The sequence below is a fragment of the Larimichthys crocea genome, chromosome XVII (assembly GCF_000972845.2).
Source record: "Larimichthys crocea isolate SSNF chromosome XVII, L_crocea_2.0, whole genome shotgun sequence".
Lineage (NCBI taxonomy): Eukaryota > Metazoa > Chordata > Actinopteri > Sciaenidae > Larimichthys > Larimichthys crocea.
The window spans coordinates 25,052,304-25,124,392 of NC_040027.1; the positions used below are offsets into that span (position 1 = coordinate 25,052,304).

General features: G+C 40.4%; 4 protein-coding genes across 7 annotated transcripts in view; all 4 read right to left on the reverse strand.

Annotated features, from left to right (window-relative positions):
- The window catches only part of lrrc41 (leucine rich repeat containing 41), a 5,853-nt gene extending 4,540 nt beyond the window's left edge, over positions 1 to 1,313 (reverse strand). Inside the window, exons 1-4 of the mRNA XM_010756853.3 lie at positions 1,097 to 1,313; positions 677 to 763; positions 530 to 588; positions 1 to 446 (exon numbers count right to left, since the gene is read on the reverse strand). The exon at positions 1 to 446 is cut by the window's left edge and continues 338 nt beyond it. Coding sequence (XP_010755155.3) covers positions 1 to 446; positions 530 to 588; positions 677 to 763; positions 1,097 to 1,205 — 701 coding nt within the window. The 5' untranslated portion in view covers positions 1,206 to 1,313. The remainder of the gene's footprint in view (positions 447 to 529; positions 589 to 676; positions 764 to 1,096) is intronic.
- A 740-nt stretch (positions 1,314 to 2,053) lies between these two features.
- Positions 2,054 to 8,451, reverse strand: rad54l (RAD54 like). The gene is made up of 18 exons (XM_019267991.2): positions 8,133 to 8,451; positions 7,921 to 8,004; positions 7,472 to 7,582; positions 7,309 to 7,369; positions 7,073 to 7,208; positions 6,630 to 6,699; positions 6,023 to 6,311; positions 5,429 to 5,553; positions 5,190 to 5,340; positions 4,960 to 5,086; positions 4,772 to 4,846; positions 4,346 to 4,476; positions 4,092 to 4,202; positions 3,748 to 3,871; positions 3,583 to 3,661; positions 3,324 to 3,503; positions 3,007 to 3,170; positions 2,054 to 2,707 (listed from the first exon to the last, which is right to left on the reverse strand). The coding sequence occupies exons 1-18, from the start codon at positions 8,133 to 8,135 to the stop codon at positions 2,506 to 2,508; spliced, it is 2,223 nt and encodes a 740-aa protein (XP_019123536.2). The 5' UTR covers positions 8,136 to 8,451; the 3' UTR covers positions 2,054 to 2,505.
- A 9,161-nt stretch (positions 8,452 to 17,612) lies between these two features.
- Positions 17,613 to 35,648, reverse strand: artn (artemin). Of its 2 annotated transcripts, none has more exons than XM_027290569.1 (4): positions 35,590 to 35,648; positions 24,733 to 24,794; positions 22,219 to 22,393; positions 17,613 to 18,873 (listed from the first exon to the last, which is right to left on the reverse strand). In XM_027290569.1, the coding sequence occupies exons 1-4, from the start codon at positions 35,618 to 35,620 to the stop codon at positions 18,464 to 18,466; spliced, it is 678 nt and encodes a 225-aa protein (XP_027146370.1). In that variant the 5' UTR covers positions 35,621 to 35,648; the 3' UTR covers positions 17,613 to 18,463. The 2 variants fall into 2 exon arrangements, with proteins under 2 accessions (XP_027146370.1, XP_027146371.1); XM_027290570.1 differs by lacking the exon at positions 35,590 to 35,648 and adding an exon at positions 25,221 to 25,274.
- A 12,668-nt stretch (positions 35,649 to 48,316) lies between these two features.
- st3gal3a (ST3 beta-galactoside alpha-2,3-sialyltransferase 3a) overlaps positions 48,317 to 72,089 on the reverse strand; it is a 39,443-nt gene continuing 15,670 nt past the window's right edge. The window contains exons 5-12 of one of the 3 annotated variants that reach the window (XM_019268004.2): positions 68,988 to 69,082; positions 66,356 to 66,419; positions 63,735 to 63,830; positions 61,505 to 61,691; positions 57,542 to 57,598; positions 54,909 to 55,055; positions 54,393 to 54,539; positions 48,317 to 52,188 (exon numbers count right to left, since the gene is read on the reverse strand). In XM_019268004.2, the coding sequence (XP_019123549.1) occupies positions 52,084 to 52,188; positions 54,393 to 54,539; positions 54,909 to 55,055; positions 57,542 to 57,598; positions 61,505 to 61,691; positions 63,735 to 63,830; positions 66,356 to 66,419; positions 68,988 to 69,082 (898 nt within the window). In that variant the 3' untranslated portion in view covers positions 48,317 to 52,083. Of the gene's footprint in view, positions 52,189 to 54,392; positions 54,540 to 54,655; positions 54,784 to 54,877; positions 55,056 to 57,541; positions 57,599 to 61,504; positions 61,692 to 63,734; positions 63,831 to 66,355; positions 66,420 to 68,987; positions 69,083 to 72,089 lie in introns of those variants that run through there. The other 2 variants (XR_003464051.1, XM_019268005.2) reach the window with 2 other exon arrangements.

Here is a 72,089-nt window from a genome sequence, read left to right on the forward strand (position 1 = left end):
CTGTGCATTAGGTTTGTCAGCTCAGGGCTTACGCACTGAGACCCCCTTCCATGTAGGAGCCACGCAAGCACAACAGGACATTGCACATGTACAGTGAGTTTTTTAGCCAGCCCGTGGTCCAGCAGGCGATGGAGGACGTACAAATCAGTTTGTGACTTCCTCTTTGAAAGATCGATAGACTGCGATACACCAACGCTCTCGATGCGCTCCTCTAAAAGGTTCAGAAGAGGCCGCCGCTCAGCAGTTAGACTTTGAAGGGACTTATGAACACCCGGAACAAGTAAAAAATGTCTGATACATTTAGCCGCAGCCCACAGGATAGATGGGGTGTCTAAGTTTGCGATGTTACGTTTGACAAAGTGGTTGGAGAAGCCGTAGAACACAAGAGTGAAAAGCTTTCTCATGACTTCATGTTTGGCCTCTTCTTCTGTGTGAAAGTTGACTACCTGAAATGTAACACAAAAGAGACACAGAGTCACATCTGGATCCAACACGTTACACTTTACATGCCATCGTGAGGTTAACCTACATGTTTAGGTCCAAACATATCATCTAGGACTCCGATCCACCCGGAGTAGGTCGATATCCCTGAAACAAAAACACAAAAAGACACCATGTCAGTGAAGACAGAAAAATAAATCAAACACCATGTCTGCACGTCAGATACAGTTCTTACCTCTCTGATTCAGAGGAGGCTGGAGCTCATCCAGCTGACATATTGTCAGATAGGGAAGGAGCTCCTTAATGAGAGGCGTAGGCAGATCTAAGTGAAGACAGACACATGGGTTAATACTGATCATTCACTCTGAGGAGGACAACAAACACATGTACTTTGAAATGACAACACTGCATCAGTGGACCTGAGGCAACGTTAACCTAACGTTACAGAAGACTGGAGGTTAGTTAACGTGTATAAACATGAGTAGGTGACACTTCTGGAATATTATCTAACAATCAAAGCTGCTACATTATTCAATGAGTTCAATGTCACTTCATCTTCACTTATGGGATGGACGCTGACGTCAGCTTCTGTCATCATCTGGCTTACTGTTATCTACTGGTGTTAAAAACAGAAACAGAAACATTATGAGCTCACCAAGGAGAGGCTGAATGCCGAGAGCAGCGAAGTGTCTCCTCACCGCCTGGAAACACAACTCCTTCAGACACATCTGCTGTGGGTCTGCTTTACGCATAGTGCAGCGCATCGTTCAGCTTTAGTGTGTGAGTGTGTGTGTGTGTGAGTGTGTGTGTGTCCAGATGTTACGGCCAGCACCGCGCTCATGCTGGATGTTGTTGGTCGCTCTTCTTCTTCGCCGGTTTGATAGAAATGTTGCATTTCTCTTTCTTTACCTGTAATTTTGGCCTACACACGAGCCCGAGAGGAGCATGTCGCCCCCTACTGCACCGCGAGTGTATAACCATAACCATGACCTCACAGAGTGGATATTCTACTGAACTAATACGTGAATAAAACCTTTTATTCCTGTACCATACCCATGATATCAGTTTGTACATAATGTATTCTCCAATGCATTATATGTATTTGGGTTAAATACATTGTCTCATACCTGTATTTTGTATTTTACTTTGATGCCTTTAAGATAAAGATAAGCTAAGACAGACTTTAATGATTCCACACACAAGTAAGGAATATACAGAGGAAGGTCATGAAGTCATGCTGACAGCTGTTGGAATGAAGGACCTGCTGTAGCTCTCCTTCTTACATGGTGGGTATAGCAGTCCACAGTGTCATACAGGGGGAGAGAGGAGTTCATGATGGATGTCAGCTTATCATTTCTGGATGGATTTATGTACTTATTACCATGACTACAGCCTTGTCATAATGAGTATGATTATTAGTATATTTTTAATGAGTACTTTGACCATGATAAAGCAGCTGACGACTGAATGATTGTGCTGCTGCTGATTATTATTCTTATAACTGAATTTTATTAACTTTGAAGTTTTTTTTCCTGCTGCATTTCACAGACAGTCATACAACAGGGAACCTCCTCGCTCATTAATTCACTTATTCATTTTTTATTTTATTTTTACTGCGCTCACACACACAACCACAGCACAACCCTTAACCCCCGACAGGAGACTGGCCCTGGTGGCAGGCTATTCATCAGAGTCAGCATGGTGTATGATTGGTGCTGTGTGACGTGTACATGCTGGTTTTGGGACCTCATAACTAAAACACAAATGAAGGGAAAGACTGTTGACTAGGATACATAAAATGTCCCCTGAGGGTCTAGGGGCTGCCCAGCAAGGTCTCAGTCTCCACCTACTAAGCCTAAAACAGCCTAGCAAATCATAACATCCCAAAAAAAAGCCCGCTGAGCAGGATGGGCAACATGTTTTGCACCGAGCAGTTTTTTATGTGAAGAAGTTACCAATCAATCATTCTCCTTTATTTTTCTGTTTTAATAAAAAGAAAGAACAAATAAATATAAATATATACAGCACACGTATTAGCATGATAGAAAGTCTTTGTTCCTCCTGCTATACTACACCCTTCTGATCCTCATGAGAACGCTGGTGGAAGACGAAGGAGACAGCAGCGTCCCAGGAGGCTTTCAGCACTTGGTCCCTCAGGCCCTTTTTGTCGCAGCAGTGGTTCCACTGGGAGAGGTTACTGGTACAGTCAGAGTCCTCTGCGGGGGGACGGACTTCCCTGCCATTCACGCAGCGACGACAGCGAAACCTAACACCGCCACGAGAGGGAGGAAGCAAACCGAGTCAGATTTAGCACTCTACCTACACAAACTTAGATGGACCACGTAGTTGTTTAAAATTAGAGAGAGAGCTGATAATGACTGTGACAGACATAAAGAGCTCACTACATGAACATAATATACTAATGAGATCAAGGTGGTCAAGGACATATGAAAGTCAGAGACATCTACAGTAAAGAGAAAATTCTAAGTATTTGGTGAATGGCTCTAACTTATCTGAGTGCGTATTTGGGGTTGTTTGACCATGTTTATAAAGTCAGTTCTTTACTTGTCGTGTGTGTCGCTGGTGGTCTCCTCATTTAGAGTGAAAAGTTCTCGGAGTTCTCCCAGAGAGAAGTGACGCTCCACGTCTTGCTCCTCATCCACCACACAGCTGCTCAGGGCTTTCTTATGGGCCTGTCTCTGCAGGATCTTCTCCTCGATCGTCCCCGTCTGTCAGCACACAAAAACACACAGGTCAAACGTGGACACTGCTGCTCTCACGCATCTATTATGGATTCATCTCTTCATCATTTATCCATGTGAAAAATATATTAGTCATTTCTAAGTGGTGATGATTTGTTTTATGAGCGGTGTTGAACTGACAGAGAGCAGCCTGTAGATGTAGCAGGTCTTCTTCTGGCCGTCTCTCCACACACGTGCCATCGCCTGCTCGTCGTTGGCTGGGTTCCAGTCGGGATCAAACATAACCAAGCGGTTAGCACCAATCAGATTCAGGCCACATCCACCAGCCTTACTGCTCAACATGAAGATGAACTCCGGGTTCTAGGAAACAGATGGATTTAGATGCTGTTCAACTACTCTTCAAAGTTTAGAATGCTTTTTAAAATGGTTTCCAACTCACAGATGGACTGTTGAACTTTTCCACTATCTTGGCTCTTTTCTTGATGGACATTGTGCCATCCAGTCGAACATAGAGGTAGCTGTAAAAGACCAGGCGTTGCTGCTCACTTTGACTGACAAATCATTTAATATATATGCAATTAAATAGTGGTTTCTGAAAAATCACCTTCTGGATCTGCACAACTTTTCAAAGAGGTCCAGGGTTTGAGTGTAGTTGGAGACGAGCACCACTTTGTCACTAGTTGTGGTCCTTGTCATTGCCAGGATGTAGTCAAGAACCAGCATTTTACCTGGAAGAAATGATGCTTTAAGTGTCAATCATCCTAATTCTTATCATATTTAGACACATGAATGAGCCAGACCTCACAATAACACACAACAATTTATGACCTCTTTGTAACAATGCCACCAATTTCCCAGCCACAGTCCTTCACGAGGTGGACCATCATGCTGTTCATCTGGACGCATTTGTAACCCCACCAGAGCTGTATGTGTTGTACGTGTTCTTACCAGAGAGCTGAGGCTCCACAGCTTTAGTGCAGTAGCCGGGTGGAAACAGATCCAGCGCTCCCTCAAAGCCTTCCTCGCCCTCCACACACTTGTCATAGATGAGCGCTGGGTCTGCGACACAGAGCAGTGGTTAGTATTTCCAACAAGTACCAGATGATTGGAAAGAAGCATGGAGAGTATATTTCCTCTGTGCTGTGTGTTACGTTTGAGTCTGTATTTGAGTATGACAGTGGTACTGAGTGTGTTATACTTACGATTGCACAGTTTCTTGAGTGACGTGATGGAAGACAGTGAGGAGACGTTTATTTTGCCCTCTTGTAGCGTCTCAATGGGCTTGGCCTGCCTTAGGAAGCGCTTATAGAGCTCTTTTTGCAGAGGAGTCAGCCTGCAGGGAAACAGTCACAGACACATTCATTATGTTATATCTGTCTTCAGATATTGTCTGTAGACGTATTTCTGGCTTAAATCAACTTGAATTTAAATTGGTTTTCATGTGACTTCAGACAGAAAATATATTTACCAAGTTTAGCTTACTTTGCTAAACAAACAAAAAGGTAGAGGTGTTTCTACTCGAAGTAAGCAACTTAAAAAAAAATCTATGTTTATGCCACAATCAACAAACATCAATTAAATATTCCATTTCTGCTTTCGTGTAACAGAAACCAAGTGAATGGACCTACCTGCAACACACGACCTGCTCGATCTTCACAGGAAGATATTTAGACAAGATATCAGATGTTCTCCGTATCAAACACCTGTCGAGGCAGAACGTGGTCAGTATGAGAGAGGGATGGATGTTAAATACAATCAAAACAGCTACTACAGAAGGGTTAGGGTTAGTCAAACAAGTGATAAAAAAGAAGCTCACCTGTTGACGATACTGATCAGCTCCTTGAGTTTCTCCTCTCCGGTCTGTCTGTCTTTATCACTCGCATCTGCATCTCGGCCCTTGAGGATGGGAAGCTCAAAGCGTTTTTTAAACTCCTGGGCTGTACCTGCCATGGAGATAAGAAACAAACCAACAAATACATCAATAAAGGGGATCTTTTATCCTTTTAGGAGAGATAAAAAGTGTTTTAGTGTTTTATATTTGCTCACCGAGGATCCCAGTGTTAACAAAGTGGACCAAGCTGAAGTATTCCAACAGGTCGTTCTGGATGGGAGTCCCTGATATCAGCACTCTCCTCTGGGCACTCATGGTGTTTAGGGCCTGGTATGTCTGGTTGTCAGAGTTCTTCAGTCGATGGCCCTACAGCGAACACAACTATTAATGTCACATCATCATGTCAACATCATGTCCTCGACAGCTCTGAAGCATAATGGCAGAGATGGAATACCTCATCACAGATCACAAGGCCCACTTTGCCCTTGTGCAGAACCTCAGCGTGCAGTCGAAATGTCTCATATGAAATGATGAGGATTGGGGTCGGTGCTCTCAAACCACGCTGAGAGATGAAGTTCACTAGAAATCACAGAAAACAGTTACGGAGAGGACAATGAATAAACTCTGCACTTGGTTTGGATGACTGCACACATGCTTCACACAAACATCCTCATCGGGTGCCTCCAGGTGGCCAAACGTTAGATGTGAAAGAAAGAGGCAGATTTCATGGTCACATTTTGTCACCTTAAATACTTCTGAAAGAGGAAGTTTTGTTGACATGTAAATTAACTCTGTCACCACATGGACTGAACCATGAGCTACACTTCTTTCACTTCCACATGCTTAGATTAACTGTAATCATTCTCATGTGATAGAAAATGTTAGAAATGACACTGAAAATAGTTTGATTTGTTTTGATTTAACCACAAGATGGTGCAATTATCCCACAGGATCTTTACTTTGGTCCATGACAAGATCTCAAGTTAACACCTTTCCATGAACTCTGCTGTGGATTTTCATAATGAGACACAAGGGAGAGGTAAACTACCTAGCTGTCTGTCAATGTCATCCTTTGAACCTCCGTCAATGGCCACCGGTGTGACACGTCCTCCCAGCCACTTTCCTACTTCATTGTACCAGTTGCGGACCAGACTGGAAGGTGAAACCACAATGGCCTTGTCTATCTCCGGCTTAGCATCTGGGCTTTGGCGTAGCAGGGTCCACATGAGGGCAATACACTGCAAAGTCTTCCCCAGGCCCATCTCATCAGCCATGATGCAGCCATATGACTCCGAGATGCGTCTGCCCGTCACACACTCCCACAGGAACTTCACCCCCTTTAAAAAATGAAAGACATCCATTTTTAATTATAAAGAAATCAAACGTATGCTCTGAATCAAACGCATCTAATGGTCCTCCTAAGAAGTGACTGAAGGATACAAAAGAAGCTGATAAGTCGCCTTTTTAAGTTTGTCAATCTACTGTTTCCAGGATAAAGAAAGAACTTCATAAGGACTTTACAATCAGTTTTTACATGTCTGAAGAAAAACAAGTCATTAATTTAAGACTACATCTGTATCATTAGATTTTTTTTATTACTGTTTTATTGCTTATTTTGGTCAGTAAAGTTTAGAAGAACAACATCTTGGGTTTACCTCTCTCTGATGGGGTCTGAGTACTTTTCCTAAAACTGGATCCACAACAACATGGACAGGTAGTTTCTCTCTGGACAGGACAAAGAACACACGTCATGTCAAACATTTGCTTTTATTTACAAAAACGTTCTCCTGTAGAGGATCTTAAAGCTGCACAAATCCATACATGCATTAATCATTTGAGAAGATTACCATCAATTCACTCAACTTTTTTTCAAATACTGCTGCATTTTCTGTATATTCATTTGTGAGAAACGTCCATGCAGGAATTGAGGACTGAGAGCTGGAGCTGGACTCTCCACTTAAGGACTAGTTTCAATCATTTAGCTGCTTCTGATTAGACTTACTAACATACAAGCTTGGCCTGTGCAGCTTTATTCAATCGACCCTTTTCACTGGAGATCAAGTCAGAAGATTTAACAGAGGGTGAGTTTTGAACCTACTTTTCAGCTTTGATCAGGTCATGAGCGCTCAGAATCGGGGGCTCATAAAGAACCAAAGCATCTTCTGCGAAGGGATCGTGAAGTGCTTTCCTTACTCCTGCACGCTTTAGACCAAGCGCCCTGATTCCCAGAGAGCCTGTGGATGATTCATCAAGAGAGCAGAGGAAGTTATACTGTGTGTACATCTGCTGTACTAGACACGACAGAGAAGCTACAACCGGAAGAAAAAACGTCACCTGTGTAATTTGGAATAGGAATTTTAAAAGGCTTGGAGAGGATGCTTCGAATAAATGCCTCCTGTAAGAAAGGATTTCAAACATGTGAGTGATGTCGTGGCATCAAATTACAACCATCTCTGCATTCACATGCAAAGATTTTATAGTACGTGACGGTGCTTACATGTTTGTCACCATCCATGCATGCAGGCCGGCTGTTCAGCTGTGTCAGAGGCTTTCTGAAGGGGGAAACGTGGCTCTCTCGCACCTCTGCGTCACTTTTTCGTCTTTTTTCCTGTGACAAAGAATTACACATCCCAACCGCACGATAATCAGTATCATTCTTCACTCATATAACATATAAAGAAGAAGCACAGGGAAGCGGTAGCTTGATATTACAAAGAAAAAGACACACGGCATACATGTTAGATCACTGAGGACAGAATTCTTTAGAAACTATAAATATGTTTTTGAGTGATTCAGCAATATGCAGCAGCTAGAAATAAACACCGCTCACTGCCTCACATGATGCTGTCTGTGGTTCAGAACATGTCTACACACATGTTATACTATGTCTGTACCACGTCCATACAGACAGACAAACAAACAAACAGTGTGGCTGTGTGTACTTACAGTCCTGCATGTCCAGTCTTCATCTTCACACGGATCTCCTGCTTGCTTCCGTTTAGCAACCTGACTGGGGGCGAGACTCCTTCTCTAACATGACACACCAACAGGAGAAGTTAGACATTGTATACCTGAATGCAGCCTGTAGAATAATAATAATAATAATAATAATAATAATAATAATAATAATAATAATAATAATAATTCGTCCTGCTTACCATTGTGCTTGTCTCCTCGCCGTGGTTGTCACACTGCTCTCTCTCCGTGTTGCTACCGTCGTGTTACCCAGAGACAGCTCGCAGCTCCGCGGGCTTCGTGTCCACAGCTGAGCCTCTCATGGCCGAAGCTGCTCTACTTTATGAAATAATAACTGTAACAGTGAGCCTACCTAAGAGTATTGTTAGCGAGAGTCACCGTGGTGAAGTGACTCCCGCAGAAGAGTTTAAATAACTGGTAATAGTTAGTTGACACGCAGCAGCAGCTGCTGCTCTCTGTTTACGTTTGTTCCGGTTGGTATTAAAGTTCGCGCTAAATGTTGCACAACACTACGGCAAGCCTGAAAGGTCAAACAGGCTGCTGCGCGACTGCCGCTCTGTAATAGATTACTTTAGGTATGTCATTTTATATGACTTTAAGGTATTTATCTGACTGAATGAATTTAATGTTCTCTTGCAATTTATCTGATTTGTTTTGGAAAGACTTCAAAAATTGGTTAACCCATAATAATGTAGATGTGCCACCCCTGACCTACAATAATGTGAGATTTGGTTTCATGATGGAGGATAGAAAACTAGAATATAATAGCTAAGTAACTTTGCTAACTGGTGACTTTCAGACAAAGTGAGTTATTTTGTGCTCCGCAGCAAAGCTCATTCATCTCTCATAACGTTTCTTTCCATTATACTGTTATCCTCAATGTGAAAGTGGCTCATATTAAACCAAATAACCTGTATAATGTCAAACTCTTAATTAGACACCGCTGCTATGCTATCCTACAGTATTTCCCCCACATGAAAAGTATGAATGTGAATGCTTTAATTTACATAATGTGGGACAAAAAGGACCAGATCATTATATACTGTATTGAACATAAGGAAAGTTACTAACATGGTCCCTACCTAAGCCCCAAACTTAAACTTCTTAAACTAAACAGCGATGTTCACATCCAATAGCACCTACTACATTTGTAATGCTGATACAAACAAACAGCAAATAACCTCCTTAGCAGAGGTAAAAAATATATTTAGCCGCTGACTCTCTATGTTGTGCTCTTTACTTATAAAAAAGTGTTGGTCAATGTACCAAAAAATCTTAACACTTTTTAAACACAGTTTCAGATAAGTGAAATCTTTATTTTGTATGAAGGGTGATTTCACTGATATTTCTCCATCCAGACCACTTAGACCAGGTCCTAATCGTGTTTGTTTGTGGTATGTGGATCACCTGACAGTACTAGTCAAGACTATGGACCAATATATTCCAATATGAAAAGAAGAAAAACTTCTTTAAAAGTACAACAATAAAGGCTATAGAAGAGGTCTGCAAACTGACGGAGATGGAAGCTGTGGCAAAAGTGGACCATGGCCAGATGGAGGAAAGTGCAAATTGCAAATCATGACTTTTATAGGATGTGTTTCCCAATTGAACAATCGATGAAAATGTGTTTAATGTTTCCTAAAAGATACACATAACCTTTTTCCTTTTTTACTGTTTTGTAGTGAGAAAGAAGACATTTACATTTCCATTTGAAATGAGAGAGACGGGGTTTGACATGAAAGAAAAGATGTTAAAAAAATGGAAATGTCCAGTTTTTGTCCCTTTATTTTCAATAAAGGTTTCACAAATCAGAGGCTGTGTTTTTATGAATCTTCAGGGTCTGTACATGAATCCAGTCCGGATTTTAGAGGTCTAGGCACAGTGTTTTTTGATCTGGACCTGGTCTAATGAGGTCTTGGTATAAAACAAAAACGGTGCAGCACAATACGTTAATTTCCCCTTAAGTGCCGAATTAGAGCCTGATGATGATTGAAGACAACTTCAGTGTCGTGGGAAACGTTATACTGAATTTGATTTCGTTTCCATTGAAAGACAACGTGCTGGTCAACAAAAAACAGTTAGCAAGCTAATACTGCACTAAACTTAGCCTAATACCATAAATACTTTTACTTTTGATTGATCCCCTATAAGATTTTTTTCTTTCTTTCCATTGTTTTACTTTATATTGTCATTCTGTTTATACTCTATTCTTCTTGAATGTAAGAAAGTTCTAAAAGCAACAACATTTGTAATTGTATTTGAATATGCTTGAATTTGTATTGTATTTTGCAATAAAGTAAGAAAAAAAACTTTAGGTATGTCAAAGTGTACTCGTTGTATTCATCATCCTAAGAACATGAACATGCCACCGATATTATTCAGAAAAATCTGTGTGAATGTGTGTGAATTACTGAAGTATTTCAATATAAGAAAGAAGCACTTAAAATACTGAAAGCAGCTGATGAATGAATAAAACTCTGCCGCCAGTGAGTACTTCTACTTTGGATATTTCCATAGTACTGTATCTCTCATGTACAGAGATTGAATATTTTAACTTATGTTGCAAAACAATTTGCACTCTTTTTTTACTTTCCCTTTTGTTGCAGGGCATTGTGAAACAATATTGTTTATGAACTGCAAAGATTTAAAATTAGGTTCCACAGCAGTTAGTGAAATAATTCAAATACAGGCATATGCTGTAAAGCAATACTTCACAATTACATTCCCTATTTACCTTATGCGTATAATGTATGATAATGAGTTGTGTGTCTAAATGCCAAGGTGTTGCCTGATACATTATGGAGGCCTGAATCTATCATTAAAAAAAGATGACACTATGCAGACTAAATTCACTTGATTCTACTGTTTGAATGGTTTAATGATGGACAAACTCTACAAACTCTTTCTACCAATAGGTGGCAGCTTCTCCTTTCTATACATTCAGACTGTTGGGCTGCACCTACTGCGATGTTAGTACCACAAGTACCATTTGTCTTATGGAGGAGACACACCTCCTGTAAGGCAATGAGACAAGTTGCACTGTATTAAACCTGCTGGTACTGTGTGTGACATCTTTTGATGCTGGTAGAAAGCAAGTAGACAGCTTCCTGCTTCATGTGAGAACTCAACTGTGTCTGCAGCAGTGGCAGTCAGGGAATTGCAGTGTTAGAGATTATTATGTTATTATCTGCTTAAGGAATAAAAAATGTATCTATCTAAATCTGTATTTATCTTCCATTCCTTAGAGAATGAAGAGATACTAGACACTAGAGACATATTAACACACATCAGTTTGGATACATTGGATACACATTCCTATTAATATATCTTAAAGGGAATTTTGATTGATAGCTAATCTAACCTTGATTCCAAAAAAAGTGGGGCTGCGTAAAACATAAATGAAAACATAATGCAATGATTTGAAAATCTTTTCCAACTATATTCAATTAAATATAGTATGACGTCAAGATACATTGTATTGATGTTCAAACTGATAAACTTTATTGTGTTTGGTAAATATTAACTCATTTTGAATGTGATGCTACAAAACAAAGTTTGAACAGGATGAACAAAAGTATGAAAGAGTGAAACTTTTGGACAATGTAGCCCCACATGCACAGTATGGGAGGGCCTGTTCAACACTGCACTGCAGCTTCAGTTGCGTTTTTTTTTTGGGGGGGGGGGGTTATTTTTTCCCCTTTAAATCTTTTTATTATGCTATGATGGAAATAAAGTTCTGCAATGTAAAACCTTCTTGTGAAAGGTTATTATAGTATGTATGATATTTAAGAATGTGCAGCCTTTCTTAACTACTGATGAGATGAGGGCCTTCTGAGGCTGCAGACAAGCAGAAATCATGAGAAGACAAACACATTTTTAGAATGATTTATTATTCATAATGTACAAAAATAGTGGTCAGAAGACATTTTAAAATACACTGTCAAAAATTCTGAGTATATTTGAGATAATACAGTACCACGACATATATGAAGACTATGAACATTTCTTATACGGGGTTGTTTTACTAAACGTTTTCAACAGCAAACTATTCAGGGATGAGCTGACAGACTCAGAAAGTGTAGAAATAAGGAGCCCTGGTTCTGTTGGTGCAGAGCGTTGGCTTTCTGATAGCATGCATGCCAAGCACAGGCACTCCGCACTTGGTGGTGTTCCCTGACAAGACAGGCCTTGTCAAAATTTAATCTAGTCTTTGAGACTCAGCTGTAGTCAGGTCATGCAGGTGAACCCCTTCTCAGTAACACCTTATTTGAAGCTTTGCTAATTAGTGTTTATGAAACATCATAAGCTCTTTATATGGGTCTGTAAACTGGTGTGTCTTACACAAGTAATGGACTATGTAATACTCAGTATTTTGTGTTGTTGTCAAATATTTTAGTAAATCAGTAAAGAGTCTGGAGTGTGTCAACAGAAATATTATAGACTTGATTATAATTTAATGTTAATTAATGAAAAACTATTATAAATTGATTAATTAATGCCCAGTAAAAAAAAAGGTGTCTCTAAATCTAGTAATTTGCAGTCCTTCAGATGAATGACATTTCCATTGTTCTTTTATGGGTTGAGGAATTCTCCTACTTATCAAGCTAAATAAACAAAAAATTGCACAGGATAGTGACATTTTGAAAGATGGGTAATTAATTCAATTCATATTAAATGAACTAATAAGGAAAATAAATTAGGCAGTGACCTCATTTAGAATCCCAATCTTATTGTACTGAACAAACCACTCTTTGCAGGGCCTTGTTCAGTGCTGTTTCCATACCAGGCAGTGATGTTCCTCACCAGGACACTCTCAATGGCGTAGTAGTATAAAGTCCTCAGTATTTTAGGGGATACCTGGAATTTGATACTAAGGGGTGCAAAGTTCCCTCCCCTGCGTCTCTTAAAGTTCACTATCATCTCCTTGGTCTTGTGTAGGAGAAAGTTGTTGTCAGGGCACCAGCAGGTCAGGTTCTCTACTCCGATAGCCTTTTTTTTCAATAACCAGGCCACCGGTGCTGTGTCATCAGCAAAGTTGACCATGGTGTTGGAGTCAAAAGTGGCTACACATTCACGTGTGTACAAGGAGTACAGCAGATGACCGAAAACGCAGCCCTGGGGTGCTCCAGTGTTAAGAATCATGAGCTTTGCCCAATCACCAGATGGAAAGTCAAGGATCCACATGCACAGTAAGGTGTTTAATCCCAGGTCAGGTCCCTGAGCTTTGTCACCAGCCTGGAGGGAACTATGATGTTAAATGTTGAACTGTAGTCAATGAATCTCACATAGCCCTTTTCTTGTCCAGGTGGGACATGTTGTCGTCTGTTGGGACGGTAAGCAAACTATAGAGGGTCCAGTGTGCTGGGTAGTGAGCAGCAGATGTAATCCAAAGTGAACATGGCTCAGCTGCTCAAAACATATCCAGGGTGCAAACAATGGAGCCAAGGGGAGCTAGGACATGTGCTCCCCTGAAAACACAATTTGTGAAATGTATTATCTAGCACCTGTACATTGACTAGCAGGATGCTCGGCAGAGAAGACTTATGTGACTGGGGCCACAGCTGGTGTTTTATTCCATTGTGGGTTGGTGGTTGCAGAGATAGTGTTGCTTGTCTTTATAGTTGTGATCGTACTCTACGGTTTTCCTGAAGTTTATTCTGATATTTAAAAACCTTAACCAGGCAGGTAGAGTTGGCAGGAGAGTTTACAAAGTGGTGAATTGACCATTTTACGATCCTGATGAGTGTTTCGTACTGTATGTGATTATGTTTGTATGTGAATCCATCTAGGTTTGAATGTACTCTTTTATTGTAGTGACATGCTCCAGACTCCATACACTTTATAATGAACATGCTGTAGAACTTCTATGAGACTAATATCATATGTCAAGATGTAATGGGTTTCTTCAGGTAGAGTGTTACTCTCTTCCTAACTTAATATAAATTGTCCTACATAAAACATGAAGAAACACTAAATGGAAAAAAACATAGATATACATGGCTACTTCATTGATAATAAACATCCTCAGAGCAGTTTTAATGCAAATACAGAATAAATAAAATAATTTAACAATAAATACTCTTATGTACAATAAGGCAACATGATGCATAGCATCTAACAGAGAAGTTATGTACAGAGAAGGTTTGACTTGAACAGTGACAGAAGGCCGCAGAAATGATGTCGCTAGTGAGATATGGTGTTGGGCCACGTTCGGCTATGCTACTGTATGTGCACAAGCTGAATATAAACTGTTTTATTACCATAGCAAATTAAGAACATTTCATATACTGTATATACAGTATATACCATTATACGAATAGTATAATAGTATAGTACAGCTCTTAAAGGGACACTGCAGCATTTTGAGAAATATGCTTAATCACAGGAGACTGGTGGTAATTTAATCTCCATATAAGTGCTTCCTATTTGCCTTATTTCTTTCTCTTGTCATCACGAAGGACGTCTCATTTCCCTTTTTATGATTTTAAGAGCGAGGGAAGGCTTGAGTGAAGATACAAGAGACCATCTTTCACAAAGTTTTTTCATCAGATTGATCACCTTTACTCAATCCCTCTCTCCTCTGATCTTTACTGTATCTCTTATATATATTTACATTACATGTGTGATGTAATTAAGATGTGTGAGGAGACATCTGAGACAAATGAGAAGCACCCGTCAGCTGTGTTTATCTAATTTTAGCACAAAGCAGAGGGAAACGGTTGCTGTGTAAAAAGTGAAAGTCTTCACCTTCAGTGAGTCCTAAGCTTATCTATATGTTGTATTTTGCTAGATAACAAGCTGGCCATGAATACATAAAATGTAAAGCTTTCAGTTATAACAAAATAATGTTTAAATATCACTTTAAAAAAAGGAGGAAAATTCAGAGTTTTTTTTAATTTAAGAGATTGATTACAGTCCATAGGCTAATAAGCTCATCACACAGGCTTTGTGTTTGGACCATGTGATAATTGTGTTTTAAAATTCTCTCGAGAGTTTCTGTTTTGCTTCCAAATAGTAAAACCTCCATTTGCTGTCATGAAACCATGAGGTGGTGTAATTGAAAACAAATGTCAGTCTGTGTGCGAGCTTGGCTGTAAGCATTCCTCAGATAATCCTCAATAACAAAAAGCAACATAAAAAGTTTGAGGCAGAACCAAGTATGTAATACAAATATGTAGACATGCTTTGTTATCCCAGTGTTATCTGCAGAAATGCACTCAAATGACAAAACAGGCCAATGATTCACTTGGATATTTTCAGAATAGTTTTTCAATGCAGCTGAACACAAAGGGCTTGAATGAGCACTGACTTAGAGCTATTGCATGTACAAAATAAATATTCCACCATATGATATGTGATAGTTGTAAACTTTTCCATTGTTTAGGGTCCAAATCCTTTTTTTATTGGTCAGATATGGAAGGATTGGAAACTGAAACTACTTTTGGTGTCGAGTTATATGTGGTCCACTCAGGTTTTTCAAAATCTCGTAAATATGCGCAGTACAGAGAGGGTGAACGAGGTGAAACAAAGCTTGCAGCAAATGTACTGATATGAAAGATTACTTTAAAAATGTAGTTACTATTTGTGTCCCTATGAAACTGCAGCATACTATTTACATCCTGAGCCAACGTTTAGTGCCAGTGAAAGAAGAAATGTGCCATGAAACTGATATAACGCATAACTGCAGATACTGAAATAAAATATGCAATCATTTACATGAAATATAATGTAATTAAATAGTTGAGCGCATTATGTAATATGTTTTTGTTTATTATGTAATATTGTAATTCCAATGAGAATTTGATTATAAAAAATTTAATAATGTATATTAATAGCCAAAATAAAAATGCAATTTATTCACTTCATGTATACATATTTGATAAGCATTTCGGCTGTTTGTGCAACAGCAAGGACAAATGCACCCACAAATATGGGTTTATACACCTGTGACACACCGCTGCAGACATGTGGCAAAAGTTACAGAAATTCACAATGTAAAAATGTAATGTTATTACATTATATGCAAAATGCTGATGAGATATGTGCAATAAATATTAATTATAGGGATTTTCTCATATTATCCATTTTTATTAGCCCTAACTATATCGTAAACATAGTTTATTCGTCATAGCCATGATCCCTAACGCTTAACGCGTGGTTACCGTGGTTACCTCAAATATTGATGTTGTTACTGAAGGTAATCTAAAGTTTAGTTAAATGATTCCATATCAATGTTCTTTCTTATAACTATCACATTTTTCTTTATTACAGGCATTATTATTATGTGTGAAGTTGCTTTATGTTAGCGGTGATAAATGTTACAGTCTTAATGGCTTCTATTTAAACCTGTTTCGGCCTCTAATCTGCTGTAGATGTGACCGTGTCACATGGAATTTGCTCACACAAACACGAGAAATGTCAAACAGATTCTCCACACTCGTTTTATCTAAACTCTAGTTTGGGTGGTTGTGTTGTGGTATCATGTTCTACCTGATCTGAAAATAGAGCACATGGTGAAAAGCTGTCACTGTGAGTGATGGTTGGCTCATGACTATATTTGTAATGGCATCTTACAATAGACTGTTGACAGAGGTGTAAACAAGCCGTGCTTGAAACAAGCACATCAGAGCTACTGTGGCATTTACAATCAGTATATATTGGCCAGAGGACAGTACGTTGTGATCTGATCTGCTTCGCTAATTTTAGAAAGCCACTGGGGGTCATGTTAAAGCATTATATATGTTTAAATAAACAAAGCTACTAAATACTTTTGTATTTCTAAATGTGTGTGCGTGGTTGGAAGACGACTACAGCTGCTTTCATAGTGAGTTTTTCTTGACCAGATAGGAAGTTATCGAGCTGCCCTGGAAGGAAAGGTAGAATTGTATCACATGGTGAATGTAAATCTTGGTCTTATGAAGACCATTGTATTTACAAAACAAAACAAAACAGAAACACTTCTAGAAACTTCTAAGTATGTCTAATAAGTAATAGCGTGTCTTCACATCATAGTATTTGGTCTTTAAACTGGTTAAACTGAGTTTTTGGTTGATTTGAGGCTGTCTGTACATTTTAGAGGCTTTGCAGATGATTCAGAAATCCAGAAATCACATGTGGAAGTTCTCTGGATAACTGGCTTTTGGCAACTCATGGAACAGAAGTGTTAGAGGCTATAAAACAACCAAGCAAGAGAAAAAAACAACACTGTGCTGTGGATATACAGTAAGACAGTAATGTTCAAACTAAAAGTGATAAGGTAGACTTGCTTTTTTTTTTTATTACTGTGACCTGAACAGATGATGGAGTTTTTGGCTTTGGTAGCTAGCTAAGTTGTTAGCAGACTTACATGCAGACATTTGAAGCTGATGAATCACAATTCAAACCATTTGTAAAGCTATCTTGATGTTTTATACATTTCATTTAATTATATCTCAGGTTGGGTTGTCAATGGAAATACAAAGGTTGTTTTTTTCAGCTGCCAGCAGCAGTTCAAATAAAGGGACTTAGATTTACCAAAATATTCTGATATATATAGTTTTAGAATTCAGCATATATAAAGGGTAAACATTTGAAACTTTATTTCATCAAATTAAATTAACAATAAACAGTATTTTGTTTCCTGAAGTGAATATTTTGGTCCCTTCAATGTTAAAGTTGCTGAATTGATGATATCTGATGGTGGTCTCACTCTAATGATGAATGACAGCAAAAGCTGTCTTGGACAATCTTAATACAGCTTTATTATGATTAAGATTGAGATAAGTGTATAGCCTTTGGATTTTGGCTTGTAGACTTAAGTTCTGTTGTTTGTTGTTTCCAGTCTGTTAATTACTTGGCACAAATGAATCATTTGTGAATAGAAATGAAGAAATTTTTACCCTTCATACCTGCTGGAGCTGGATGTTTAAGCCACAAATGTCTGCATGCACTTTGCCTCCTCTAACACTAGCTTCTACTCGAGGACTTGCTAACGTATGACCTAGGTAGCTGATCGTGTACTGTGATTTTCTTCAATGAACAGATTAGTGGTGATATCAACAGCTCCCAGTCAAAAATCAAACAGAAGTTATCAACAAAACAAACTGAATTCTGGTGAAATAGCCAAGCTGCACGTTTAGAAACGTAATCAGACACTCAGAGCTTCTTTTGCCAAAGAGCTGAAGCCCTCAAACATGGCTGCCACAAGGTGTTGCATTACCCGAAAGCCTTCAATAGGCTGAATGAAGGACACAAAATATAATCCACTATGGACCGGAACAGTACTTTTTCCTCCTCTGTGCTTATTGCTGGTGGCATCTACATAAACCTTCCACTGCCCCAGGCTGGTGACACATAGCCATCAGGCTCTATCTGAATGTGCCTGAACCCCTATTTGCAACAGCCAAAGCTATCAGTGGAGGGAAGACCCTGGCCACTGCACTGAACCAGGGTTATGTCACCAACTGTAGGGCTTTGCAGCATCCTGCTCTTTCACACAAGAGCTTCTCCGTGTTTGTGTATTGCAGATAGATCATCAGCCCATGCAGCTGCAGTTGGCCGCTGAGAGCCTATCGATTGTCTGCCATGTGGTCTGGGTGTCCATGAAGGACACAGGCTCATAGCGTGTAGGACGACAGCAGGGGTGACTGCTGACCTTCTTGTCAGCGATGCTCCCATTGTCCATCAGAGCCTTGACAGCCAGGTCGTAGTTCCTGCGTGAGCTGTGGCATGTGCCAGCGCAGTACTTAAAGAGGATTATCTCATCTGAGTCGTAGCCCAGGCCGAGATCCCGCACCTTCATCTGCTTCTTCTCCAAGTGACAGTCTCGACTGCTCTTGGTCCTCTTGCGGTTCTTCCTTGATGCTCTGGGTGAGTTTGGGTCACGAGGGGAGCGACGCCATCTGCTTTGCTGGATTTCCACTTCCTGCATCAGGGACCACTCTTCTAAAAGGAAAAGAAAAAAACACATGGGTAGTCAGTCTGACTTCCAACATGCAAATATTATGACGCCCATGTAAGCACCAAAAAAAGACATTTTTGCCTCCCATAAATCAAGTTTTCATGTGATATTAAGAGCTGTTAGATGACAGTGACAGATTAGGTGTACACCAATTGGTTCATACAGTATGCATACACTCTTTTTCTGTGGCTGTCATCTATCCAATAGCACAGCGGGACATCATTTTTAGCTTATCATCTTGCTGTTTGTCTTTTTAAATTTGATTCTTATTCTATGCTTTTAGTACGTTTACACTGTTTATGAGCACCCAACCACCTCCCCATCTCCACCCCATCTTCACAGCTTCATCAGCTTCATCATTTAATCCACCAGCGGCCTCGGGGGAGTCATCAACCACTTCCACCAGTGTCTGGACACCATGGGGGGATCTATCTTGCTGCTCAGGGCTGACGCCCCTCGAACACAAAGAACTCCCCGTAGAGTCACTTTGTGTCAACACTCAATTATCACATCATCATCTGTTATAGTAAGCAATTATCTTTACTTCATTCATTTGTCTCTCCTGATGAAATGCTCATTTCACAGGATGTTTAAGGGTACAGTTTATACCACTACTACATGGCACTGTCAGGATTTTTTTTGGCCACTTAGAGGCAGCAAAACAAGTCTCTAACTGTGTCTATTTGCTGCTGAGCAGGAGGTGTACAGTGGGTTTATCAGAGAATTGTCACTGAAATCAACAACATGAGAGTAATAAGAGTGAAGCAAGTAAAACTATAAACACAAACAATTAGCTAAAAGATGCTCAAATATTCTGGGACGCTGAGGGGAACTGAAGCATCAAGTGGATTTGTTACTATGAGCCTCTCATATTACATGTTGTCTTCTAAACGTTGTGTAGCTTTAAACATATTACTAGCACAGGATGTTAATGACAATCTCTCTTTTTGATAATGTGATATTTATATATTGAATTTGAAGTATTTTACTGTGTGACACTGTAATTGGGAATAGCCTAATATTGCGCAGATAACTGTTTATCATTTAGAACATTATATTAATTCATATCAAGAAAACATCTCAAACACAGGGTGTCAAAGGTTCACAAAGACATCTTGTTTCACTTTTATTCATTTAACCATATGTTAAAGAGAAAATTCTTGGTGTATGTAACTATCTTTGGCATGTCAGCTCTGCTTAGTTAAACTCCCTCATTTATGATATCCTGGTCCAGCTGCATGATCAGCAGCTGTATCAGGAGGAAGTTGTTTTTATTTCTGCATGAGAGCCACAACAAGGCATCACGGACACTGACTGGAGCATACAAGAAGAAGAAAGCATATATAGATGTATTCACAAAATATTCTATGACTAAAAGTAGATCCAAAACTGGCAGAGAAACTTTGAAAAATGAGCAGCATGTCAATTTTAGAACTCATTAAATATACTTATATATTAATTTAATTGATATATAACTCATCTTTACATTTAAATCCAGTTTTAAAAATAATGAACAATGATTTAATTTGATTCAAGAAAATAAATTGAAAAAGTTACATTTGAAATGTGATGTAATGTAATCTGTATTCTGGTTCGTTTTAACACTTCTGTATCTTGATTTTTGCTTTATTTCACATGTCAACCCATGTCTGTAGACAAAGTGAGTACCGATAGTAACAGTGTCAAACCAGGTCAAGTCCGCCCACTTCTCTTAGCATATAAATCCTCTCAGTCCCTCAGTAAATGGAGCTTCCAGCAGTTTGTGATGAACTTTACATCATCGAGGACTCCGGATCGTAACGCAAGACTTTCTGAATACCGCCTCAGATGTCTGCTCTGGCCTTTTGAGACTGAAAGGTGAAAAACTTCTCACACTTTAGTTTATGTTCTGGATTAAAACGGAGCTTTATGAGATCGCAGACGTCGCATGTGTGATTAAATTGGAAGCAGACGTGGGCGTTGAAACTGTGAGTGAAATTCCTCCGGTTATCAGCCAAGTGCTGCAAAAAATACTGTCACTACTCACGGTCATTACCAATAGGGGAGCTGAGCTGCTGGCGGAAATCCAACAAGAGTTGAAGTTGCCAGGAACATTTCAAACTAGACCTGGCCCAGGTGTTTGACTGATTTCTATTTCCTGACCTGGGGATGGCTTTGCCCTGCACTTTCTCTAAATGCCTCCACGCAGCAATTTCCTAAGGGAATGGTTATTACCAGTGTAGAACGCCCATTTACAGCAGCATAGGTGCTTGTCAGTTCATGCCTTGATGTTTACGAAAGGAAACTTGTAATCATGAGGAGAAAAAGCACAGAAAAATGCATACAAATATTCCCCAGGCGAGGAGCACAGGACCCTCTCAGTTAAACTCTGCTCAGGTACATATTCAACCATGTTAAAACACGCCACATGGGTTTGCAATATTTCATGTAATTATACAACTATTCCTTGTTACAAGTGAATTGGGCAATGTTCTGGAAATCATGTCTAACTGTGCATTATTACCGTTTGTAGTGAGACTGCAGATGCTTCAGCGTGTCACTCATTTTCCATCACACTCATATAAACACAGCCTCAGAAGAAGAACGGGAGGAACACAACTGTCGAGGTTTGCCCGACAGCGCCTCAAGAATAACACCAGTATCACCAATGATTGACACAGTGTGCAGTGAGTGCTACAGTAACCCTCTGTTCTTTCTCTTCAGTTGGGCCTGAAGACATTTCCCATCTGATACTGGAGTCAAACTACCTGTCTCTATAATGGTAACAATACAAAAAGATTCCCACAGTGTACTGTAGACTTGTTTCTCTGCTGGCTGTGATGAAGAGGACTGTGATGCATGACAGAAACCTGCACGTTGGATTGATTATTTTTACCCTCCTGTACACGGGGGCCCTTGTTCAGTTGACCAAGGCCATACTAAGTGTTGAAAACTACCAGGCAAATTTCCAGAAGCTATATTAGTCATGTAGAAGTGACACACTGCTATTTTATGGCCTCTGCTTCAGATTTATGAAGCTTTGTTTTCAGGGTCTCAGCTGCCCAAAAAACTAGAGTAATGTTACAATGAAGGATGAAAATGAAGTGTGCCCTTCTCAAGCTTATAAAAAGCCCAGCAGTGTATGCCTGCAGGCAGCCCCTGTGCAGAAGTGGAAGAAAATATGCTGAAGTGTTTCCAATGCGCATGTCTTTTAAAGTTTCCCGTTATACTAAATAATATTACATTTTTACATTCAGTACTACAATATTACATTGAGGTTCATTCCCATTGCAACAAAACAACCAAAAGATTGTAGCCATGCTGAAGAAATAATAAAAGAAAATACTTACCAACAGCCTCCGGCCAGGGCGCATGGATGCCGCCGTCCTGTTCCGGATTCTCTGCAGGAGACCAGGAGGGCTGGTTAAATACATGCTGGACGTCTGACTGAACCTTTTTATTGTCCTCCTCAGAAAACACATCCTCCACCAATGTCAGCAATGACGCCACCACCCACAGCATCACCTGTCAATATCAAGGAACACATACTGTAGTTACTTTGGTCAGTAGCCTACGCTGCATACTTGGTAAAGGATTCACTGATTTGCACGTCTTCATAAAACCTCTCATAGAGCAGTTAGTTTGCAGTCACTGGGTTAAATGTTTTTTAGTGGTGAGACACTAAAAGCATGAATCCATCAGTGCCTGCTTTTTGCCCCCATCTCTCGGGTCCAGGTGTCCCATATCAGTGGTTTGTTCTGTCACACATCACGTCTCCATGTCACTCAGGTTAGCAGACCTTGGAGAACTGCAGCCTTTGATTCTGGGTCGATGGGCTGAATTTGTTTTGAGCTTTATCCTCTCTCCCTGTGGTCTTGTTTGGTAGCCCAAGTCACACATTTGATCTGCTGCTGATGTGTTCTTGACTCTAAAGCTGGTCTGCAGACTCGCGTGCCATTTCAGGACAACTCAGAAAAATGTGCAGTGATTTTTTGCGTGTTCTGTGTGTCACGTTTTTCTTGGGCCCCCCTGGTCATATGTATTAGTCTCATTGCCTACTGTACCTGCTGTATTTTCATGCAGGTCCGCCTGTTGTGCTCTGTTAACTAACTCTGTGTCTCCCCCCCTTGTGTCTGTGTGAGCAGTGTGAAACAATGTGTATGGGTTAAAGCAGATGGGCGTGCCTGACAACATGAATATGTTGAAATATGAATAAACTCAGTTGTGAGTGTGCAACACGTCTTGGTATAATGATATAAAGGAGTCCGTCAATAGTATAACCTATAGTAACCTAATGCAAACATTAATGGACCTCATAAATCAAATAACAGTTTTACTTTCATATCTATAGTTTAAAACTATATATTCATAGTTCTCAGCTCCAGGCAAAGGAGGGTCCCCATGGAAAATCTTGCTGAGCCAGCTCTGCATGGCTGTTGACAGGAGGAAAAAACCTGCTCTGACCTAACTGTGGAGCGAGAACAGAACGTTAGCACAGCTTCGTGATTTTAGGTAGACCTGCATCAAGGCATGCAGGTAGGCTGTTGCCTGTTGGTACCACCATGAAGCTCAGAGGTAATTTAATTCCCTAAAACAGATCATTCTATCAGTAACACCTGTGCCATGACCAACGTTACACTTGTAATGGCACAAACATATCCAATATTCTAATATTTGTGTGGATGCATTTACATTATGTTTGGAGTGGGGCGCTGAGAAAGACAGAGTGCTGCAAGACACAGTTCCTACGCACCTCCACCTGCTGATTTTGACACAAGTGCGCTTCATCCCTGAGAAAAAGTCTATATGGACACTAGAGATGCATGGCTCGCATATTGCACACATATTCACTCCACCTCCACTCAAATATCATGGTACATTTAAGCAGCAAAACCAAAAAAAGCTGAGAGGACAGAGGAAACTCTCCAGAGGAAACCAGATTAAACTGAAATTAAACTGAAATCTTTTTTAGACAGCTCAGATGGAGCTTAAGGAGAGTGGATGGGATGTTCTGTCCCTATACCTACACCCACGTCATGACAGTGTCACAAACATGTGGAATGCATTTCCTTCAAATTAAAACATCAGTGCAGTAGATTCTTATGGAAAAATGTGAAACCCTCTTTTATTAAAGTCCATATTTGTGTGCTAGCACCAGTCGGTGCAATGGCATGAAACCACAGGCAGGACTGTACTTGTGCACCCGCAGGAGATACTGACAAAATCTTTAAAAACATTTGCTGCATAGTGCTACTAATGGTCAAACTACACCCATCAGTAGATGGAGAGATATTTTACTAGATAGATAAAAACTTTAAACCTGCTGATACCAGCTACATGACATTCAAGCAATCATTCTGATTTATGAAGCAAATTTCTTGGCAACTCATCCAGTAGTTGTCAAGCTATTTCGGTCTGGAACATCCATGGACCATGCAGCTAGGACTATTTTAGTAATATACAGTGTTACATACATTGTGGAAACTGAAAGCTTGCCTGGGTAAGCCGATCTATCCTGTTCCATCAGCTCTTTGACATGGAAATTGTGTCTGGGTTCCCTTTGTCTGGCTTTGAGCCTACACAAGCTCTGTCTCCACAGCCTTGTGGGACACCAGCAGCCATCACCTGCACCTCTTTAATTACTTAATTGACATGTGACACCTTCTCACTGTGCAGGTAAGGTTAATATTTTAACATCACTTATGAAATGAGTTTCTCTGCAGTGTCTGGCAGGAACTTAAGGGCCAGATCAAATGGGCCATGTAGTGGAAACCGGCTGATGCTGAAACATATATGCCAAACAGTCTGCCTTGCAAATCCGTCTTTTCCTTCTGAGAGTCATGCATTCACAAGCTCATGCTCACCTTCCAGTTCTTCAGGTGATGCTGGGTCGTCGACGCCTCCTGCCTCCACCAGGTTTTTCCATCTGAAAATAATGATAATGATAATAAAGAAATGCTCTGCTAAGTCCGGTTAACTTCTCTCTTCTCCTTTGGAATGTTTCCACAAGGTGAGTGAAATTACAGCTTTGGTTTGGCACCAATCAGACGCTAAAGACATTACTGATTAAAAGGTAATTTCTGTTTACCACAGTGTAGTGTGTACAGTTCATTCAGCTCACTGTTGGGAATTGATGTAAGTAATATTATAAAGAGTACAGTCTAGACCTGCTCTATAAAAGCTAACTTCTGTTATCATTTGGAGCTATATAAAAAAACTTTACTCTGATAGTCACTTTATAAAAATGCTCAAAGGCAAATGCAAAACTGTTCAAATGAAACATATCTGATTAATAAATAATGAAAACATTGGCGCTGTGTGGTGTTCGTCTTGAGTTGGACTCCTCTCGGACCTGAACTCTTGGACCTGACATCAGTGGTCCTGCATGAGTCTGACTAATAGTACCACAGTCTTCTACCATTGTCCACTTACAGATCCACTAGAGGCTAGGGGGTGTAGGGCTTGAAACAGACCCATGTAAAACCTACTCACCTGTCATGCATTATTAATTACAAAAAACTCAGGTTAATTGTTCTCTGGTCCCTTTTATCCAAAAGGGACTATTAACCTGATCTGACCTGAACAGGCCTCTCGCCTCCCTTTGCCTGTGCTGGTTGTAGGTCGGCGCCTTATTACAGACTGGAGCCATGTCTTCCCTGTTTTTATTTTTATTTTTTTATTAAAATGAGTTAAACGTGGCCCCTGAGGGTTGTAGCAGTCAGTGTGTGCAGTCAAAGATGACATTGCACCCTTACTGATGTCTACCAAAAGGAAGTTGGAGTCAGCAGCAGTGACTTCACAGAGGCTCTGTGAACGGACACACTGTACGCTGTACTGCAACAAACAACAGAAAGTTAACAGCATCATAAACTAAACAAGCAGGAGACTTAAAGTGTTTCTCAGTGCTACCAGCTCTGGTGTTTTTGTACAGCTGGTTAGTAAGCAGCAAAGTCAATGAAGTTCTGTCAACAACAAAAAATGGACATAAATGTGACATAACATGGTCAGATACACACTGCCTCCCTTTCTCGTTCTCTCTATCTGATGCTTTAATTGTTAGTCCTGTCCATGTCTGCTTTACCAAAGGGAGTTTCTGTGACTGGCTGTGTGTGTTTATCATCTTAACAAACAAAGAGATGATGTAACGTATTGTAGTAAACTGTTTGATCTTCGTTTCATTTGTAAATTATGGTGCATGATGACCAGTGAGCTTAAAGTAAGACAGTAAGAATGGAGAAGGTTAGGATGTTTACTACATGGAAAACATCAACGTAAGGTTAAACACTTGTTTAAGTCATCTGGAATTATTTTACATGTTTTCATAAGACATATATTTGATGTGAACAATTCACATGGCTTTTTTTTAAATCATTTAAATATGAACATAATATGTTCTCATTTATTTATTTACTTTTTATGTATATACTTGCATAAGTATATTTATGTGTTTTCTCTGGGTTCATGGACAAAAGTCATTATTTATCTCTGCTCATGGGAAATATGTGAGGACGCTGAGAGGATGCCAAAACCCACGGACTTCCCCCTGACAACATTTATGTCTGTGTTGTCTGTGAACATGTGGCTGTGCTGTGTGATGTGTTGAAAGGAAATAAGACGTTTTTGAAGAAAGCTAATTCTTCTCTCGCGATGATGATAGCGAGTCTGCTCAGATCCAATCATAATGACACAGACCTGAGACCAGCAGTGATTTCAAAGGCACCCTACCAGACCTGATGAGACTGGACTAGACTAGATCTTCAATACTAGCAGCAAGAAGACAAGTGAAGACTTTATTCAGATTCATGTCAAAATGTCTGAATAATGTGGATCAGTGACAAGTTCTGTTATTCCACTGACCACAGCATAACTTAAGAACATCAGACATTTGAGTGAGGTCATGACTGGATGGATACTTTGCCATTTTATTTATTCATTTAAAGGTCTTGTGTGTAGAATTTAATTGCATCTGTTGGTGTAATTGCTACATTGCAATCTTCTCACCCTCACCTTCCTAGTGTAAAGGAGAAACAACATTTGAAAGGTCATCTCTAGAGTCAGTGTTTAGTTTGTCTGTTCTGGGCTACTGTAGAAACATGGTGTTTCAACTTGGTGGCCTCAAAAAAAGAGGACCTCCTTGTAGATATAAAAGGATCATTTTTAAGGAACAAAAACAAAAAAAAAATCTTATTTTCAGATGATTATATATGCATGAAAACATGGTTATGAATATGATATATGCATACCTTATTCTGAAAATACAGGCCCTAAATCTTACACACTGCACCTTTAATTATTTTCCATAACCGCTTATCCTTGGAGCCACCCCTAGATGACAATTGCCAAGAGGTGGGGTACACCCTAAACAGGTTACCAGTTCGTCACTGACACACAGACAACCATTATGGGCAATTTAGACTCGCCAATTAACCTGAATGTGGGAAAGCCTGCATGGGAGTACCCAGACAGAGCCCACAAACACGTGAAGAAAACATGTCAACTCCCCACAGAAAGACCCCAGCCAGGAAACCACCAGCTGGTGAGTTTTAATCCTGAACTTTCTTGCGGTAAGGTGACAATGCTAACCACTGCACCACCATGCCAACAGTCACATCATACTGGATGGAGACGGTTCCGGTCCAAAGGTTTGTCCAAATGCAGCTGAGGAGGGCAGCCTTCTTTTGACACAATGTGACACAACCACTGTATTCTTTTGATTCAATACCCCACAATCCATCACACATCTGTAGCATGCTGAAAGACACATTTGGTCCTGTCAGCTAGGAAACGCTCACAAGCATCACAACTTGTACTATAAGCATGCCTGACTGTGCCACTGCTGCTGACCTTCAGTTCTCTCAGTGACCCACGTTCAGAGGCTAATGCGTCCTCTGAAATGTCACACGGCACACTGAGTTCTTAGTAAGTCAGTTCATCAGAGTGTTTACATTTGCTATGTTTGATACACTTGGTGGTCAGTAGGTCTTTCCCGGGAGAAATCCTCTGCCACACAGGAAGCGATGCGTTTTATGTTCAGCTTTCTTGTGTAAACAAGAAGAACTGGTGATACACAGTTATGATCAGAGAAGGATTGAAATGATTAAAGGATCAAAGGCTTTTTAAACAGCAATGAACAGGTCTAATAAAAAAAGAACAAATCATGCAACATCTTTGAAAGGATCTGGGATCCAATCCAAAATATTTCATATTGCTTAAAGCACATTTTATATCAGGACAAATACCACAGAGGATTTCGGGTTCACTCCTCATAAAAATAAGTCACGTCCAGGAGGTCTAAGAGTTAAGTAAGTAATATTTCTGTACTTTAAGTGAAGGCAGACACATATGTCATGGCATTTAAAGGTCCACTAGGATGTAAACGTAAAGCCAGACAGCAGAAGTAAAGTTTGTTATGATGTTCTTCACTCAGCCTGTCTCTGCTTCCTTCAGTAAAGCAGACAGGGATGGAGAACAGGGTGCAGGAGCAGATCTGGATCAGATTACACAACAAGCATTTGTAATTGATAGCCTGCAATGACCCTCATGTCATTAGCGTGCAGCTACTACAGTTTAGAGTTGACCCTGACTGAAGATATAAATGAGAAAGGTGAAGTGTGGAGGCCTGTTGGAGATGTTGGGACCGTGAACATGCTCATTTCATGGCTGTTAGTGTCAGGATGTCTTGCTGGATGTGGATGAACAGAACAGAGCTCTGGAAATATCAGCTGAATGGTGACAGACTTAAGTGTTTTTAGTTTTGTGCATACATGTTAGTTGAGCTGTTGTTTGCCCTGGAGCCTGCTCAAAAAAATACATACCTACTTTGTATGTGTACCTGCATGTATCTGATTAACCCACTCAAACCTGCCCTCTTCAAATTTACAGTCAAAAACATGCACATGTTAGGTATATTTAGGGATTAAATAATATTAACTGAATTAAAATGTTTTATTTTAATCCACCACAATTGCATTAATAATGTCTACAGGACTCAAATATTTACTGCCGTCTTATATTCAATAATTCAACACAACACACTGTCTGCTCCACACAGCCAGGCTACCTGTTACAGCTGAGACAGAACAAAACCTGTGTCGAAGATGTTACACAACAGGTCGTGAGAGACATCAAACCATGCTAACATCAAAACATTTCTACATGATTACATCTGTTGATCTCTCTGATAGCAGCACACACACACACACACACACACACACACACACACACACACACACACACACACACACACACACACACACACACACACACACAGTGGAACTAGTCATCAGTGGGGAACGTTTGAAGTGTGTGAACTAGTTGTGAGTAAAAACAAATGAATAACTCGGGAAAGAAGTCAAGCCAGACCTCATCCATTATACACACTTTGTAAATCAGTGTTCATTTTTCCCTCGAAAATATGTCCACTGTAAACAACTCAGTGAGAAAGACAATGTGAAGCATTCAGACAGGGGAGGGGGGCATGTTGGTCTCCGAGGGTCTAAGGACAGACAGTGTCACTCCCTGTACAGATTGTAAAGCCCTCTGAGGCAAATGTACTTTGTGTCTTTGGGCTATACAAATAAAATTGATTTGATTTGATTTGATTTGATTTGATTTGATTTGATTTGATTTGATTTGATTTGATCCTGCATTCTGACGAATGATCATGAAACCACCCATACAACCGTCACCCTGAGGGACAATCAAAGTCTGCTCTGTCTATATGTTTAATGCTACAATCTTGAAATCATGTTGATGCTACACTGGCTTGTAATCACATCACTACTACACATCACTATGTAGCTGGAGCTGGGCAAGCAGGGAAACATAACCAGGCTCAGTGTACAACATATAAATGCTTTACCCAATGAAAGGTAAAACATTTTTTAAAATTAACCACTGCCAAAATGCAACAGGCTTGTATAAATACAAATATAAAATGTATATAAACAATAATATAATATCATTATATAATATAATAATATAATTATATATAATAAATTATATAATATAATATAATATAATATAATATAATATAATATAATATAATATAATATATATAATATAATATAATACATTGGGTGAGAGGCAGGGTACGCCCTGGACAAGTAGTACTGAGAAGTGCTGGATAAAACAAACATCATATTAAATTCAATTGAAAAAGGGCCATTAAATGTGCATAAACCTGGAAGGATGATTGTAGCATTATAAAATGACATTTGAAGTTAATGAGAGGATTAAGTATAGGTCCCCTGCAGAGCATCACAGTACTCAGTTTCAATGCAATTTTAGATATTAGATTTAGATATTTTTTGTGTCCAAGAATATTTTGACTTGATCACGGTGCCAGATCAAGGATTTCTCCTTAAAAAGAGATTTTAGATAATGAATATCTTCAGAAAAATTACAAGCCCAGCTATTATTTTTTTGGGCTGATCAATGGGAAATTCTGTCCTCTTGGGACTGCAAATATATTTAAAAATATTATGAAAGGAGGACATACTTTAAGCCTCTGTGTACTTCTTTTTGGATGATTTAGGGCTGGATCTGTGCTTCTGCAGATAAATATCTCGATATCAATAGCCTTATTCAAAGGAGTGTGTTAAAATATCTTTTTTTTCAGCTGTCAAATCCGAGTCCTGTTGGCAGTGGATAAAGAACTGAAAAGAAAAAACAACAACAAATATTTAAAATCCTACTCATACACAAGAAACACCCACACGCATGAACTCTCATGTATGTTTGCCTACAAGCAGCATGGAGGAGTCTGAACAGCATCTGAACCACGATGGTAGAATTAGTATTGATGCAATTATTGTCTAGGAGTGCAGAGGTTTGACGAGAGGCAGGCTCTGATCTTCTTTCTAAATCTCTTTGTTTTTCATTCTTCACACACTGACTTCTGTTCATGTGGACATCCATGCGCAACACCCAGAGAGCATTCAAGGAGACACTGTCCCAAATCTGTCAGAGCTACCATGACAGTCACTGAAGAGAGCAGGTAGAGAACAGGTGGAGGCACTTCTTCCTTCGCATATGCTTAGATGTTTGTTTGAAGTATGGTAAGTATGGTAAGAAATTATCATCTCTTAACAGATGGGAAAAGATAAGTGGGCAAAGTCAGTTGAATGTCTTTAACACTGTGTATAAACACTGGCATCCAATCACACGCCCCCTGGAACAAAATGCATATGTCCATGTTTATGTGTGTGTGTGTATAAATTGAGTTTTTATAAATGAGGTGGGGGCTGTTTGGATTTCCAGTGTGAGCGTGACTGGTGTGGAGCAGATGTCGATGTGAGCTCCAACCAGGCAGACAACCTCCTTCAGCAGCCATGTGGCAGGGGTTCTTTTCTCAGCGTTCACTCAGAAAAAACAGCAAACTCTCGCTCGTTTGGTTCTATACTGTGTTGTCACTGTAAGCGTGAGCCTGACTTGGGCTACAAGAGGAGAGCTCTGTTTAATGCAATCTTTTTGGCCATCAGTCCCACAACTTTATGTTTGTAGAACCTCCATACTTTCAAGAATATTCTTTGCTTCCATATCAAGCCTTGAATTTTATTTAGCATGAAGACAAATAACCTGCTGTCACACAGAGCTGCAAATAAATAACCAGCCCCTATCCTGGGTCAAGGCGTCCTCTAAGCTGTTGATAGGCATCTTCAGCCCGAGAGAGAGAACAAGCCCTCTAACACTGAGTGATTCAGATCAGATAAAAGTTTAGTACAGCAAACAATCTCTGTTATGGTGACAAAATTACATAATTATCCTGCATAAACTATAAATAAACTATAAAAGAATTGTTGATTCAGGTTGATTCCAACATTAATTAAAACTACTTCTTGAGTACTGACAATGTTCACAATCTTTTTACTGTAGATCCGACACAAGAACCACCGAACCACAAACAAGTCCCAGTCATCGGAAAGGTGAAGGCAGGGCCTATGTAAAGGTCTCTCAGTGACAGAGCTTCAGTGTGGACCCCAAACATGGCCTCAGGACAGGCAGTGAAAGGGAGACCCTGCAGTACTGGCAAGCTTTGAAGTCACAATACTTTTCTACAACAAGGGCATGTAGGCAAGCAGCAACCTCCATGGCTGGGAAATGAGTGGCTGCTTGAGACTGGCTACAGAATGATGATCTACATCTTTGCAGATTTTTAGATGAGCTGGGAGGCAGAAGTAGTAGGACAGCCAATATAACGGCGGCCAGCTTCACATATTTTAAGCTGCAAAACAACCCTTTGGAAACCTGCGGGTGAGGTCACGCATACACTGTCCATTCTTAATAGCGTCAATAGCCAACAGCAGCAGCATCAACTTTAAACTGTCGCAGTGCTTAAATCTTATTCATCTCACCGCGTGTCCACATGGGCAGCATTTTAGCCATAATTTTCAGTCTGTCTGTCGGTCTGTCTCGTACACATGGTTCCAGGGTCCTGGTGGTGTATGCTTGCTCACTGTCATGTCTTTCTGGGTCACTTCAGTGGTACAGTCATCGTTAATGCTATTATATTCAAGTCGACACGTCTGTTGTGAAAAAGGTCTGTCGTCTTTGTTTGTAGAAGCCTGAACTTTTGAATTCTGAAAAGTTTAGTTCAGTTTAGTCAAAATTTCATCGACATTTAAGCACATTAACACTATGCTGTGTGGTTCACTCCATTGGTCAAGATAAGGACTGATGTTTATTTGATATTTTTATGTTTAGCTGCACTACTAACTAACTACAGTTGACTCTCACAAACTACAGCGAATGCTGCAATCTGAAAAAATACCTCAGACACGGTAAAGTGCAATGGGGCGGTCATCCCAGTAGAAAGTCAAACCTGGGCAAAATCTCTCCAGCCAAGATTCGCCGAAGATAAACCTCCCTGATGTTACAGTTTTTTACCAAAATCCGACAATAGGCCTGTTTGTGTTGTGAAACGTGCTGTACATTTTTATTGGTATTCAGTAGATTTGTGCTTAAATGACGTCTTTGCCAGCATTTTGTGTTAACCTACTCCTCTTTTCTGTTTTAAATTGTCTTTTTTAGGCAGCTCAGAGATTCCAGACTAACATTTTGCTGCAGGTGTTCATGTTTTCCTGAGCAGATGCGCTGATGACGCATTTATATTAGAAGTTGGGAGTACTCCCTCGGAACTATCAGCTTCTAACTTGCAGTGGATTAAATGTCACCAGATCAACATAAGAGGAATGTCTGTTGGCAAATCAAGATGTAGTCTTTTGCTCCCCAGTATTCTACTATGAATCTCCATTTAAGCTTCTAGGTTAAATAATCACCTATGCCCATCTTTGCTGCTGCTGCTGAACCCTCTGGTTGTTCTGGGCCTCAACCTAAAAGCAAGCAAATTAGCACTGTCTGAATGACACCACAGCAGCTGTAACTCAGACATATGGGTGGAAGTGTTTCTATGCCTGCCAGACTTTACTGATCATTAGCACATTTTGCAATAAAGCAGTCCACTGCTATTCTGCCAGTCCATAATGTTTCCTAATGAGAATACAGAGAGGTCAATGAAGTTGTATGATTGCTACTTAAAACACACAGGCAGATCCTGCAGTATCTCACCACAAAAACTACAGACACCTGGAACAGGCTGTATTTTCTCCTTATACTCACTATATAGTATTATTATTGTTATTATTATTATTATTATTAGTAGTAGTAGTGGTAGTAGATTATAAGACAGGTTTACATTAGCTCTGCTTTGACCAATGTTTTTAAAGGTATGAGCCACTAGTATAAAGTTAAATTCACTGTAAAACAGTTCAAACCATGGTCAGGATGATCAGCAGCTGTCTCACCGCAGTAACATGCTAGTGTTAGTTTTGTTTTTTCTCCAAATTGAAACCACATTTTCCATAAACCCTGTTGATCTGACTCCTACCTCTACCCCACATCTCCAAAGTGATTTCCCCATCTGCCTTTGACTCTGTAAACCATCTGCCACATGTTTTAGCTCGGCCCGCTCTGGACTAACAGCGCCCATTTCTGGTCACGGTGTAAAGAAATCTAGGCAAATCAAAGCATGTCAGTTTTTAGTTTGACTAGTTAGTTCGCAAGGCCTCTGTAATTGTGGCGGTGCTAAGATCAGCTCAAGCAGCTCTCTGAGAGTTTGGTATTTTCCTGACCTTGAAATTCTCTTAGCCTGTCTGTGTGGTATGTTAGTGCCCTGCAGAGTTTTCAGTGCACAGGTGGGAGCAGAGCTACATACAGTAACTGCAGCTTATAAATCTACAGCTTAGCAGTGAGTTAGTGTGGTCACCTGAGCATTTACTGGCGTTTCAGTGGTGATTTGGTCACCACCAATCCTGAGAAAAAAATATTCCCCCTGCTTTAATGCTCCACTATGGTAACCAGCGAGTGTAGTGCTGCTGTTTGGCACTGCACGGGTCATGTACGGTGAGTTTATCACAGCTTGTTTAAAGAAAGCAGCTGCCAGCCGCTGCTGGAAAGGGTCTTGAATGATGATAAATTTGCAGGTTCGTGGTCTATAAAACCAAAACTATGAACTAAAAGGGCTGCAGAGCTGGGCACTAACTCCCCACGAGCCTTCTCTAACACACTTAGTCTTTCGGATCAGTGTTATTATTAAGATATCAATGAACAAAGCTGTAATAATGTATTAATATTAAAGTAAATTATACAACATGTAGCACTTTAAACACTGGCCTACCAGTCCACTTGTCCCTTTTGTAACCTACAAGATCCCGTCCAAATAAAAGTTTATCAAGTCAAATTCCTCCCACTCGTAATACTCTTGGCAAATAGATTCTGGTTCTGTGAACATTACAGAGAGCTGTTAAATATTGCCTTAACACATTACAGTCATGTACCTAAAATAGACTCTTGGACTTGGAAGCAAGTCACTGCCGAAGCTGAAGCACAGTTTAACAAATTGTTGTCTGTAAACGTGTCCTAAACCTATTCACAACCTATTCCATTTAACGCAAGGCAGAGCTGTTATCTATATTCTGTTACAAAATGGAAGAATGACAAACAGACAGAGCTGCGATTAGAGAAACGAAAGGGTTTGTTTGGTGTGTCCATGCGGGAAGATGCAGAGGTGAGAAAGAGAGCACAAAGAGGTTCTCTGAAAAAGAAATAAACCAGATCTGTGGAGATGACTCCATTAATAATTACAAGTCATTCCACACTGTAACACATACTTTAACACAGAGACAGTCATCAGTGTAATAACTTATTTTTATCTATGAAATGAATTGTAGCAGCACATATGGCTGTAGAGGTGTCATTATATGTTTCATCTCTGCTCATGCTGCCTCATTGTTCTGGGAAACTAAAACTTTTATGTCACAACACATGACCTTTCAAAATAAAACTATTTACAACTCTGGTCCTTGAACTAAAATATTTACTGAATGAAATAAGCTGCTGATGATATGAAGCCTCCATCTCTGAGTGGTTTCCTTTCAGTCTGTCACTGATGAGGAGATGTAGACAAATGCAGACAGTTCATTTCCCACAGTTCTGAGTTATGATTGTGAAGCAAAAAAAAGTCTCAGTAATTCATAATTCATTGTGTCTGTTGTGTTTTCATCACACCCCGTTTAATCCAAACATTTCCATCTGGTCAGATGTGTTCTTAAAGCTGTTCAAACCTTCAGGAGGATTATTTCTTACATTGGTGTTGACGGCCTGAAACTTTTAGGCTGGACTCAGGTCAGTTCTGTGAGACTAACATGGCACAGTTGTCTTACCTTTGCCGAGTTTGCTCGCCCTCCCGATCATGGACGTGAGCGTAAAGAGCCGTCTGCTGGCGTTCTGCTGCGGGAATAATCCACACACACTTGGAGATTCTCTGCGGAGCTCTGCGCTGCTTCCTCGGTTATATCCCGTGGCATAGTGGCGCAGTCCTGATTTCGGTGCTCCTCATGGCTGGAGACACTGTCAGAGAGTGACAGCAGCACTGACCGCAGAGCTGATCCTGCGGGACTGAGCTGCCTGCCGTGCCGTGCAGTGCAGTGCCGTGCGTCCTGCTGCAGGACAGGTGTGGGCAGTCTGAAGCTTTACGTCCAGATGTGTGTGCGTGCGTGTGCGTGTGTATATAAACCTGCGGTGTCATATTCTCCATCACACGATCTCTTACTGTGGCATTCAGATCACCTGGACGCTGCATATTTTCATAACTTTTAATGCACAGTGACGATACACATGAAAGAATGATCTTATGAATCACTCCCAGAACTTTTCAGAAAACATGACAGCAGTGTCTCCATAAACACCCACCTTCTTCTGCAGGAGACATATACATATATTTATTGATGCATGCATTTTACTGTAGTTACATGGTCAGAGTGGTCTGTTAGGGCAAAAACAACACTGTTGGGGCCATAGTAATGTCATTGGGGGGAGAGAGACTTAAAGATACAGACAGAAAACACACATACAAGGTGTTAAGGTAGAAATAAAGTGTGATAAAATGTGAAGAGGATCATGAGAGACATAATGTGTGAAGTAAAGGAGTTCAATAAAAGTTCAGTTAAGGTTTGAACTTTTTGATTTTTTTTTACCATCCGATCAAAGCTTAAAAGAAAAGCTTCCTTTCACAATTCTTGTTGAAACAGTATTTATTAATGTATTTATTTTTAACTCGTCTGATAAACTTTTATTAAAATATGCCAGTTCCTGAGACATCTTCAAATGAAACATTGAACTGAAGATGATATAAAATGAATAAAGCCACAGGAAACAGATGTGGGTAAAACACTTTACATTGGTTTACCACTGTTCCCTAAACTTAACCACGACAACAATGGTTCCATAACCTTAACCCATCAATAGTTTTTTCAACCATATTTTAATTGTATTGAACAACAAAATATTTCAATTCAATATTATTTTATTAAATGTCCATAATTTTACTAATACTAATGTTTTGTATAGTAATATTGCTTAGAATTATCCACCAAACTGAATATAATGTTTTTAAATGCTTTAGACACTTGATTAGTTAAAACAACCCAAGAATCCCTTTAATGGGAAACAATGGAAAAACTATTTTCTCACTTGCATTTATGTATTCATGCATGTAGCAATGTATTCATTGGAGCATACATGCACATGTGCATGTTTTTACAGTGTGTATATGTGTGTACAGTACACATACATTAGTTTAAATGCAGCACACGAATGCAAACATACAGCGTATGTTAGTGTGCAAACTTACTGTGTATAACATGTTTGTAGTATTTTATTTCTGTATCCTTACATGTGCATCATGCAAAACTATATTTCATAAAATGCAGAAAGAAAAGAAGGCCTTCAAACTTGTGCTCCCTCTTGCTTCATTGTGTAATCGTTAGATCTAAAAGCCTCCAACAAACAAAATATCCAAGGGTAATTCAGTGTAAAAACAACGGCTCCAAATGTTTTTCTCTCCACACCTTGAGTTCATTTAACAATTTAGCACCAGACAGCCCAGTCAGCTGAGTGATTGGATAACTGCAGTCCAATCAGTGCTTAAGAAAAAAGAAACCTTCAAAGGCATTACCAGTAAAACAGGTAAAAGGAGTGAGATAATATCTGACCTTATTACCTTTACTTCTGAAGTCGCTCAGACACTGCAATGGTCTGTTACATGATAAACTATCTCTTACTCAGCAGTTTGCCCACAGAGCACAGTAAAAGAGTGGACAGGTTTCAGGAACACATTTCCCACTAGCGAGCGCTGGTGTGCAACCCTCAATCCTGTGTGACTTATCAAGATTGGCCAGGTCTCAAGTAAAACTCCACGGCAGCCTTTTAAACCCCTCTCTTGATTGTGGTCTCCAGTCGGGAACACCCCTCCGCCCTCTCCTCTCACACAGCATCTCCTGCAGAAACCGAGCCAAAAACACGAGATTAAAACCCTCTGAAGGCTGCAGCTCCTTCTATGGGCAGCAGTGGCTGGTTGATCGCTGCTGAAGCCTGACCCCGCCACCCTCCACAAACCAGGGGGCAGCCCTCAACTTGAAAGGCTGTCTGATGGGTCGGGGTGAGGTGACTGTTGTGGAGGCCTGGCAGGAGCAGCGGGGCAGGAGACAGCACCTCAAAGGGGCACTGAGGAGTGACCTGGAACACACCTCTCCAGTCACACATTTATTCATGACTAACCTGCTCAGTGAGCTGCATCTGCTGCACAGGAAGAACCACCTGCCACTGCTAAGTAAGCCAAAGATACTAGTAAAAACTTGTGAACAAAGGGGACACACACACACACACACAGACCCAAAACACACCAGAAACCTCTTAACTTTTGAACTTCCGCCATGGTGGAATTACCTCCACAGCCCATTCAAAACAACTGGCTCACTCCATCAGCTGTCACAGAGTGCTTTTCAACAAGTCATCTTCTCTCCACTGTCCCATCTTTGTTGACTTATTCATCTCATATTCAAGCACTTCAGTTCAGCTTCTTGGATGAGAGATGAAACAACATTTACGGATCAGGTCTAGCTGCCCCAGATTTAACCCTTCTTGAAGAAAGATGACCTGGATGACTAAGAACCTCCACAGAAATCATATGAAGCATGTTTACATGTACCTCGTTTTTTAGGTTTTGTCCTGATCATATTTAGAATAAGATGTTTCCATGAAACACAGAGAGATCTGGTTATTTGACTCTCTGGAGGTGAGCCTAACATGATCCAGGTTTCTTCAACCTCTTGGCCAGTTTCTGTCACTGTCTTACCCTCCACACATCAAATGAGCTTGAGTACCCCAATATGTACAGCAGCAATGTGTTTATTTGAATGGACCTTTAAGATTTTCTCTACATAACCTCTGCTCTCCAAGAAACCATTCCTGAGCTGCACCAGTGGAGGTTCTCCAGCCCTCCATGTGTCCGGACTGTGGCCCCCAGCAGGGAGTCTCATTCTCAGCCTGCCTGACCCACACACCCTGCCCAGCCACTAAGAAAACACCGGCCACCTGCTCAGACATCAAACACTCCACACAAAATAGCTAAAGTCAGGTGGAAGTGCTGCTGCATTACTCTGGGTAATAATTTTACTATTACAGTATTACATGTTTCTTTGTTTGAACAGGGACAGTGCACAAATATTAACCTGATGTAAAAGAAGACCAGTGATCACATCTGGTAGGTTCACCATTTGTGTCATCTGAAATGTTTTGGTGATATCCTTAAATTAAGAGAAATGTTTGGGACTAATTGTCACTAATAAAACATCTGTCACAGTAGGTGGTCAATAAACTACAAATAAAGAAAATGACAATGGAAGGGATGGAGTCAGTCAGTTATTTAGTCTTTAAAACAATGTGTGTGTATATGTATGTATAGTAAATAGGACAATATACTGATTCAAGGGATCAAGAGGTACAGCGATGTGTGGAGATGAGCATACACAAGCAGCAGACCAGTTTCCCCACATACTACATAATGTGATAATCAACAGATACAGAGCCATGATCATAACACGCGCAATTAATGATTCTTTGGTTTTCACATCGCCATGACGCCCATTTCCCCACATATGCAGTTGGCAATCTTCATGTCTGGGAAATTAAGCTAATAAGTGCCAAAAACTGCAGTGCCTTAAGCGGCCATTTAAGGCTGGTTACAGAACATTTCAACCTCCATATGTTCCCATATTAAATTAAATTAAAATTACATTAACTGGTAGACGAAAGAAGTTGAAAAGCTCTCATGGCGGCCAGCAGCACATATTTTCAGCTTCAAAACGTCACTCATGCGCTGTCCATTCTTTATGATGTCATTAGTTAGTTCTCCCACTTTGTCTTGTGGGAGGTGAGGTAGCTGTACCCGTTGAGGGTGCTACAAACACCTGCTGTCATCTGAACCTTCCAAAGCGTAAGCCAGATAAATACATTTTTGTGTTTGTAACCTGTATGAGAACCTATGAATTGATGAACAGTCAAGTGCTAAGAAAAATGGAACATTACCATCATAACTGAGAAATCCCCAAATGATGTCTAAAGGCTGAAGGCTTGTGGATCTTGATGGATCTTTTGTGAACTTTTAAGCTCAGTTATAAGTATCTTTAATTTCATCTGGGTTTGTTTAAGTTTACATTGATTTGAGGTGAGGGTTTCCTAACTGTGACCTGACTGACAGTAGAATTTAACAAACAGCGTCTCAGATGGGGGGGTGGGCTGCTCTTCATGATTCATGCTTATATGATGAGTGGATAATTACATTAAAATCTTGCCTCAGGCTGATTTAAATTCTTAAGAACACAGTTACTCTCAGGCAACAGATTTTCTTTTCGCCAGGTTCCCAAATCCACTTTAAATGACTTATGCCTTCCATTCTTTGGCACTTCCATAAGTCAACCCAGCTCTGCTTCCCTACCAGGCCTTACTTCTCATCCTACTGTACGAGTCTGACCGGCTGCCCCTGATTATTTCCTCATAAATCTCTACCTAACACAGAGCACTACATCATCAGTCCTGTCCTCCACACTTCCCAAAGGATATAATTAACTTTTCTTTGCCAACAGAATGATGGCTTAACCATTCAGAAAGGAATTGATGGCTGAAATAATTTTATTTCAATACTCATTTAAACTCAATTTAGCCCCTGCCAGTATGATGTATTTTCAGGCGTATGGTTATCAGCTGAACAAATAGTGTGTTAGTGCAGGATGAATAATGTGGACGAAATGAAATCTCAGGAGAAGTTGCACAAACCACAACCTGACCTCGTATAAAAACACACACAAGTTTTTGGTTGTACTTCTGCTTGTAAGCTGCTACTTATATGTGACTTCAGAACCAAGAGCAACACATATGCAAGTGTTTCATAGAGCAAAGTGGGTGAGTGACGGAGCGATGTGAGCCAATTGCCAAACCTCACATGCTTCTTCAGTCATGGCCAATTACAACTGGCAGCTGATGTTAGAGAGCGGGCAGGCACAGACAAAAGCATCCTGACAAAATAACCCTGATCACCAGCGTGCGCCTGAAAGCTGACATTACCCTGCAATCAGCACACACCCTGAGGTCAGGGCCCGCCACCGCTCATGCCATACCTCCCAGGATATCAATGGGACACTCTCTGTATCTCTGCTATCAAGGAGTCTCACAATAGCTCTGAAGGACCTGATACCTTAATGATGCTTTGTTCAAGCCAACCTTTTGTCACTGACCCCAATGGCCCCCTATGGTCCAGCCAGTGTAGGGAGTGACATGGGGTCACTTGTTATTCTGGGTGGTCATGCATGGTTCTAACAGTGTCCTGTTGGTGGCAGCATGCAAATTGTGGTCAAGACATCTGCCTGGGTTTCCATTCCTGTGCTCAGTATGGATGTTGGACTCAAACAGTCATCTACAGGGAAATGTAAGCTTAAAAGTCTGGACTGTGGTGCTCAAGTACAGTCTGTACGAAGCTTTCTTAAAATCCCTTTCCACTGAAGGAGTTTCACAAACTGCAACATTGTCACCATTGTCACAGGTTCTTCTTTTGTTCCTGGAGCTAAATTTAGGCTCTGCTCAGGTTATCGGTAGTGCTGGGAAATGAGGCAGTGTAAGCAGTGCAAACAGAAACCATCATGTGGATCCCACATCTATTTCAACCAGGCAACCAATCCTGGCCCAAATAGACACATATACAGTCAGCACCGGTTCTGGCTACATTTGCACCCTGGGTGAACAACACCCACCCCACACCACCACTCTGCTAACTTGATGAGCGGTATAGACAATTGGCAAGTTTTTTTTTTTTTGGGTGCTTGTGCACCCTCACGGAGACTGCGCCCTGGGCGGTCGCCCACATTGCCCATACAGTAGAACAGAAGTGAACATTTTTTTGGACAAATCGTGTCCAGGCTTTGTGGGTGGGAGTGGTTCTAACTCTTCCACAGAGTCTGGAATGTTGGACTGCCACGTTTCGACTGGCTCTAGATAGGACGTTTTTGCGTGTTTAATGCATTTTGCAGCTTCTGTAACTTCCACAAAACGCTTCGATCAGGATAGCAAGTGCAGGAGTTTTCAGTCCAGTGCTATACCACTGGATATCACTAAATCTGACAGAGCCATCCTTAAAAGAGATTATAGAAAGTTAGCGAAAAAAAACCCAACAAGCTTAGTGGGGCAAACTGGGAAACTACAACAATTGTGGTCCAATGTATTCAACAAACAACATGTAAAAATGAGATAATTAACAGACATAGCACTGCACCACCTTTATTTGATAGTAGCAACTGAAGAGTGACAGCAAAGTGGGGAGACTAGGGGGGAATGATTTGCAGCAAAGGGTCACTTGGATTTGGAATCAAACCCTGGGCCGTTAAAGCAAGGGCCGAGCCCTTGTCCATGAGCTACCAGGGTGCCCCACACTGTTCCCATTTTTAATGTCCTAGTTTGCAAAAACGGTGGAAACACAAGGAAGCTTATACATTATTTTCATTACATTACATTATTAAATACCCAAATACAGAACTATTTATATAAGTTCATAGTGGACCCTAAAGGATTCCCTACATAAAATAAAAAAATAAATAAAACAAACAAACAAAAAAGTGAAATCCTGTCCAGTGAATCTAATGCAGGTTTTTCGCATAAAGAAGAAAAGTAGTAAGAAAACACAATGCCTATATCACTTGTCAGCTCAAATCAACAGTTTGCATCTTCCTCTTGACCTGATTTTGACTTAGTAGTCCTGAAGGCTTTCTCCCTGTGTAGCATTGATGCATCTGTCACTGACAAAACACATTAAGTCACATCCACTGATGTTCTGCATGTTCCACTTTTTGATGAAACGTTGGCCTTTCTTTGAAAATGAAGCTGTGGTGTTTCATGGATACTAGCAGTAATTTATACTAGCACTAAAAGTCTGGCTATAGAAAACATCTACAAACCACCCCATCTGAACTGCATGGACAAGAGAGAAAAGGGGGTTGGGTAGGTATACAAAAAGACAAGATGCTGAAAAGTCAAGACTCCTGGTACTGGAAGACATTTTCACTTCAACAACTGCAGTGATTTCACTTAAAATATTACTTTTTGGGCATTTTGAAAAAAATGTTTTTGATAGTGGGGCATATGCTCTACTATGGATAGCTACAAGGGAGCCCTTAATGATTTCTTCATCTAAGCCATCATCCTGTCTCTTAGACCACATTCCAACTAGTCTGCTCAAAGAAGTTTTACCTTTAGTTTGCACTTCTTCACTGGATATGAATAATCTGTCTTCATGACCAGGATAGGTACCTTTGGATATGCTCTCAATAATAATTATAAAATTAGTTAGTCATGGAGTTCCTCAAGGTTCTGTGCTTGAAGCAGTCCTATTCTCCTCATATGTGCTTCCTTTAGGCAACATTATTAGGAATCAATCCATTGTTCCATTAACTTTTATCGTTATGCCGATGATCCACAATTATACCTATCGATTAAGCCCTAGAGTTTTTGTGCTTTCTTGTCTCGCAGGTTCTCATGGATTGTGGTTGTTCATCCTGCCATAGTCCTGCTCCTACTGCTATTACTATTGATACTACTATTATCATTCTGTTATAATTATGGTTGTAGTCTCTATCCTACCCCTTTCCTCTTCCCCTCAAAACCCCCAAACCCAATCCATCATGGCAGATGTCTGTCCACTATGAACTGCTCGAGGTTTCTCCCTCTTAAAAGTTTTTCTTGCCAAGTGTTCATGGTGGGAATAGTTGAGTCTGTATAAATAATATTACAAAGAGTACAGTCTTAAACCTGCTCTACATGGAAAGTGTCTTAAGTGAAGTGAACTGAACACCATCATGAGCAGGTTTCAGTCACTGCCAAGACTTTGTGAACAAATGGATCAAATCATTAGATCTGAATGGTCTTTGATTAAGCTTGTCAAAATGACTGCTGTACACTGGCTTTAATGCCAGAAGACATTTTTCACCCATTCACTGACATCAATAAATGAGTCAGATGATGATGAGTACTTTCAACACAACAACCCCCTGTGAGATTATGATGTGTTGAGAAAAACAACATGTGAAATGATGTGAAAGGACCACAGTCCAATTAACACCTTTTGAACTCAAACTTGGATTAAGAATCACAGATACTCTGTGGACTGTTTTCACTTAGCATTTCTCACCAAAACACATTGGGCCTAATGCAAGAACATCATCTTATTCTAAACCTCTTGAGGCTTGCTTGTATGAGTGTTTCAAACTGGCCTCTGCTTTTTAACGGCACAAGCTTGTTTCTACCTGATGCTGTGCATTCTAGTGATTTAACTTTAACAACTAAATGCTCATCTCTTTGGAGTGGGTAGTGACCAAACCCAGAAATGAGTGTTAATAACCACCGCACCAGCACTTCCTAGACTGCGGTATTACATTCCCATTAGTAGCCAGGGTTCCTTTGTTATTCACCTTAGTGTAACATTACATGGTCAAGAATCCTTCTGTGATGACTTTTATGACAGGTGAAGACAGATGCATGGATTCCATCTGCAGGGGCCCCCACAGGTACCGCTACAGAGTGCAGGTTTTCACAGGGGAGTGTGCTGTGGTCTTACTGAGTGCAGATGTACTGTCAGTGGGAATAAAGCAGAATGTAACCTGAGCCTGTGCAGCCACACTCTGCTGCAGAATGGAGCTCAGCTTGCCCCTAGCTCAAGGATTAATTAAAACAAAATGATGGTCTGGGACGATTGTCCTGGATCAGGTTCCACAGATGAAAAGACAGTGAGTGAGATGAAAACTTGTCTGTAACCAGAGCAAGACTGGCCATTGTAGCTGGTATGTGGACGCTGTACCTCTGTGTCCTCACCATTCCCATGTTGTCATCCCCAGGCCACCTACATAGTAGTGAGGAGCTTCTGTTTGTGTGCATTCACCCAGTGACCCCCCAAACACACAGCCTGAGAACACGTCCAGGTCAAGGATCCTCTTTTAATAGTGGCCACCTGCTCCTTCTGTCCATAGCAAAGCTGTTTGTGATCTCACACTTTCCAAATCTGTTTTCTATTCACTGCAGTGCTACAGTACACAACCAGGATGAAGGCTGTAATAACACACTCCGTTCGTGTGTTGCCTGATGTCACTATTTCAGCATGTTTCAACTCATGCGCGCAGGGTTCAACTTTTTTTTTTTATGTTGTTGTCTGGTAGAAATCCTTAAACATGTCATCGCTTGCACTTTGACATGTATGATGTTCATGTTACATTTCACTGTTGTTTGCATGTTGTTCAGCTTATCTAAAAAAAACAAATGATGCTAGCAGATTGACTCTTTAAAGGAATAATTAGTTGTTTTTTTAAAAGTGGGGTTGTACCATACACTGTATACAACATGGATGTAGTCTCTGTGACATCATCCACATGTTTCTCAAGAGCTATTGTGAAGTCCAGCATGGTCGCTATGGTTGTTGCCTTCTTGACAGTCCGGCGTCTGCTGGCTCCCGGCTAATCCAAAACTATTCAAAGAGGTGGAGTGTGGGTGGGGCTGGGATTGAATGAAGCCGGGTTACTCGAACAAGCCACCTGTAATGACACCTACCTGTCAAAGCGTCCATGCTCTTCAGTGTGCATAACTTTAAGCTTTAATATAATACAATAATAGAACAACAAAACATATTTTAGCCCCATAAATAAATCAGTATCAGTCCCTTTGTAAACTACCAGCAAACGATTTACTGAGACCAAAGCAGAGTGTTTGTAGGCCTTAAATCCATGATGTGGACAAAGGCTGACTTCAAAGGAATGCTAATGTTGCTCTGTGTCACATAAACTTCATGAGGTGATAATAATATGCTGCTGTTGTTGTAACAGCTTGTTCTGCTGCCTCCAGGTATTAAAAAAAAATCAATTATTGCAGCTTAAACTGATTTTACCTCTGTTCTGAGTTTTATTACAAACTCACTGGACGGTATCCACTGTGTTATAAAAGAGTAAAATGCAAGTTAACACTATATAAAGTTAAAAACACTTGATTATTGATTAACTGCTTCAATGAAATAAACTCGAAATTGTGACCGTTATGACATTCCCGCCTTGTACATTCACTAGCATTAATGGAAAAATCTATTGATTTTAACCCATTATTATACACAGACATGCAAGAAGTAAATAGACACTTTCATTCACATTCAAATGAAAGGTGTCTATTTACTTCTTGCATGTCTGTGTATATTATTGTAACAGTCAGAGAAGCACAGCAGAGGCTGTACAAGGCTCATATCGCCTGGAGCAAGAGCAGCTCAATCATTTAAGATGCATGTTGGATCAAGTCGGTCTGCTAATTGTGACAGGGTTGTCCTGAAATACCTAAGAGCAGGTATGAAAAATCATTATGTGTATCCAAAATACATAGCAATAAATTGTGTCATGGAAAACTGCAGATGGTTCACAGAAGTCTCCGACTTGTTCAATCATCAACAATGTTCAGAGGTACCGTCCTAACTCTGAGTACCCGTGTTCCCCCTCTGCTAACATTCTTCTGCTATTACTCACTGATGTCAACATTAGCTTCAAAGGTTCACATCACTGCTGTGCATTTTTTAAATTATTTTCATAATCAGCCACCTCCCACTAGGCAGAGTCAGTTGAAGGTCATGTAGGATTATATTTTCTAGGTGCAGGGCCAACTCAGGGTCAGAATATTAATGTTATCTTTTGGGCTTTTAATTTCAAAACAAGGACAACTTCAGTAGAGATTCGATCATACACTGTTCAGTATTCAACTTTACTTCTATAATTAAGGTATAAAATATAAAATGGATTCATCTCACATGTTATCCCCTTATGCTTACTGTATGTTTTTGTATTGATGACCATAATTAAAGGAGTAAACTCACCACATATTTGGGGTTCACTCAAGCAATGACCAAAGTGGAAGTCCCAAAAACTGCAATTCCTCAGTCATCCACTTGAGTCAGTCTCCATAAGTCCCCATGTTAAAATGTCCAACTTCACAGTAGAAATAAACATGCTTACATGGTACAAAAACTGTTTTGGTCTCTATAGCTAATTTCCCTGTTCATGACAACTGTACTGAGGGTGAATTTTTATACAACTCACCTGATCAAATTATATTAAGGCTTAAAGTTAAGCAGAACTAAGAGATTGGACGGTTTGATTGACAGGTGGGTGTTGTCAAGGACAGCTAGGACTTGGAAACTCCAATGCCAAGAGAAGGAGCAAGGGCAACACCAAGCATTCATGGCGCTCAGGTCCAAGAGGCAGTGGAAGAATACCGCTCCATAAAAGTGGTATAGTGATCAGTATCCTGGAAGAAACTCTGAGATATCGTCCAGGTAAAGTTGACCTTGCTCCTGCATGCTGAGGCTGGGGAAAGGTTCATATAGGTGGAGGAACAACAAGAATTGCCCAGTGGATGGACCCACAGAGGGTTGAAGCCAAAAACACCAGCCATCACCACCCGTAGTTGCCAATTTCCAAAGGGGTAGAGCTGCAGATGAAGAGTACGGTCTAAACCTGCTCTATACAGAAAGTGTCATGAGATAACTTCTGTTATGATTTGGAGCTATAGAAAAAACATTTGATTGAAAATGAAATCTAAAGAACAGGTAAAAGGTGAAGTTAAAGGCGGTGCCATGTCGTCAGCGGTAAACTTCAGTTAGCTTGTTTGTCCTCTCTAAATGGTAATTACTGAGTGTAACACAGAGGACTTGTAAACAGCTCCGCCTTTTGTTGACTCAATACATAATGACTCACTGCAGCCGTCACGTTTACCACAATTCACTCATAAACACTGATGACTGCTCGAGCCTTTACAGAAAACAGTGCCTGGGTACTGTGAGCAAAGCTCTGGCAATCAGTGACAGTGTTCAACAGGACAACACAGGCTGACTGCAGCACATCTGTCAACACTGCACATCAGCATCTCTGTGTTACAAGTCTAATGACGGGTCCCAAAAATGAACTAAAATCCCTTAAAATCTGTCAAGACACACACCACACACTCCTGACTGATGCACAGGAGGCTGCCAAGAAAGTTCCTGAGCAAAGCACGAGAGAATTTCTTGCTGTGACTGGATGGCCACATCAGTTCAGACAACCTGAAACAGATCTACAAGGGCAAGAAGAAAGTGATGACAGTGACCTTGTTCTTGGGAAGTAGTTACCACAGACATGTTTCAGTCATGAGATTTACGCAGAGATCTGTCACTCTGCATTCACTAAGGTAGCAGTTCAGTAACAGAAAAAGTCTGTAAATAGACTACAGTCTACACCTGCTCTATATGAAGTGTCCTGAGTTAACTTCTGCTGTGATTTGGTGTTACAGAAATAAAACTGAATTGAAAAGTAAAGACTAATTTTAGTAAGTAAACAATCGTAAAGATGTTTCAGATTTTGGTTTTGATGAAGAAAGTTTGCTGTTCTTGATCTGTGACACACCCAATTCAGTTGCACGTGGCTGGAGGATTTGCTGAGAATCTGTTTGTGTGTTTATAACAGCATTTTCAGCATGTCCAACAGATGATTCAAACTATTTTTATGTTAAAAAACAACACACCAGTTCAAAGTTCAGCATCCTTATAGCTTTATTTTGTCGTTCTACAATAAATATATGAATACTTTGGCTTGAGCATCTGACCAGCATCAAGTCCACGAACACCGAGAGTGACGTGAGCACAAAGCACACAGGTCAGAGTGTATAACGCGACACAAACACATAGACTTCACAATGCACTCGATCTTGGTAAATAAAGTGAGATCATTCATAAAGCTCGGGTTGTGTTTGACAGTAACACTGATCATGACTGATGTCTGCGGGCCTGAGATAGCAGCCTGTGGCAGGGCTGAGTGAGGTGATGGAGGGGAACGTTTGGCTTCAACTAAATTAAAAGGTGTTATTCTGGCCAATAGAAAAGTGCAAGATCAGAACAGGGGGGGGGGGGGGGGGTTGTCCATGTCAATACCAAATCTATCATTCTACGCACCTGAAATACATTCTAGTCAACAAATTTCTTTAGAATTAAGGAATATGATTGGATTCACAGCTGGACCCTGTTCTTCAAGTGTGGCTCAGCTGATCCAGGCTAACATGGTGTAAGCCAGTTTAAAGTGGCTCTGTGGAGTTTTCTCATCAACTAACAAAGTTGTTTATATTTATTGTAAAGGCCAATTCATACTTTTATACATCAGTGTGTCTGCAAGGGGACGTGATGCACACAGACCCCTACGCACCGAGCCCAAAATCTGTGTATGCAGATCAAGCAAGCTGACTGCACACTGGTGATGAGTGGAAGTTACTCACAGAAACACAACGTGAGGTGTCATAAATCACTTGACTTTAACTCCTCATAAGACATTTTTTAATGTGCCGTCTTCCTCTTCACGCTCTTGACTAGCACATTAACACCACCTGTAGATCGGTGGGATGGTGGAAAACCACTGGCAGAAATGTTTGCACTGCATGTGCATCAACATGAATACACTCTACATGTGACAAAAACATAAAACATAACATGGATAACTGCTCCATGGCACGACCAGAGGCCACAGGGTGGCTGGTTTGATTCCCGGCTCCACCAGTCCAGTTAAAGTGTGGTGAGATTACTCCCTTTTATCACAGTTGTGCCGTGTGTGAACGAGTGTGTACGGCTGAGTTTAAAATTCTTGTGAGCGCTTTGGATAGTAGGCGCTGCATCGCTCCCAATGAGCAGTCGGCACCTCAGCTACCTTGTTTCCTCGAACACTAACCCCAGAATCAGATCAATAATGTTTTTACCTTTCAAGATGGTCACTGTCATAACAGGTTATAACGGAGTCATGCATTCTTTCGGTGACTTGGACGACAGACAAGGGAGACTACATGTTGGAACCCAGCCATTCAGAGCCTGGCGTCTTTTATGACTTCCGAGATGTACAAAGGTAATCGAGGAGGAGTTGGCAGCACAGACATCAATCTTCTCTCTTCTCCATGATTACAGTTGTGTGTGGAAAACAAAAGAAATTGTGACGCACTAGTCTTTTTGTCAATATCTCGTGAGGCATACCAGATGCCTGTGACACGCTACGCCAGATCAAACTAGTAATTAACCAGCATGAAACGCTCATTTTCATTCTTGATGTCCTCTGTTGGGTCGGGGCTTTAATCGGGCTGATCCCGGGGTAGGGTTTTTTTTTGTTTGGATGAAGTTAATCTGAATAACAGTGTGCTCTCTTTCTTTTTTTTAAGTATATTTTTTGGGCTTTTTATGCCTTTGATATGACAGTTGAAAAGAGACAGGAAGCAGGGGGCAGAGAGAGGGGAATGACACGCAGCAAAGGGCCATCCGATGCGGAATTCGAGCCGGGGCCGGCTGCAGCGAGGACTATAGCCTGCACAACCCACTATGCTACCGACCGCCCCAGTGTGCTCTCTTTCAAAAACAAAGTTAAACTGTGATCAACAAGTGATTGGCTGAGCGCTGATCATAGGATTGTACTTGACAGTGGAGAAGACCTTCAAACTAGCAGAACCTAGGTTTAAGCTAAAGGACTGCAGCTAAAGTTGAATCTCATGGACACTTTGAAGAAGTGAGTCCAGACTAACGTCATCCATGTTTGAAGAACAAGGCCCTGATGTGATCTAATACAAGGAAGGCAGTGTGATATGATTCAGATATCAGTCATATGTGCCATTTCTTTCATGTCAGACAGAAACAGACAAAGTTGTGATTGTATATGTTGTATATGAAGCTCAGTTCCATCAGGGAGATAAATAGTGTCACAATCCTTCACGGGTCTCTCTCTCATCATATGCAGCACCCAGGTTGAGCTCATCAGAAGTCTACATCCAGATCTTCAGCGGTGTCTTCATCCCACCACCACCAGTGTGTACACTCACTCGGGGGTTTCCTACACTAATCACTTCAACCCTCTTTAAATATGATATCATCACATGGGGCCTCACCTTAATGTGCACATGAGTAAAATATCTTTGTTCTCTCCTGACTGAACTATAACACTGTGAAACACGAAGACGCTCGTCTTCTTTCAGTGGGATGGACACATAAAAGCCGATGTTCACTTTCCTGTACTAACAGTGACACTCAGCAGTACGACCCGAGACACGGGTCACGTGTTAACATATGGACTCGGTGAGGTAACCCCTCATACCCGCTGGATGTAGGTACGCCACATTCTGGTTGCACCACAGCTCAGTCATGTCTCCATGGTAATTAAACATATTTCTTTTACAGAAGGCTGAAAACACGTTTGCAGCCCATGTATGACGATGCCACATACAGTACTTTGTGGCTGGAGTTTGCTGGTTTTACTGAATACTACAGCACTCTGCCTTATTACTATTTGTGGAAATATTAGCACAAAGAAACATGAAGGGTTCCTTCTCCTGCTTCACAGACTCCAACAGAAAAAATCGATTTACTGTTTGTACATAAGTCAGTAACAAATGAAATGCGTCTTTAAATATAACTTTAAGTGAGTTGTCAATAAATAGAGACACTTATATACATTCACAAGTCAATTTCATGCTTCAGAGACACCGACGCTCGGCTGCTTTAGGAGAAAGTGCGACTCAGCCACATTCAGCGGACACTGAGGGGTGAGTCTTGAGGGCTCTGAGTATTTTGCTGCCTCGCAAGAACAAACATGTCATCTGTCTAACCAGTGTGATGTTCATGCCGCTCTTGTTTGCTCGTGTTCCTCAGCTAAACAAGCTGTGATGATTGCCTTGTTGCTCTAATTGGAGGGTTTACCCTCAGATGTCAGAGTCTGGTCCAGGACGGTTCTTATATTTATGTGTGGTGTAGTGCGGACCCTGTTTAACACAGAAAGAAGGAGATATAAATAAGTGACTATATGTTTGATGCAGATTACATTCAGACGCGTGAGCAGAAGGACACTTGTAGAGGTATTCTTGGCACAGGCTCAATATTTAAACCCAACATCCTCTCCTCCTCTCTCCAGCAGTTCTAGTAGGAGGGCAGCGTGTTCTAGGTGCTGGTTTGATCCCCAACACTGTTGACGTACCCCTGAGCCAGGATACCAAATCCATGTAAATATAAACTAACCTGCAACTAGGACGAACTAAATACAGCGCTGAGGCCAGTGGCTTGTAATATGTCAGTATGCAGCACTGGGCCATAGTGTCGTGGTCAATGAGCCTCATGTACTCTGCACTGTGACCACGGTGTGTGACAGCTGTTGCTCTCTGCTGGGAACATGGCTCTACAGAGCCTTGAGTTTCCCTCTTCAGGTGCTGGAGCAGGTGGAGGTGAGCACAGTGCTGCATCCGGGTGCCTTGACGCTGAGTGCAGACCATCAGCATCCTACACCACAGATCCCGCCGGTCCAGTCCTGGATTACTCCAGCCTTCACCAGCTTCACCAGGAACTCCTTCTCTTTAGATATGTTGTGCGTCCAGGACTGCAGAGGGGACACAGACAGACAGGACAGAACGTCAGTGTGGCGCTTTGGTGTTGGTTGAAACCCAGCTTTGCTGTCATAACTCTCCTTTTAGATCAACAATTCTTTAAACACCAATAACGGAACAAATCCTGGTACTGATTCACACATTTCTGAGGCAGGCTCGGGCTGGTCAGTCATCATGAGGATGTCAAACTGTGAGGTGGTTGTAACGACTTACGTCGACTCTCATTAGCGTAACGATGGTTTGTTGTGCACTTTTAATGTTTTTCTCTGGCTCTACATTTATCAGGCTAATCGGAGCATGCACGTTTAACACAATAAATGTGAATTTGACATTTGAGTGTAGCGCCAGCAGAGCGCAAAATTTTGTTTGAATTTATGAATTAATTCTTTTATCCTTAAACGTCGGTGTAGACATGCCCATGTCATGGCCTTGAGGAGAAACAACATGGCTACTGTCTCGTGAACACAAGAAGCCCATCTCCAGCTTAACACCTGATCTGTATCCGGATACGTCATCAGGATGATGACATCTGATCACAGGCGTTTACATTTACTATTGGGAATGAATTTAGAGAAGGTTTGTGTGACTTTAGCAGCCTTTAAACCTGAACAAATAAGACAAGAGGAGAACCATGTGAAATTCAAAGCTCCTGCAAATGGTGAAATTCACTCAACTGTGCTGCCAAGCAAATATTGTCTTGGTGTTCCAGTGGAATCTGGACGTATTTAAATGAGATAATAGTCACATGTTTCACGTCTTCAATGATACTCAGTAGTTTTCATGAGATTCAAAAATGATCTTGTATTTACTGATAACAGCTACGCTGTTGTGCGGTAATACTTACATTACTTATAATACTGTTGCTGTCTAAGGTGACATATCTGAATGTGATTGGTTGGCTGTTGCTTGGTGGGTTGAGCTGATATGATGTGACAGTGTTTACGTATTTGACAGCAGCTACCGCTCTGAAATGAGATGAGGTGATGACATTAGAGGGACGGCTACAGCTACAGAGTTAATCTGCCTGTGACAAAAATCTATAGTCAGCTCACACTTTTACATCTTTCAAGTTTAGATTCAATTTACAATTCAACCTTAAATATTTTTCATTTGGTCAAATGTAATTTACAAGAACTCAGCTCATAAACATCACAGTGTTGGATAACACCATGTGAACTAATGGAGGACTGCAGAAACATCAGCACATCTCAGTTTCATTTCAGCTCTGTGCGCCTCTGAACAAACAAGAGTAAAAATAGGTCTTGGTGGTGAATAGGACGAGGGCGATTGCATGTCTGTCTCAATAACGCAGGCTAAGAGTGATTTATCAGCAGGCTGGAGACTGTCGAGTGGAGTGGCAACTTAGATGGACGTAGTGCGCTGTGACTGCGCTGCTCTCAAAAAGCGGTACCCAGCAACGTTCCTACACTTGAGATTTCATACACATCCCAGGCCACTACTTAGCATGCCGGGTAAATCCCTCATAGATTCCTGAGAGGCATTTCAGATGAGAAGAAGGTCACAGTAAACTGCTCGAGCGCAGCGTAAACCTGGAAAACTAACAAAAAAGGATGTTGGTTGATGGATTTGTCAGAATGCTAACAAATTTCAGGAGGATGTGAATATTGTGTAGGAGTGTCATCCATCAAGAGTAAAATGTGGAAGAAACAGTGGCTCACACACCTGTGGATAGAGGAAATGAATCATCAACCACACAGAGTGAGTAAGGTCACACTGAGTCCTTCGCAAATTTACTAACGCCTCAGGAATCGAGATTCAAATTTCAGCAGCTACGCTCATTTCAAGTCAAACTGAAATTTGACTTCCCTTCGTTGTACATAAATAAACTGTCATCATCGTGCAGCTGTGTGCATATTTCATGTGTTAACCAGAGGAGAACAACCTTTCCTGTTAATCTTCTTCTTCCTCTAATGTCTCAGCCTCGAGCCTCTGAGTGGACATTTCTCGTGACATCAGCAGGTGTTGATAGGACAAGCGGTCACCTCCACACATTGCACCAATCAGATTACAGCACTGCCATGTCTAGCATCAGTTTTAAAGTCCTTCAGTAGCGATGGGAGTTTCAAGCAAAAGTACTATTCCAAGTTCACTGGGAGCTGTTTGACAAGTCTCTGAAGACATTAAAATTTAATGACCATTCAAAAGTTTGAAAACGGTGACCCCTCCCTTCAGTTACCTCTTTGATGGCCGACATCCTGATCTTCTCATAGTAGTGCAGCGGGGCATGCGGGGTGCTCATGTTGTAGCCAAATCCAGCCACAGCTACTTCATCACAGTTATGAAGCGCCATCGTTATGGCGACTGCCCCCAGGGTTGGGATGTTCTGAAAAAAAAGATAAAATGTTTGTATGAAACATGTAACCGAGCCATGACCTGTGTCTCAGAACATGTAGCGTACGTGTGAACGTACACCGTATGGTTATTGTGTGGATATCTTACAGATGTGAAACCTGCAGCATGGATCCATTTAAAACAGCCTAATGGTAACACTGTTTGTTTTCAGACTGTTTTCAGGCTCTGTGAAGGAGCTCGGTTCCCTGCAGCATCTGCTGTGTGTTCACAGAAGCCTTCATAATGCAAGCAGACAGACAGTGGAGTCAGCTAGCGGAGCTCCTGACCATTAACCCATCGCTGTGTGTGTGAAGCAGCACACTTCTCTACCTGACTGTTAGGAAAACAACAGCCCTCTCACCCCTCTGCCCATCTGTCCATTGTTGTGAGGCAGGCCAATCAGCTTAAAGGAGGCCTCCTGGATGAAGTAGGGGTTGAGGATACGAATGTCACTGGGCTCCCTTGGCACGTGTCTGGCCACTGACTTCCAGAACCCATCAGTGCTGCGCTGAGAGAGGAAACAACAGTGCTGTTAGTGTGACATGAAAACACAATCATATAAATAAAAAAGGTCAAAATTAAATTGCCAAACAAATAATAATAATAATAATAATAATAATAAATAAATTAGTGCTGTCAAAATTAACGCGTTAATTTTGTCGATTAATTTTAAAGAATTAACGCGTTAAAAAAAATTAACGCAATTAACGCGGTTTTGTTTACTTCCGGTGGAGGCCGCCATTTTGGATGTGGCAAAGTGTAGCTTTGTTTCCCAGATATATTAGTGTGTGTGTGAATGGGTGTATAAGAGGCATTAACTTAAAGCCCTCATGGAGACTGCGCCCTGGGCGGTCGCCCACATTGCCCATAGCTAAAACCGGCCCTGCTTGTATTAGTTTACGGGCAGATCTGCCACATCCAATATGGCGGACGTGTTAACATATCGCAACAACGGACCAACCTGCTCAATGAGGCGTCTATGTATATATGTCTATGATCTATCCTAACTAAAGGAGGTCTATGGCGTAAAGATGGATAAGGACTTTTAGGGGGAACATTTCATTTTAAAAAGTTGCCCCATGGCTCGTTGGACAAAAACAAGGTAATTTGCACAGTTTGCAAATCCGAATTTAAATTCCACAGAAGTAACAGGACTTTAACATATCACCTCAAAGCAAAACACCCAGTCTACACTACAGGAGTGTGGCACTCGTCAGTATATTTCCTCATTTTGGCTTTTTTCTATTTGCACTGTGCATATGTGCACCTTAAGCCAATAAAATGAATGAATTTAAATTTACTTTCTCTGTGTTTATTCTACATTAATTTGATCATTTTACATAAATAAATATTCATTATAAGCTTCAGTCTCAGAAAAATGCATTTAATTTATTGATATATTTATTGATAGATTAATCGCGATTAATCGCGATTAATTACAGAAATGTTTGCGATTAATTAGTTAATTTTTTTTAATCGATTGACAGCCCTAAAATAAATACATTCAACAATAGAATAACAGAATGTTTGTGTCAAGAAATCTGATTTCAATCTGGTTTTCTTCCTAACTGCATCATTGATACCTTTTTACACCTTTAGAAGAACAATCTGAAACATTTCATTTCATGACAACATGTAATGTTTAAGCTGTCACTCAAACAATTATTGAAAAAAAATCACTCTAAATCTAAAGATTCTTTTTAAGTTTTGTTTACAAGTCTTGACAAGGATTCCATATCTAAATATTGACCCTACAACATAATGCCTACTGACAAGAGTTACAGTTGAGCAGTTATTCATATGATCAATTTGACATATGAATGTGAATGCATCTCACTAAGATCGCGAGTCGATTGCGATCCCTCGTTAGTCCACAACCAAAACCCAACCTGCTCTACCTTCAGCTGTGTTTAGTTCAAAATGACAGTTGTTATAATCTCTATAAAAATATACATTGTTCCAATCTTGCAATGTTCATTTTTTGGCTCAGTTTATGAAAATCTGTAACATGGAAACTCAAAATTGGGTTTGGAGCACAAAATGGCTCCATTGTGTTTTTTACACACACTGACCTCAAGCATGCTGTTTCTATATTCAACATGTACTGTTTTTGACATGATTTATATGTCAGTGCTGATCTGTGATCAGCTACACGTCTAATTTCTTACAAAAAAACACTTGACTCTGTAAATAGTGTTCAGTTTTTACTACTGTCACCTGGGGGATGACATGTAAGGTGGTCAGGAGTGGAAAATATGATGTTGCTTAAGCAGCCCAGTGAAAGCAATACTCCCTAGCTGAGGCCCGGGGGGAGAGGTCACCACCATTAAAACACTGATGAAAAACAAGCGGAGCAAACAAAGCCAGTCAGAGGAGGAAGCCCCTGTATCAGTATACCTGGGGCCATTACACTAATTAGCAGCAGCCTGCCCAGCAGTCCTGATGGCTCTTTATAAACAGTTACTGGGATACCTGTCCCTGAGTTCGCTCAGGTATGTTGAAGTGAGGGGCAGGGAGAAACCAAACAGCAATGATATGACCTATTAGCTTACTACCATAGCACTGTTACCGTGATAGACTGTAAGCTCCTCACTGATGGATCAGATGGTAATCCTGTCTGACTGAGACCATTTTGTCTCAGCTGGAAACCCAACACCTCTGCTCTGAGACCATTTTGTCTCAGCTGGAAACCCAACACCTCTGCTCTACTGGCAGCACTGGGAGGACACAACTGTCTGTGGAAAACCCATCTACACGCGCCAGACGGGATCAGATGACAATTCTCACAAACCTTTAGTAACCGTATCAGTGAATATGTTTACATAGATTTACTCCAGATAATCTACATGAAGCCAGTGTCACATCCATTAATTTCCAACTGAAACGCCCTGCTGTGTGTTTACACTGCATGTGTAGGATGTATGTCATTAACAACACTGTGACGGTCTACAGTCACACTAGTTGTTGTGTAAGCTTTTGTTCTTATGAGCTTACATGGACATTTTGAAAGGTCATCAAAATCCTATCCTTCTGTATGGGTGCCATGGACATCTGTACAAACCTCAAGAGAAAAAAAAAAATCAGTGGGAATAATTTTCTGTGATCATACAGTTGTGTTCATGAGTCTCAGATTGTATACTTTCCTTCTAGCGCCACCATGAAAATGAACATTTTTGCTTCACAGTTAAATGTTGAATGGACTATGACATTTGGTACATGCATAATGAATTCACAATTAAATTGTTTTTTAACATGTTAATCACTTTAAAATATATAAAAACAGCTCAGGTATATTAGTGCTAATTAGCAAATGTTAGCATGCCAACTTGCTAAACTCAGATGCTAAACATGTTAGCATTCTGACCACACATGAGAATGCTAACGTTAGCATTTAACCCAAAGCAAGCGTAGTGCTAATTCTTGATGGGATTCAGTTTGCAGGTTGTTTTTCTCTTGTGCACATCACAGCCTTCTGTTGTTGCATCCTGTGGAAAATACTTCCAAGGAACCAAGTCAGCCATGATGGATGCCATTTGTGTCCTCACAGTGTCAACTCTCAGTGTCTGCTTTGCCACTCTCCTCATCATTAGTGCCATCAGTCTCCTCGTGTTCAGCCAACATCTGCCCATTCATAACTGGCGAGTGTGTATCCATTAACTGGTGTGTTGTCTGCTCCCCCCTGCTCGAGGGGAGGGAACTTGATCTGCTCTTGAAGTGTTGTTGTAAAGGAAGCCGTCTCATCGGCTGCAAAGTCCTTTAACACCATTACTGTTTATTCAGCCTAACTGTGTGTGTCTCACATGTCACACGTACTGCCTTTACACACTTCCAAAAAAGACACATCGCTACTGTACACAGATGTGTGTCTGGGGCCGATTACAAAGGAGAAGCAACGTTCAACGTCAATGTTTCTTTGATTTGGGTCACAGCTCTACTTCTACTACCAAAATCAATATTTACTTGTCCCTGTAGAAACGGTTTTATATATTAATGTTTTTTGTCAGCACTTCTCAAATAATAACAAAGACTCAAAGGGTCTGGGTTTTTTGGAAACTTGACGTATGACTTTTTTTTAAATCCACCTTGCTCTCAAAAGTGCTGCAAACTGAGCAGTACATAGTGCGAGTTTCACCCACACACTCTAACCGGACCTAAGTAAACTCAAAATAAATTCAAAAGGCTTGCTTGTACTTGAGCTGAGAAACTTTGTTTTCTTGAGTGCCCAATCAGTACTTCACGTGTGCAACTCTTAATAGAGATGAGAAGCAAGCGAGATGGCTCATTCCTTAGCTACTTCCATCATCAGGAAAGAAATATGGGTTTAATTATTTTTACTTTATTATAATTACTTTTCCGACTGAGCAAGAGAATTGCTAGATTTAATAGCTGTGAGAAGCGTTAAGTCTTAAAACAAAGGACTGTTCACACTGAACTGGAATCTTGCTATCATAACCTTTTCCTGGCAGCATCATGCTGCCTCCCTGATCTCTCTCCAACAATTCTGCATCTTTGTGTGTTTGTAGCCTTGACAAAATCATTTTTACAATTGAAATAACAGTGCTAATCTTTGGACCATCTCTCTATAAATCTCTAGAAAGCATTTACTATTGCCAACAGTAGTTGTGTGAAGATGCCTGCTTTGATGAAAGCATATTGGAATATGCATACACTAACACAAAGTCTACTATATAAATACGCAGTCAAAACTATCACTATTACATCTGTGTGTTTTCTGACTTCAGGCTGATTTAGGGAAGATTACAGCTAACTGTCACACTTGTAAATTCATTCATATGCATAAAGACAGCAGTTTGAGAGGCAATGTTCTTACTCGTCTGGTTTATGCATGGCAAAGAAAGTGGTTCAAATATGTGGTTTTTACAAGCATGTTTAAATTCACAGAAAATAAAAATTAGACAAAGTGTAAAAATAGAAAAAAGACACTTCAAATCACAGTGCTGCATGTGATGAGGTAAAACTGGAGCTGCTGTGGATCGCAGCAACAACAAAACCAAAACCCGGTGTTTAAATCACTTCCATTGCAGATAAGACACAAACGTGTTGACAACAAAAGGTAGAGATGTAGCAATACAGCTGCTGCAGCGTGCAGACTGTCTCTGCTTCCACCTGTCAGTGGATGTGAAATGTGATCCAGGACCGAGACCACCCCGGTGATAGCCACATGAAGCCTCCTGCTCTGCGGCAGAATGTTGGCTGCTTTCTGATGTGCATCAGAGCTGAAGACGCTCTACTCACACCCTCTGGCTGCGAGCTGGGTGCGGATGCACATTAGACATCAGATGATTGTCAGTGCAAAGAGTCTAATACTGGCAAAGGGGAAAAATGTTGCCACCACTTGTTCTCTATCAGAGAAGCTTGAAATAACTCTAGCAGTGACTGTATGGTACCTCCCATCACAGGTCATACGTAACAATGATGCTTTTTCTTTGCTGATTTATTAAATCCATCTGTCTAAAACTAATGCAGTCCAATACAACAGCCCAGCAATAAATCCTGCCACCATGAGGGTTCATTCTTTCTAAACTTAAGAGAGGCGTTGATTCAATTTTATTGTCATTTTGGAGGCTGCAGTTCGTGTTGTTGCTGAATTATTAACAAATGTCTAAACCGTATATCTTTCTTTAGCAAAGGGCAACATTCAGTTTCTCCTTTTTAGCTGGTCTCTGCAAATCTGCGTCCGTCCATAAAAAAGAAGCATCTGACAACACTCTGCAGTCATAAATGGACTGTGTCTTTCTGTAGTTCAACAAGAGGAACGGAACAACGCTGTGATGAGATGAGATGAGATGAGATGAGATCTATATTGAGGTCTATGAGCATTTGGTCCCCTTTTGCTCTCCTGTCAGGGAGGAGGATTGCAGAGGGAGTACAAAGCAGGTATGTTGTGACTCTGGCTGCAGGAATGTGTTACATTCCCACTCAAGCATGCACGGCCATAAAGCCTGTACCCTGAGCTAGCTGCTGGAACAGACACAGGCAGATGTGACAGCAGAGGAGGCAGCCTTGGTATGCTGGGTCGATGTTGAGGTTTATAATAACAACCTAATGGTCTAAACAAAGGGACAATATTGATATGGAGGCACATAATTATTACTTGCATAAACACACAAGTAACCGTCCCTGTTTACTACAACCCCAGGCATCTAAAACTGACTGTGCATGATGTTTGGGCTGTTGTCTTGTGCTTTCAACAGGAGCGTTGTCGGGCTGTCACACTGTGTGGATGTGATGTAAAAGTAATGTTCAAATGGACACTGGTCTCTGGTGTCGTGTCTATTGTTCGTGCATTTCAGCAGACTGGAAGAGGAACTGTCCAGTCCACTTGTGTTTCGTTCAGTAGACTGACTGTGTTACAGCCGCGGAGAATGCAGCCACGACCTCGAGTTAAAGATACCAGCGGTAACTGTACCTGCATTGTTCTGCGCAGAGCTTCAAGAATAGAGCATACACACACACACACACATTCAATAATTAACACACCAACAAAGAAGATATTACCTGATCCACATAATTAGAATAGAGACCGGACACAGTGAATAATGCCCTTAATGAAGCTGATGAGGTTGATTCTGCACCCATCCACCCTGATGTTGCTGTGTTCACAAACCTCAACAACTTGGTGAGGTGAGCTGCAGAAGAGCTCTCAGCGAGGAATCACAGGTGGTATGACAAAAATCAGATTGATTTTGTCCAGCATTTGCAAGCTGTAGACTCTCTGTCCAGTCAGAGTATCAAATTTGTACCGAATCGTATCGTTGGCTGAATATTGTGTATCGTATCGTGAGATTAGTGCATTGCTACAGCCCTAGTACCCTGTGAATATCTGTAACTAAATGTTACACTGGTAGATGCAGTTGGAGCTGTGACACTGACATCTGTCAGTGCAGTGTCAAAATAAGTAGTATACAGTATAGTAATAGTTTTCAGCTGACTTACCAGCCTCTGGTTGAAGACCATGTATCGAAGCCACTTGAGGTCCAGAGCTTTAAATGCAGAGAGGACAAACAGGGACTCAGCCTCGTAGCGTTCTGTCTTCTGGATGGCTCCCTCTGGATAGGTGATCCTCATGGTGGTCTTGGAGCCGACATCTTTCTCAAAGCCTTTCACTGGGGCCTCGTTCAACCTGGAGCACACAGCTACACAATCAGTCATTCACAAAATGCACTGTGCAAAACTGTACATCTGTGAAATTACCAAAAAAAAAGAAACGATTGATCAGATCACAGAGCGCTAATGCTCTTTTAAAGTATGTGACAGTTGTCCTAGATCTGAACTAAGTTCTTTGTATTATAATGTATTGAACCAGCACCAGGGTAACTCCAGGTCGAGGACTCCAGTCCTGTCCAAACGAGTTTATGTTCAGAGCTTACCTTGGACAGGATTCAAACCCTGGTGCTGGTACCTTCTATCCCTATTGCAGATGTTGTGACAGTGACGTCAGGTCCTCCAGCTACGTTTTTTACAAGCTCTCATAAAAGATCTACAATATACAATACACAATCACTTTCCCTGTTCTAGGTCCATTAGGATTACAAAAAATTTGGGTTGCACATCTCTCTGTGATAAACGATTTTTAAACGAGTATTGTTGCTTTATGGCACATTGATTTTTTTAGACAATTTTTTATTATTTCCTTTAAAGTCAGAAGTTTACATACACTAAGATTACTATGCCTTTAAAGAATTTGGGAAAGCCCAGATGATGATGTCATGTCTTTGAAAACTTCTGATAGGTTTATTGACAACATTTGAGTTAATTAGAGACACACCTGTGGATGTATTTTAAGGCACAACTGAAACACACTGCTTCTTTGTGTAACATCATGGGAAAGTCAAAAGAAATCAGCCAAGATATCAGGAAGAGTATTGTGGACTTGCACAAGTCTGGTTCATCCTTGGGTTCAATTTCCAGATACCTGAAGGTGCCTTGTTCATCTGTTCAAACAATTATATGCAAGTATAAACACCATGGGAATGTCCAGCCATCATACCTCTCAGGAAGGAGACGGGTTCTGTGTCCCAGAGATGAACGTGCTTTGGTCCAAAATGTGCATATCAACCCAAGAACAAAAGCAAAAGACCTTGTGAAGATGCTGGCTGAAGCTGGTAAGAGCGTGATTATTCACAGTGAAACGAGTACTGTACCGACATGTGAAAGGCCACTCTGCCAGGAAGAAGCCATTATTCCAAAAGAAACATAAAAAAGCCAGATTACAGTTTGCAAATGCACACAGGGACAAAGACCTTAATTTTTGGAGACATGTCCTGTGGTCTGACGAAACTAAAATCGAACTATATCGAAATATACTGCTAAAAGGGTTACAAATTGGCTTAAGAAAAACAAAGTCAATGTTTTGCAGTGGCCATCACAAAGCCCCGATCTCAATCCTATTAAAAATTTATGGGCAGAGCTGAAAAGGCATGTGTGAGCAAGGCGGCTTACAAACTTGGCTCAGTTATACCAGTTCTGTCAGGAGGAATGGGCCAAAGTTCCTGCCAACTATTGTAAGAAGCTTGTGGATGGATATCCAAAATGTTTGACCCAAGTCATACAGTTTAAAGGCAATGGTAGCAAATACTGATGAAATGTATGTAAACTTCTGACTTTAAAGATGGTATTAAAGAATTGTCAAAAAAATCCTTTTCTCATTATTCTGGCATTTAGCAAATAGAAATAATTTTGGTAATCCTAAAGGACCTAAAACAGGAAAAGTGATTGTCTGATTTCATGTCAGACAGTGAGGAAAAAAAAGCATACGTGTCTTTTTATACAGTGTATGTAAACTTCTGGTTTCAACTGTATATGTTGCTTCTGAGAGAGAGAATCCTCTGTTCTTTAATTTTCAACACTTTCTGACTGACCAGACCAGATTCTGTCTGCATCTCTGATGAGTGACAGAACAACAAAGTATAACTGTTTGTCCTGCCTTCAAATGTTGATTGACAAAAAGTGTCATCCTGAAATAAATAAACGTTTATTTAAAAAGTTTTAGAATCATGGTTATATAATCTATTTCACTAGTGACTGATTAGTTTAATTGTCTATTCTATTAACAGAGTTATGGTTAGTCTACTAGTCTTTGATACTTGACCCTTGAATAAAGGAAGAGAAAAAGTGACAGTAAGTGATGTGTTCTCTGTTATAGTGCCTCTGTGTCATTACATACCTGACCACCACATCAAAATCATCAATCCTCTGTCCCAGAGACTTGTTGGCGAGGATTCCTCCATTGCCTACTATGATGCATGTCTTACAGCTCATACTGTAACACAGAAAAGGTACACCACATATCACTTGATCGATTGCTGATCTCTCTTCAACGAGTCATGCTAAAAACATCTGCTTGTATCATGTGTGATAATTGTGTCATATTAAAGTAGATTTTCTGCTGATCGCTGTCAGTGGTAACAATGCTAGACATTCTAATACTAAAACTACAAGTTCTATGAGGACATCACAGTTTTTTATGGATTGCTTCTTCACTCAGTATTTACTCTCCAGTAAAATACTCTCTGAGGCAATAACAACAGAAGTGAGGCAGTTAACACAAGTCAATATGTCACACTTTGGTTAATATTATGATTATAAAGTCGTATTGTAGACTCAGTACAATATGTGTCCTGTGTTTAGTCTGTGCTGCTTAATTCTGGGTGGAAAAATAAACACATTCCTAATTGTCTTAGCTGGCTGATGAAACAGGGTCAGTCACACAGTGTCTGTGAAAGTGAGGAGGTCCATATAAAGACAAAAACTTCAACCCAAGTGGAATCAAACATAACAGTTACTTAATAAACTGATCTTGGATTCAGTCATTAATTTTGGAATTTTAGGGTAGATGGACAGACTTTATCATTTCAAAGTTTAATCGAAGTGTATTAAATACATGCTTTGATGACAGCTTTGCACACTCTTGACATTCTCTCAGTCAGCTTCACGAGGTCGTCACCTGGAATGATTTTCAATTAGCAGGAGAGTCTTGTCACAAGTTAATTAATGTAATTTCTTGCCTTCTTAATGTATTATAGAACTAAGTGGCTAGGTCACCTAGCAATTAGAGGGTCATAGATCAATTCCTGGTTCCCCCAGTCTAGTTTAGGGCTTTGTATCAGTGTGGTGTGTGAATGTGACAAATGTTGTAAAGGTTTAGTGTCATGTAGTGTTTCCATACTGTCTATAGTAATCCATGTTTTGGCAAAACTACGCAATCAAGTGAAGAGAAACAAAGTCCATCTTTCTTTTAAGATATGATGGAGGACTGCCCCATAAAAGAAGACCAAAAGTTACCTCTGCTGCAGAGTTGCCAGTCACAAAATTTAATTAACAGAACCTCAGATTAGAGCCCATGTGTTTCATAAATGTTTCATAGAGTTCAAGCAGCAGACACATCAACTGTTCAGAGGAGATTGTGTAAATCAGGACTTCGATGGTGGTCAAATTCCTGCAAAGAAACCATGACTAAGGGGAGAACAACAAGAAGAAGAGAACTGTTGGCCAAGAAACACAAGGAATGGAAACCTGGACTTCTGTCTGATGTGTCCAAATTAGAGATTTTTGGTTTAAACCACTGTGTGTTTCAGAGATACAGAGCAGGTGAATGGATGTTATCTGCATGTGTGGTTCCCAACCTGCAGCATGGAGCAGGAGGTGTGATGGTGTTGCAGTGCTTTGCTGATGACGCCGTCAGCGACTCATTCAAAATTCATGGTGCACTTAACTATCATGGCTACCACAGCATACTGCAGTGTCATTCCATCTGCTCAGTGGGAGCAGTCGGTCATCAGTGACCAACAGGACAATGACCATTTACACACCTCCAGGCTATGTAAAGGCTATCTGACCAACAAGGAGACTTCTGTGTCAGATGACCTAGCCTCCACAATCACCTTACCTAAACCCAACTGATATAGTTTGGACAGCAGAGTGAAAGAAAAGCTGCCCTGCATATATAAAAAACTCCTTCAAGACTGTTGGAAAACCCCTCCAGGTGACTATCTCAAGAAGAAGTCAAGAGTGTGCAAAGCTGTCATCAAAGCAAAAGCAAAGGCAAACATGTTTTACACATTTTGGTTACCACATAATTCTGTATGTGTTATTTCACAGTTTTGATGTCTTCAGTGTTTATTATGTTTATTAACAAATAAAATTTTAAATAAAACATTGAATGAGAAGGTGTGTTCAGCATTGTTTTAATATAAAAGCTTTAATTTTTTAGTAAATCCATGGGGAAAAATACTCCTTTAGAGAAAGGCGTTTTTGATTTCCAAATTGAGCACTCAGTTTCGTAATATCATGTGCATTATGAACTTTAGTAAGGGGATGGACTTGTTAGAGGTTAGACTGTATTATCCATAAACACAGGGCATAAAATACATTCAAATATACTGTATTATAAATCAGTTTGAAACAACTTCAAAATTAGATTGAAAAGTAATATTAATTTTTTATATATCAAAAATATTCTGTATACTCCTTTTCTTGATTTCTTGATGATGGTAATGTATGTAGTACAGTACATAGACAGTAGTTTATGGTGACTCAAAAGTCTGACAAATTGATGGAGAAAACACAAAAAAAAACTGGAAACACCCACAGACATGATCCTGATAAGCAAGACAGCCAAACACCCTTTGTGATTCAAGTGTGATATACTGGAGATGAGTTCTGTGATATGTTTGGAAAGACAACTGAGTCTGACAACAATTCTCTCAAAGGTTGCTTTTGGAAGATGTATTGAGATGACTGCACTGTGTGGATCAGAGCATGACAAGGCAACTTGTACCAACTCACCTGTCGATTTCTTCCCCCAGGCCATAACTCTTAGTAGCTGACAGAAGAATATCTATGATCTTCTCTGCAGATATGAGAGAGAGAAAGAGGCGGAAAGAGAAAACAACGAGTGTGATTAAAGTGAAATAATAATTCTTCCCTCCACATTCCAGCCAGCTATGTTGCCCTCATCTCCAGCACAACTAGACTGGTTGTGATAAATGAGGCAGGCCAGGAGCCAACGGCTGGGTGGGCTGACAGTTCTTCCTGTTACAATGTTATACAACCATTAAAGATTGGTGCCCAAGCAAAGGTACGGGACACCGCACTGGCTCCTTCCAGGGAGTGATGTGTGCGAGACACTGTACAGAAACGGCCAGCTGAGAACAGCATTTTTAAACAACACATTCTCTGCCTGATGGAAGCAAACTGAGACATAGGTTATGCCTCAGCTATGTACCAGTTTTGGAATAAAAACCTTGTTGTCATCAGGTTTCACACATTAAAACTTGATCTGTGAAAGGTCTGCACTGGGCTTATGAAAAAGCTACATCACACCATGAATCAAATCAACCACGTGAGATTGAATTATTCCAAATAAAATAAACAGTAGAGATTAATCTAGAAAGGTGCTCCAAAATCAAATCTGATCGTCTACTCTAGTATTTGGCACTCTTGCTCATTCTCACAAGCAGCCAGCTCCTACAAACACTGAATCATGTTCTTGATAGAGATCAGTTAAAAGTGTCATGACTAATAAAGCTCGCTATGTTTAGGTTGTCTTGTGTCAATGTTGTCATGTCATTTCCTGTTTTATTTTGAAAGATAACTCTCCTCTCGTTTCAGGTCACTTGCCCTTCCTCATGTGTCACCGGTCCGATTGTCTTCCCCACCCTGATTGTTTCCACCTTTTCCCCATTACCCTGTGTATATATTGTCTGCGTCTCCCTCTGTCTGTTGCCAGTTCGTCCTGTCCTTTGTGCCAGAGAACCAGCTCCTTACCCTAGTCTTGTCAAAGTCCTCCTTTGTTCCAGCCGTGACAAAAAGATCAATTAAAGAAATAGTTCCACTTTAAGAAATATGCTTATTTGCTCTTTTTCTGAGAGTGAGATGAGAGGATGGATATGAAGTCAGGACATTGTTAGGATAAAGACTTAAAGCTCTGTCCAAAGTAAAATGTTATACCTACACTGTTACATCTTGCTGGTTTAATGCATAGACACACAGAAATGTAAAAAACTATGGTTTTGAGATGACTTACATTCCAGAAACATTTAAGCAGTTTCATGATTTCATTTGATCTCTGGTTACTCATACAAATCTACACAGGAAGTGACAAATCAGCCACTTTGAAAATATCTTTAACAGCTGAATACATAATTCACCTTTTGCATTTTTCCTTTCTTCTCCAGACGGACTGGCCACATCTCAACATACTACAGTTCTTGTTGCTGTTAACTCTCAGTAGTCAAGTCAAATGTGGTGCAAACATACTTTCATACAGTATAATCAAATAGGTTGTTTAGTTTAAGAAAGTTAAAGAAAAAATCTAAATCATCGATAAAACAAAAACAATACAAACAAAAAAGCTTGAGTGACAAATACACATATGGCCAAAAGTGAGTGGACACCCCTAATAAGAGTTCACTCATTGCTAACAGGTGCACAAAATTAGAATTAGAACACTGATTGTACGCCAGTGCATGACCTCACAAATGCTCTGTTGGCTGAACGAACACAAATTAAAACTTGTGGAAAGCTTTCCCAGAAGAGTGCAAAAGGAGGTCCACCAAAGACTTACACTTACAGTCACAGGATGTCCTACAAGCTCTTATAGACGTGATGGCACTTCATGTACATCATGATTTATCAAAGCTGCTTCTATTGCACATTTTTTAACAGTTGCATTTTATTTTCACACCAATGTTTCCACCTCAACCAAGTGTAAAGATCCATTTGTGCTATTTTGACTTTGAACTGAATAAATGGCAATAAAAGCAGGTGAATGGAAATATACTTAGTGTTGGCCTGGGGTGTACACAGCTATGTGTCCAGTCTGGACAGATGGAGTGGTCATGTCAGACTGTTAGTAACTTTTACAGACTATCAATAACATTTAGGTAGAGTAGTTTTTATAGGTTACTAACCTACAACGAGAATATGAAGTAAACAAGTTCATGAATCTACTGTGTTGTATCTGCTGATATTAATGCTGTTTTAGATTTGTTTTTTTGTATTTTTCTCTTAAAAACAACAAAATGAGTACAGTTAAAGTACAGGATCAATAAGAAGTATTGGTTAAAGTAGTAGTAAGGTTAAAATCTTAATGATACCCATCTCTAAAACTACTAGGACCCAAGTTGTAGTAAACCAATCTGATCCTTTGCAATCTATGATACAAATCTGTTGGCATCTTTGATGCTAAGTGATCCTTGCTGTGGTAAACAGGAACTATTTGTCCCAGGGATTATTTGTACCCGGGTAGCTCAGTCTGGTAGAGCATGCACCCTATGTACCAAGGCTCGGGTCTTGCTGCAGCAGTCCAGCAGGTTTGATTCTGACATGCGGCCCTTTGCTTCAGATTCATCTGTTTTAAACAAAGGTTCCATAAGACAAAAAATAATGTTTAAAATGAAAGAATGTGTAATCATACCTTGTAATTTTACACCAAACGGAGGTAAATAATCACCAATCTTGGCGAATCGTTTGTAATTCGGATCAAGGAACATGGGCGCCAGTTTGGTGAATCTGTTGATATAAAAGACAACACGTTATAACAAGTCAGAACAATGCAATGCAATATCTTTCCAAGACCCGTACAGCCCTGATGTGTGTAGATGAGCACTGATTTAATGCTTAAGAGGATTGAGAGCATCGAGTTTCCAGCTAATCCAGTCTGTCTGAATTTACCTTCACCAAAACAAACTCAGAGACAAGTGTGAGGGAGAGGACAGAGCTGCGAAGAGTGAGGCTGGGAGCAGATATCTGTCTCAACTATTGGCCACTCAGCCGCCACAAGGGAACGGTTTGTGTCTTGCTTAAGGGCACATGCCATGTCAAGAAGTTTAACACAAAACAAAGACACATGAGTGCTCTGGTTGCTACGTGAGAATAAAACCTATTCCAAAACGGACTTGTGTTTATCACATCAGATGAATAGCATAGTAGTACATTCATTTTATCATTCATTCAGTTCATTCATCATCTCGTCCCAGAGCTCTATCTGAACAGTGCACAGCTGAACGGATACTGTCACACATAGATCATTCATAAAACAGATGGTTCAACTGTTGGATTTGACAGAAAGAATCTGCTCTCTTGCGGGAGCTTAAAGAATGTCTGGTGTCTGCTGGAGCATGAATCGTCTCTTAACAAACACACATGAAATTTTAGGTAAATCAACAGCAAACCCTAGTTTCCACAAAATCCACACACACACACACACACACACACACACACACACACACACACACACACACACATATATTGTGGATATTGGATCACGGTCTACAGCATATACTGTATGTGTTGCCAACCAACCAAAAATCTATTAAAATGCAACTAAGTATAATCTATTGGACACTTGAAATGACGAGTGTTGATGAGGTCACAGCAACAGAAACAAACGGTTGGCTCCAGTGGTCTTTGCCAACATGTTATCGACCCAGTTTGTTGGCAAACACTAGCAGCAACAGTGAGAAGTTTCTGGGTGTGTGTTACATTACACTCTTGTTAAGTTCTTCATTTTTGATATATCCATATGATCTACAACAGGGTACCAGAGCATGTGTAAACTTTAAATCATTATCGCGTCTATAGATGTGGCAGTAATAACAAGGATATAAAGAGGCCTGTAATAAGATGATTTACTCTGCATGTACATAGAGTAGATAGTGCATTTATAATGAAGTTGTGGTCAACAATGCATGTAAAACAAAAATAACACAGTTAAGTGTATTCTCATTGTTGCCTTAGAACATTAAACATGCTATGCTCTATTTAATCCTCACATCTGTCTCCACTTTGGGGGATTAAACGTTAATGAACACCGACACAGTTGAACTTCTTGTTCAAGCACAACTGGACATGTGCTCTATGTATGCATGTGTGTATGCATGTCAAGACAAGCAAACATGAAATCATAACCAAGTCAAAATTTAACATGATGCCATTGTCCTCAGGCTTTCAGTGACCACCCCCACATCCCATCTGACAAAGAGTTTAATTTACATAAACTCTGCCAAATACAGAAGCAAAAATATGAAAAGGTCAGTATAAGAGGAAATTGAAAACTTGGTAGAAAAAAAAGTGGATTTCATGACGAGGACAAGGTGAGCAAAAATTGTGGAAGCAAAATTTCCTGAAATACTGAAGAACGTGCTCTGTCATGACATTAACAAGTTTTTGACAGGACCAACCACATTCCTAATATCTGGAAACAATCTACAGATAAACTAAAATAAACATAAAATATATTCAGAAAATGGATCAATTCCTTGTCAAAACCAGTTAATAAATTCTACTTTGAAAAAGTGTGTGAAAAATAAACTTAGTTTAAAGGCTAGCATAATGCGTGTCTGATTTAGACAAATGAAACCTACAAAAGATAACATGTACATCAACCCAAGCAGGAATCTGGGAGACTGTCTGAGAGAAAATTGTTTCTTTAACCGAGTCAACCCCTGCAGCTTTGGCAGCTTGTTTCTTTTCATGTGTAATATCACATAATGAACCGCAAACGAGCTCTGATTTGCCAAAACAAAACAGCTGCTAATCAGCGAATGCTGGAAGGTCTACAAAATAATTGAAAGATTTTCCTGAAAACACTTAAACGCAGTTAAAAAATCAGCTACTAATGATGCATCCTGCCTTTCTCTTTTAGTGTCTGATGGTGTGTTTTGATGTATTTATCCTGCTTGAACACAAATGAAATGAGAGGTGTACACCTAGACCTCATTCTGGCCCTGGGATCTGAAACGGTTTGAGGTGAAAGGTGCACTAAACTTAAAAATTCTTTATGTATTTTAAAAATTCAGATTGTGTTCAAGTTTTGATTTCCGTAGACTGTGCTCTACTTACTGCCAGTGCAGATTAACTAACATACTTCAGTACTACAGTGTACCGCGCATAGATAATTAAATTGGTAATCTTGTCAGCGTAGTTTTTACTTTTAAATCCGCTGAGAGTGGGTTCCTTTGTTGTAAATGAAGAAAACAGGGTGTCACATTGGCAGTAGTTTTGGCAAGTTGGCAAGGTATAGTTTTGGTGTAATCTTTGGTTGTATTGTCTTACTTAAAGACAGGCCCAGACTAGTTATCGGGAGAACCCGGAGAAACACTGGTGGACTAACATGACTCAAAAGTGAATTGAAACGAAAACCACTTGGGGAGCTACAGTCACTCACAGGGATCATACACATATTCCATTTCCAAAATCCCAAATCCCAGACTTCTCTGTAGATTTTTCAAACCATATTTGACATTTATTATAAGACAGATACTGACTACTGACATCCTAAAGCCATGACACTAGCACGGTTAAAAACGCAGTGATTAAAGTGATTAAATGTGTTAAAACTAGGGCTGTCAATCGATTAAAAAAAATTAACTAATTAATCGCAAAAATTTCTGTAATTAATCGCGATTAATCGCGATTAATCTATCAATAAATTAAATGCATTTTTCTGAGACTGAAGCTTATAATGAATATTTATTTATGTAAAATGATCAAATTAATGTAGAATAAACACAGAGAA

Excerpts from the sequence above, each read along its gene's own strand:
- rad54l (XM_019267991.2), bottom strand. Across the intron at positions 6,312-6,629 it reads TCAGACCCCATCAGAGAGAG|GGGGTGAAGTTCCTGTGGGA; the intron begins GTAAACCCAAGA and ends CATTTTTTAAAG. Across the intron at positions 3,662-3,747 it reads AAGTTGTGCAGATCCAGAAG|CTACCTCTATGTTCGACTGG; the intron begins GTGATTTTTCAG and ends GGTCTTTTACAG.
- artn (XM_027290569.1), bottom strand. The coding sequence starts at position 35,620 with ATGATCGGGAGGGCGAGCAAACTCGGCAAAG. Across the intron at positions 24,795-35,589 it reads GGCGAGCAAACTCGGCAAAG|ATGGAAAAACCTGGTGGAGG; the intron begins GTAAGACAACTG and ends CATTATTTTCAG. Across the intron at positions 18,874-22,218 it reads GCCCTGGCCGGAGGCTGTTG|AAGAGTGGTCCCTGATGCAG; the intron begins GTAAGTATTTTC and ends TTTTCCTTTTAG.